Source organism: Paramormyrops kingsleyae, chromosome 1 (genome assembly GCF_048594095.1).
Source record: "Paramormyrops kingsleyae isolate MSU_618 chromosome 1, PKINGS_0.4, whole genome shotgun sequence".
Lineage (NCBI taxonomy): Eukaryota > Metazoa > Chordata > Actinopteri > Osteoglossiformes > Mormyridae > Paramormyrops > Paramormyrops kingsleyae.
Window position 1 is genome coordinate 50,340,399 of NC_132797.1, and position 72,089 is coordinate 50,412,487.

The following is a 72,089-nucleotide window of genomic DNA, read 5'->3' on the forward strand; positions in this document are numbered from 1 at the left end:
ACCAGCTTACAGCACCTAGCAACCACCTAGCAACACCTTAGCAACCACCTAGAATTGCATAGCAACACCATAGCAACCACCAAAAAATGCATAGCAACACCATAGCAACCATTTAGCTATGCCTAGCAACCAGCTGCTGAGACCATAGCAAGGCCTTCTGATGCCATTGCAAACACCTTGCAGCACCTAGCAACCACCATGCAACACCATAGCAACCATGTAGCAACGCCTAGCAACCAGCTACCAACACCCTTGCAATGCCTAATAACAACATTGCAACCAGCTAGCAATGCCTAGCGGCACTTCGGTAACCACCTAGCAGCACCGTAGCAATTAACTTGCAAATCTTAGCAATCACCTAGCAGTACACAGACCACCCATTTTATTAGTAGCACAGGCTCTGCCACGGTCAGCAGAATAGGCCCATCTCAAAATTTCTTCAGGAATTTTCGTTTCTAGTTATGGGCCTATTCATGTAATGAAAGGCCCATATTGTTCTTCACCTAGTAAACTACATTTTGCCAATTTGCGCTGAGCCCGTGAAAAGCACGGAGCTCACTTTGGTGCCAAATCGTAGGGCTTACTTAGCTGCACGGATTGACATATCGTTTGTCTCCGTACTGCTTACGGATTGCGTGCAATTGCCTCTCAAAGTCGAAAAAAAAACTTTATTATTATTATTATTCTTCCGTGATTTTCGGCAATTAATGCGGGTCGTACCGTAGCGTGCAGCCAGGCAAGCTATATATCAAAAGTGAGTCCTTCATGGTGTGAGGTGTGCTATTACTTTTCTGCGCAGAATATGTTACCATGGCGACGTTATTCACGTTTAAACACACTAAAAATCCCATAGGAATGCATTGAATGCTAACTTTTACCTAGCATTAGCCTGACTAACCATGTGAATAGTAGTAAGGCGCATCTTTTTTCATGGGAGTGAATGGCCCATTGACTTCAATGCATTCCAGTCAAAGTTGTCCCACTCGGCCAGCGTTCATACCACAGCAACAAGACTTGGTATTCAACCTTAGGCCTCATCACCCAACACCCCAAGTCCAACATCTTGACCCGCACTCGTCTTTCATCCCTCGTTCTCTCCCATTGACTTCAATGCATTTCAGTCAAAGTTTTCCTATTCGGCCAGTGTTCATACCACTGCAACAAGACTAGGTATTCAACCTCAGGCCTCATCACCCAACACCCCAAGACCACCATCTTGACCCGCACTCGTCTTTCATCCCTCGTTCTCTCCCATTGACTTCAATGCATTTTGGTCAAAGTATTCCCACTGGGCCAGCGTTCATACCACGGCAACAAGACTCGGTATTTAACCTTAGGCCTCATCACCCCACACCCCAAGTCCAACATCTTGACCCGCACTCGTCTTTCATCCCTCGTTCTCTCCCATTGACTTCAATGCATTTCAATCAAAGTTTTGCCACTTGGCCAGTGTTAATGCCACAGCAACAAGACTTGGTATTACACCTCAGGCATCATCACCAAACACATAGCAACTGCCTAGCAACCACCTAGCAACACCTTAGCAACTACCTACAATTTCATAGCAACACCTTAGCAACCATCTAGCTATGCCTAGCATCCAGCTACTGAGACCTTAGCAACGCCTTCTGACATCATAGCAACCCACTTGCAGCACCTAGCAACCACCTACCAACACCTTAGCAACCACCTAGAATTGCATAGCAACACCATAGCAACCATCTAGCTATGCCTAGCATCCAGCTACTGAGACCTTAGCAACGCCTTCTGACATCATAGCAACCCACTTGCAACACCTAGCAACCACCTAGCAACACCTTAGCAACCACCTAGAATTGCATAGCAACACCATAGCAACCATCTAGCTATGCCTAGCAACCAGCTACTGAGACCTTAGCAACGCCTTCTGACATCATTGCAACCCACTTGCAGCACCTAGCAACCACCTACCAACACCTTAGCAACCACCTAGAATTGCATAGCAACACCATAGCAACCATCTAGCTATGCCTAGCATCCAGCTACTGAGACCTTAGCAACGCCTTCTGACATCATAGCAACCCACTTGCAACACCTAGCAACCACCTAGCAACACCTTAGCAACCACCTATAATTGCATAGCAACAACATAGCAACCACGTAGCAATGCCTAGCAACCAGCTACCAACACACTTGCAATGCCTAATAACAACATTGCAACCACCTAGCAATGCCTAGCGGCACTTCGGTAACCACCTAGCAGCACCGTAGCAACTAACTTGCAAATCTTAGCAATCACCTAGCAGTACACAGATGAGCCATTTTATTAGTAGCACAGGCTCTTCCACAGTCAGCGGAATAGGCCCATCTCAAAATTTCTTCAGGAATTTTCGTTTCTAGTTTATTATTATTATTCTTCCGTGATTTTCGGCAATTAATGCGGGTCGTACCGTAGCGTGCAGCCAGGCAAGCTATATATCAAAAGTGAGTCCTTCATGGTGTGAGGTGTGCTATTACTTTTCTGCGCAGAATATGTTACCATGGCGACGTTATTCACGTTAAAACACACTTAAAATCCCATAGGAATGCATTAAATGCTAACTTTTACCTAGCATTAGCCATGTGAATAGTAGTAAGGCGCATCTTTTTTCATGGGAGTGAATGGCCCATTGACTTCAATGCATTTCAGTCAAAGTTGTCCCACTCGGCCAGCGTTCATACCACAGCAACAAGACTCGGTATTCAACCTCAGGCCTCATCACCCAACACCCCAAGTCCACCATCTTGACCCGCACTCGTCTTTCATCCCTCGTTCCCTCCCATTGACTTCAATGCATTTCAGTCAAAGTTTTCCCATTCGTCCAGCGTTCATACCACAGCAACAAGACTTCATATTCACCCTTAGGCCTCATCACCCAACGCCCCAAGTCCACCATCTTGACCCGCACTCGTCGTTCATCCCTCGTTCTCTCCCATTGACTTCAATGCATTTCTGTCAAAGTTTCATTATTTGGCCAATACTTCTGCCACAGCAACAAGACTAAATAATTAAATCAATAAGTAAAAGAACCAGCTCTTCCTCGGTCAGCAGAATAGGCCCATCTCAAAATTTCTTCAGGAATTTTCGTTTCTAGTTATGGGCCTATTCATGTAATGAAAGGCCCATATTGTTCTTCACCTAGTAAACTACATTTTGCCAATTTGCGCTGAGCCCGTGAAAGGCATGGAGCTCACGTTGGGGCCAAATCGTAGGGCTTACCTTGCCGGACGGATTGACATATCGTTTGTCTCCGTACTGCTTACGGATTGCGTGCAATTCCCTCTCAAAGTGGAAAAAAAACTTTATTATTTATTATTATGGGCCTATTCATGTAATGAAAGGCCCATATTGTTCTTCACCTAGTAAACTACATTTTGCCAATTTGCGCTGAGCCCGTGAAAGGCACGGAGCTCATTTTGGTGCCAAATCGTAGGGCCTGCTTAGCTGGACGGATTGACATATCTTTTGTCTCTGTACTCCTTACGGATTGCGTGCAATCGCCTCTCAAACACGAAAAAAAAACTTTATTATTATTATTCTTCCGTGATTTTCGGCAATTAATGCGGGTCGTACCGTAGCATGCAGCCAGGTAATCTATATATCAAAAGTGAGTCCTTCATGGTGTGAGGTGTGCTATTACTTTTCTGCGCAGAATATGTTACCATGGTGACGTTATTCATGTTAAAACACACTAAAAATCCCATAGGAATGCATTGAATGCTAACTTTTACCTAGCATTAGCCTATACCTAACTAACCATGTCAATAGTAGTAAGGATCGTCTTATTTCATGGCAGTGAATGGCCCATTGACTTCAATGCATTTCAGTCAAAGTTGTCCCACTCGGCCAGCGTTCATACCACAGCAACAAGACTCGGTATTCAACCTTAGGCCTCATCACCCAACACCCCAAGTCCAACATCTTGACCCGCACTCATTTTTCATCCCTCGTTCTCTCCCATTGACTTCAATGCATTTCAGTCAAAGTTTTCCTACTCGGCCAGCGTTCATACCACAGCAACAAGACTCGATATTCAACCTTAGGCCTCATCACCCAACAACCCAAGACCACCATCCTGACCCGCACTCGTCTTTCATCCCTCGTTCTCTCCCATTGACTTCAATGTATTTCAATCAAAGTTTTGCCACTTGGCCAGTGTTAATGCCACAGCAACAAGACTTGGTATTACACCTCAGACCTCACCATCAAACACATAGCAACTGCCTAGCAACCACCTAGCAACACCTTAGCAACTACCTACAATTTCATAGCAACACCTTAGCAACCATCTAGCTATGCCTAGCAACCAGCTACTGAGCCCATAGCAACACCTTCTGACAACATAGCAACCACCTAGCAACACCTTAGCAACCACCTAGAATTGCATAGCAACACCATAGCAACCATCTAGCTATGCCTAGCAACCAGCTACTGAGACCATAGCAACTCCATCTGACATCATAGCAACCCACTTGCAGCACCTAGCAACCACCTAGCAACACCTTAGCAACCACCAATAATTCCATAGCAACACCATAGCAACCATCTAGCTATGCCTGGCAACCAGCTACTGAGCCCATAGCAACACCTTCTGACAACATAGCAACCACCTAGCAACACCTTAGCAACCACCTATAATTCCATAGCAACACCATAGCAACCATCTAGGTATGCCTAGCAACCAGCTACTTAGACCTTAGCAACACCTTCTGAGGCCATAGCAACCACCTTTCAGCAGCTAGTAACCACCTAGCAACACCATAGCAACCACCAAAAAATGCATAGCAACACCATACCAACCATTTAGCTATGCCTAGCAACCAGCTGCTGAGACCATAGCAAGGCCTTCTGATGCCATTGCAAACACCTTGCAGCACCTAGCAACCACCATGCAACACCATAGCAACCATATAGCAACGCCTAGCAACCAGCTACCAACACCCTTGCAATGCCTAATAACAACATTGCAACCACCTAGCAATGCCTAGCGGCACTACAGCAACCGCCTGGCAGCACCATAGCACCAAACTAGCAACATCATAGCAATCACCTAGCAGTGCACAGACCAGCCACTTTATTAGTAGCACAGGCTCTTCCTCGGTCAGCAGAATAGGCCCATCTCAAAATTTCTTCAGGAATTTTCGTTTCTAGTTATTTATTATTATTCTTCCGTGATTTTCGGCAATTAATGCGGGTCGTACCGTAGCGTGCAGCAAGGCAATCTATATATCAAAAGTGAGTCCTTCATGGTGTGAGGTGTGCTATTACTTTTCTGCGCAGAATATGTTACCATGGCGACGTTATTCACGTTAAAACACACTTAAAATCCCATAGGAATGCATTGAATGCTAACTTTTACCTAGCATTAGCAATGTGAATAGTAGTAAGGCGCGTCTTTTTTCATGGGAGTGAATGGCCCATTGGCTTCAATGCATTTCAGTCAAAGTTGTCCCACTCGGCCAGCGTTCATACCAGAGCAACAAGACTTGGTATTCAACCTTAGGCATCATCACCCAACACTCCAAGTCCAACATCTTGACCCGCACTCGTCTTTCATCCCTCGTTCTCTCCCATTGACTTCAATGCATTTCAGTCAAAGTTTTCCCACTCGGCCAGCGTACATACTACAGCAACAAGACTCGGTATTCAACCTTAGGCCTCATCACCCAACGCCCCAAGTCCACCATCTTGACCCGCACTCGTCTTTCATCCCTCGTTCTCTCCCATTGACTTCAATACATTTCAGTCAAAGTTTTCCCACTCGGCCAGCGTTCATACCACAGCAATAAGACTCGGTATTAAACCACAGGCATCATCACACAACACCTTAAGACCACCATCCTGACCCGCACTCGTCTTTCATCCCTCGTTCTCTCCCATTGACTTCAATACATTTCAGTCAAAGTTTTCCCACACGGCCAGCGTTCATACCACAGCAATAAGACTCGGTATTAAACCACAGGCATCATCACACAACACCTTAAGACCACCATCCTGACCCGCACTCGTCTTTCATCCCTCGTTCTCTCCCATTGACTTCAATGCATTTCAGTCAAAGTTGTCCCACTTGGCCAGCGTTCATACCAGAGCAACAAGACTTGGTATTCAACCTTAGGCATCATCACCCAACACTCCAAGTCCAACATCTTGACCCGCACTCGTCTTTCATCCCTCGTTCTCTCCCATTGACTTCAATGCATTTCAGTCAAAGTTTTCCCACTCAGCCAGCGTACATACTACAGCAACAAGACTCGGTATTCAACCTTAGGCCTCATCACCCAACGCCCCAAGTCCACCATCTTGACCCGCACTCGTCTTTCATCCCTCGTTCTCTCCCATTGACTTCAATGCATTTCTGTCAAAGTTTCATTATTTGGCCACTACTTCTGCCACAGCTACAAGACTGAATAATTAAATCAATAAGTAAAAGCACCAGCTCTTCCTCGGTCAGCAGAATAGGCCCATCTCAAAATTTCTTCAGGAATTTTCGTTTCTAGTTATTATTTATTATTATTCTTCCGTGATTTTCGGCAATTAATGCGGGTCGTACCGTAGCGTGCAGCCAGGCAAGCTATATATCAAAAGTGAGTCCTTCATGGTGTGAGGTGTGCTATTACTTTTCTGCGCAGAATATGTTACCATGGCGACGTTATTCAAGTTAAAACACACTAAAAATCCCATAGGAATGCATTAAATGCTAACTTTTACCTAGCATTAGCAATGTGAATAGTAGTAAGGCGCGTCTTTTTTCATGGGAGTGAATGGCCCATTGGCTTCAATGCATTTCAGTCAAAGTTGTCCCACTTGGCCAGCGTTCATACCAGAGCAACAAGACTTGGTATTCAACCTTAGGCATCATCACCCAACACTCCAAGTCGAACATCTTGACCCGCACTCGTCTTTCATCCCTCGTTCTCTCCCATTGACTTCAATGCATTTCAGTCAAAGTTTTCCCACTCGGCCAGCGTACATACTACAGCAACAAGACTCGGTATTCAACCTTAGGCCTCATCACCCAACGCCCCAAGTCCACCATCTTGACCCGCACTCGTCTTTCATCCCTCGTTCTCTCCCATTGACTTCAATACATTTCAGTCAAAGTTTTCCCACTCGGCCAGCGTTCATACCACAGCAATAAGACTCGGTATTAAACCACAGGCATCATCACACAACACCTTAAGACCACCATCCTGACCCGCACTCGTCTTTCATCCCTCGTTCTCTCCCATTGACTTCAGTGCATTTCAGTCAAAGTTGTCCCACTTGGCCAGCGTTCATACCAGAGCAACAAGACTTGGTATTCAACCTTAGGCCTCATCACCCCACACCCCAAGTCCAACATCTTCACCCGCACTCGTCTTTCATCCCTCGTTCTCTCCCATTGACTTCAATGCATTTCTGTCAAATTATTTGGCCACTACTTCTGCCACAGCTACAAGACTGAATAATTAAATCAATAAGTAAAAGCACCAGCTCTTCCTCGGTCAGCAGAATAGGCCCATCTCAAAATTTCTTCAGGAATTTTCTTTTCTAGTTATGGGCCTATTCATGTAATGAAAGGCCCATATTACTCTTCACCTAGTAAATTACATTTTGCCAATTTGCGCTGAGCCCGTGAAAGGCACGGAGCTCACTTTGGTGCCAAATCGTAGGGCTTACTTAGCTGCACGGTTTGACATATCGTTTGTCTCCGTACTGCTTACGGATTGCGTGCAATTGCCTCTCAAAGTCGAAAAAAAACTTTATTATTTATTATGGGCCTATTCATGTAATGAAAGGCCCATATTGTTCTTCACCTAGTAAACTACATTTTGCCAATTTGCGCTGAGCCCGTGAAAGGCACGGAGCTCATTTTGGTGCCAAATCGTAGGGCCTGCTTAGCTGGACGGATTGACATATCTTTTGTCTCTGTACTCCTTACGGATTGCGTGCAATCGCCTCTCAAACACGAAAAAAAAACTTTATTATTATTATTCTTCCGTGATTTTCGGCAATTAATGCGGGTCGTACCGTAGCATGCAGCCAGGTAATCTATATATCAAAAGTGAGTCCTTCATGGTGTGAGGTGTGCTATTACTTTTCTGCGCAGAATATGTTACCATGGTGACGTTATTCATGTTAAAACACACTAAAAATCCCATAGGAATGCATTGAATGCTAACTTTTACCTAGCATTAGCCTATACCTAACTAACCATGTCAATAGTAGTAAGGATCGTCTTATTTCATGGCAGTGAATGGCCCATTGACTTCAATGCATTTCAGTCAAAGTTGTCCCACTCGGCCAGCGTTCATACCACAGCAACAAGACTCGGTATTCAACCTTAGGCCTCATCACCCAACACCCCAAGTCCAACATCTTGACCCGCACTCATTTTTCATCCCTCGTTCTCTCCCATTGACTTCAATGCATTTCAGTCAAAGTTTTCCTACTCGGCCAGCGTTCATACCACAGCAACAAGACTCGATATTCAACCTTAGGCCTCATCACCCAACAACCCAAGACCACCATCCTGACCCGCACTCGTCTTTCATCCCTCGTTCTCTCCCATTGACTTCAATGCATTTCAGTCTAAGTTGTCCCACTCGGACAGCGTTCATACCACAGCAACAACACTCGGTATTCAACCTTAGGCCTCATCACCCAACACCCCAAGTCCAACATCTTGCCCCGCACTCGTCTTTCATCCCTCGTTCTCTCCCATTGACTTCAATGCATTTCAGTCAAAGTTGTCCCACTCGGCCAGCGTTCATACCACAGCAACAAGACTCAGTATTCAATCTTAGGCCTCATCACCCAACACCCCAAGTGTACCATCTTGACCCGCACTCGCCTTTCATCCCTCGTTCTCTCCCATTGACTTCAATGTATTTCAATCAAAGTTTTGCCACTTGGCCAGTGTTAATGCCACAGCAACAAGACTTGGTATTACACCTCAGACCTCACCATCAAACACATAGCAACTGCCTAGCAACCACCTAGCAACACCTTAGCAACTACCTACAATTTCATAGCAACACCTTAGCAACCATCTAGCTATGCATAGCAACCAGCTACTGAGCCCATAGCAACACCTTCTGACAACATAGCAACCACCTAGCAACACCTTAGCAACCACCTAGAATTGCATAGCAACACCATAGCAACCATCTAGCTATGCCTAGCAACCAGCTACTGAGACCATAGCAACTCCATCTGACATCATAGCAACCCACTTGCAGCACCTAGCAACCACCTAGCAACACCTTAGCAACCACCAATAATTCCATAGCAACACCATAGCAACCATCTAGCTATGCCTGGCAACCAGCTACTGAGCCCATAGCAACACCTTCTGACAACATAGCAACCACCTAGCAACACCTTAGCAACCACCTATAATTCCATAGCAACACCATAGCAACCATCTAGGTATGCCTAGCAACCAGCTACTTAGACCTTAGCAACACCTTCTGAGGCCATAGCAACCACCTTTCAGCAGCTAGTAACCACCTAGCAACACCATAGCAACCACCAAAAAATGCATAGCAACACCATACCAACCATTTAGCTATGCCTAGCAACCAGCTGCTGAGACCATAGCAAGGCCTTCTGATGCCATTGCAAACACCTTGCAGCACCTAGCAACCACCATGCAACACCATAGCAACCATATAGCAACGCCTAGCAACCAGCTACCAACACCCTTGCAATGCCTAATAACAACATTGCAACCACCTAGCAATGCCTAGTTTATTATTTATTATTCTTCCGTAGATTTTCGGCAATTAATGCGGGTCGTACCGTAGCGTGCAGCCAGGCAAGCTATATGTCAAAAGTGAGTCCTTGGTTGTGTGAGGTGTGCTATTACTTTTCTGCGCAGAATATGTTACCATGGCGACGTTATTCACGTTCAAACACACTTAAAATCCCATAGGAATGCATTGAATGCTAACTTTTACCTAGCATTAGCCATGTGAATAGTAGTAAGGCGCATCTTTTTTCATGGGAGTGAATGGCCCATTGACTTCAATGCATTTCAGTCAAAGTTGTCCCACTCGGCCAGCGTTCATACCACAGCAACGAGACTCGGTATTCAACCTTAGGCCTCATCACCCAACACCCCAAGTCCAACATCTTGACCCACACTCGTCTTTCATCCCTCGTTCTCTCCCATTGACTTCAATGCATTTCAGTCAAAGTTTCCCCACTCGCCCAGCGTTCATGCCACAGCAACAAGACTTGGTAATCAACCTTAGGCCTCATCACCCAACACCCCAAGTCCAACATCTTGACCCGCACTCGTCTTTCATCCCTCGTTCTCTCCCATTGACTTCAATGCATTTCAGTCAAAGTTTTCCCACGGGGCCAGCGTTCATACCACAGCAACAACACTCGGTATTCAACCTTAGGCCTCATCACCCAACACCCCAAGTCCAACATCTTGACCCGCACTCGTCTTTCATCCCTCGTTCTCTCCCATTGACTTCAATGCATTTCAATCAAAGTTTTCCCACTTGGCCAGTATTAATGCCACAGCAACAAGACTTGGTATTACACCTCAGGCACCATCACCCAACACCTTAAGACCCCCATCCTAACCCGCACTCGTCCTTCATCCCTCGTTCTCTCACATTGACTTCAATGCATTTCTGTCAAAGTTTCATTATTTGGCCAATACTACTGCCACAGCAACAAGACTAAATAATTAAATCAATAAGTAAAAGCACCAGCTCTTCCAAGGTCAGCGGAATAGGCCCATCTCAAAATTTCTTCAGGAATTTTCGTTTCTAGTTATGGGCCTATTCATGTAATGAAAGGCCCATATTACTCTTCACCTAGTAAACTACATTTTGCCAATTTGCGCTGAGCCCGTGAAAGGCATGGAGCTCACTTTGGTGCCAAATCGTAGGGCTTCCTTAGCTGCACGGATTGACATATCGTTTGTCTCCGTACTGCTTACGGATTGCGTGCAATTGCCTCTCAAAGTCGAAAAAAAACTTTATTATTTATTATGGGCCTATTCATGTAATGAAAGGCCCATATTACTCTTCACCTAGTAAATTACATTTTGCCAATTTGCGCTGAGCCCGTGAAAGGCACGGAGCTCACTTTGGTGCCAAATCGTAGGGCTTACTTAGCTGCACGGATTGACATATCGTTTGTCTCCGTACTCCTTACGGATTGCGTGCAGTTGGCTCTCAAAGTGGAAAAAAAAACTTTATTATTATTTATTATGGGCCTATTCATGTAATGAAAGGCCCATATTGTTCTTCACCTAGTAAACTACATTTTGCCAATTTGCGCTGAGCCCATGAAAGGCACGGAGCTCACTTTGGTGCCAAATCGTAGAGCTTGGTTAGCTGGACGGATTGACATATTGATTGTCTCCGTAATCCTTACGGATTGCGTGCAATTCCCTCTCAAAGTCGAAAAAAAACTTTATTATTTATTATTATTCTTCCGTGATTTTCGGCAATTAATGCGGGTCGTACCGTAGCGTGCAGCCAGGTAATCTATATATCAAAAGTGAGTCCTTCATGGTGTGAGGTGTGCTATTACTTTTCTGCGCAGAATACGTTACCATGGCGACGTTATTCACGTTAAAACACACTAAAAATCCCATAGGAATGCATTGAATGCTAACTTTTACCTAGCATTAGCCATGTGAATAGTAGTAAGGCGCATCTTTTTTCATGGGAGTGAATGGCCCATTGACTTCAATGCATTTCAGTCAAAGTTGTCCCACTCGGCCAGCGTTCATACCACAGCAACAAGACTCGGTATTCAACCTCAGGCCTCATCACCCAACACCCCAAGTCCAACATCTTGACCAGCACTCGTCTTTCATCCCTCGTTCTCTCCCATTGACTTCAATGCATTTCAGTCAAAGTTGTCCCACTTGGCCAGCGTTCATACCACAGCAACAAGACTCGGTATTCAACCTCAGGCCTCATCACCCAACACCCCAAGTCCAACATCTTGACCCGCACTCGTCTTTCATCCCTCGTTCTCTCCCATTGACTTTAATGCATTTCGGTCAAAGTTTTCCTACTAGGCCAGAGTTTATGCCACAACAATAAGACTCGGTATTAAACTTCAGGCACCATCACCCAACACCTTAAGACCGCCATCCTGACCCGCACTCGTCCTTCATCCCTCGTTCTCTCACATTGACTTCAATGCATTTCTGTCAAAGTTTCATTATTTGGCCAATACTTGTGCCACAGCAACAATACTAAATAATTAAATCAATAAGTAAAAGCACCAGCTCTTCCTTGGTCAGCAAAATAGGCCCATCTCAAAATTTCTTCAGGAATTTTCGTTTCTAATTTATTATTATTATTCTTCCGTGATTTTCGGCAATTAATGCGGGTCGTACCGTAGCGTGCAGCCAGGCAAGCTATATATCAAAAGTGAGTCCTTCATGGTGTGAGGTGTGCTATTACTTTTCTGCGCAGAATATGTTACCATGGCGACGTTATTCACGTTAAAACACACTTAAAATCCCATAGGAATGCATTAAATGCTAACTTTTACCTAGCATTAGCCATGTGAATAGTAGTAAGGCGCATCTTTTTTCATGGGAGTGAATGGCCCATTGGCTTCAATGCATTTCAGTCAAAGTTGTCCCACTCGGCCAGCGTTCATACCAGAGCAACAAGACTCGGTATTCAACCTCAGGCCTCATCACCCAACGCCCCAAGTTCACCATCTTGACCCGCACTCGTCTTTCATCCCTCGTTCTCTCCCATTGACTTCAATAGATTTTAGTCAAAGTTTTCCTACTCGGCCAGGGTTTATGCCACAACAATAAGACTCGGTATTAAACCTCAGGCACCATCACCCAACACCTTAAGACCCCCATCCTGACCCGCACTCGTCTTTCATCCCTCGTTCTCTCCCATTGACTTCAATAGATTTTAGTCAAAGTTTTCCTACTCGGCCAGTGTTCATACCACAGCAACAAGACTAGGAATTCAACCTTAGGCCTCATCACCAAACACCTTCAGACCACCATCCTGACCCGCACTCGTCTTTCATCCCTTGTTCTCGCCCATTGACTTTAATGCATTTCAGTCAAAGTTTTCCCACTTGGCCAGTGTTAATGCCACAGCTACAAGACTTCGTATTAAACCTCAGGCCTCATCACCAAACACATAGCTACTGCCTAGCAACCACCTAGCAACACCTTAGCAACCACCTAGAATTGCATAGCAACACCATAGCAACCATCTAGCTATGCCTAGCAACCAGCTACTGAGCCCATAGCAACACCTTCTGACAACATAGCAACCACCTAGCAACACCTTAGCAACCACCTAGAATTGCATAGCAACACCATAGCAACCATCTAGCTATGCCTAGCAACCAGCTACTGAGACCATAGCAACGACTTCTGACATCATAGCAACCCACTTGCAGCACCTAGCATCCACCTAGCAACACCTTAGCAACCACCTAGAATTGCATAGCAACACCATAGCAACCATCTAGCTATGCCTAGCAACCAGCTACTGAGACCATAGCAACGACAGCTGACATCATAGCAACCCACTTGCAGCACCTAGCATCCACCTAGCAACACCTTAGCAACCACCTAGAATTGCATAGCAACACCATAGCAACCATCTAGCTATGCCTAGCAACCAGCTACTGAGACCATAGCAACGACAGCTGACATCATAGCAACCCACTTGCAGCACCTAGCATCCACCTAGCAACACCTTAGCAACCACCTAGAATTGCATAGCAACACCATAGCAACCATCTAGCTATGCCTAGCAACCAGCTACTGAGACCATAGCAATGCCTTATGACACCATTGCAACCACCTTGCAACAGCTAGCAAGCACCTAGCAACACCATAGCAACCACCAAAAAATGCATAGCAACACCATAGCAACCATTTAGTTATGCCTAGCGACCAGCTACTGAGACCATAGCAACGCCTTCTGATGCCATAGCAAACACCTTGCAGCACCTAGCAACCACCATGCAACACCATAGCAACCACCTATAATTGCATAGCAACAACATAGCAACCACGTAGCAATGCCTAGCAAACAGCTACCAACACACTTGCAATGCCTAATAACAACATTGCAACCACCTAGCAATGCCTAGTTTATTATTTATTATTCTTCCGTGATGTTCGGCAATTAATGCGGGTCGTACCGTAGCGTGCAGCCAGGCAGTCTATATATCAAAAGTGAGTCCTTGGTTGTGTGAGGTGTGCTATTACTTTTCTGCGCAGAATATGTTACCATGGCGACGTTATTCACGTTCAAACACACTTAAAATCCCATAGGAATGCATTGAATGCTAACTTTTACCTAGCATTAGCCTGATAACCATGTGAATAGTAGTAAGGCGCATCTTTTTTCATGGGAGTGAATGGCCCATTGACTTCAATCCATTTCAGTCAAAGTTGTCCCACTCGGCCAGCGTTCATACCACAGCAACAAGACTCGGTATTGAACCTTAGGCCTCATCACCCAACACCTCAAGTCCAACATCTTGACCCACACTCGTCTTTCATCCCACGTTCTCTCCCATTGACTTCAATGCATTTCAGTCAAAGTTGTCCCACTCGGCCAGCGTTCATGCCACAGCAACAAGACTCGGTATTCAACCTTAGGCCTCATCACCCAACACCCCAAGTCCACCATCTTGACCCGCACTCATCTTTCATCCCTCGTTATGGGCCTATTCATGTAATGAAAGGCCCATATTGTTCTTCACCTAGTAAACTACATTTTGCCAATTTGCGCTGAGCCCGTGAAAGGCACGGAGCTCACTTTGGTGCCAAATCGTAGGGCTTACTTAGCTGCACGGATTGACATATCGTTTGTCTCCGTACTGCTTACGGATTGCGTGCAGTTGGCTCTCAAAGTGGAAAAAAAAACTTTATTATTATTTATTATTTATTATTCTTCCGTGATGTTCGGCAATTAATGCGGGTCGTACCGTAGCGTGCAGCCAGGCAGTCTATATATCAAAAGTGAGTCCTTGGTTGTGTGAGGTGTGCTATTACTTTTCTGCGCAGAATATGTTACCATGGCGACGTTATTCACGTTCAAACACACTTAAAATCCCATAGGAATGCATTGAATGCTAACTTTTACCTAGCATTAGCCTGATAACCATGTGAATAGTAGTAAGGCGCATCTTTTTTCATGGGAGTGAATGGCCCATTGGCTTCAATGCATTTCAGTCAAAGTTGTCCCACTCGGCCAGCGTTCATACCAGAGCAACAAGACTTGGTATTCAACCTTAGGCCTCATCACCCAACACCCCAAGTCCAACATCTTGACCCGCACTCGTCATTCATCCCTCGTTCTCTCCCATTGACTTCAATGCATTTTGGTCAAAGTTTCCCCACTCGGCCAGCGTTCATACCACAGCAACAAGACTCGATATTCAACCTTAGGCCTCATCACCCAACACCCCATGACCACCATCATGACCCGCACTCGTCTTTCATCCCTCGTTCTCTCCCATTGACTTCAATGCATTTCAGTTAAAGTTCTGCTATTCGGCCAGCGTTCATGCCTCAGCAACAAGACTCGGTATTCGACCTCAGACCTCATCACCCAACACCCCATGACCACCATCATGACCCGCACTCGTCTTTCATCCCTCGTTCTCTCCCATTGACTTCAATGCATTTCAGTTAAAGTTTTGCTATTCGGCCAGCGTTCATGCCTCAGCAACAAGACTCGGTATTTGACCTCAGGCCTCATCACCCAACACCCCAAGTCCACCATCTTGACCCGCACTCGTCTTTCATCCCTCTTTCTCTCCCATTGACTTCAATGCATTTCAGTCAAAGTTGTCCCACTCGGCCAGCGTTCATACCAGAGCAACAAGACTTGGTATTCAACCTTAGGCCTCATCACCCAACACCCCAAGTCCACCATCTTGACCCGCACTCGTCTTTTATCCCTCGTTCTCTCCCATTGACTTCAATGCGTTTCAGTCAAAGTTTTCCCATTCGTCCAGCATTCATACCACAGCAACAAGACTAGGTATTCAACCTTAGGCCTCATCACGCAACACCTTAAGTCCATCATCTTGACCCGCACTCGTCTTTCATCCCTCGTTCTCTCACATTGACTTCAATGCATTTCAATCAACGTTTTGCCACTTGGCCAGTGTTAATGCCACAGCAACAAGACTTGATATTAAACCTCAGGCCTCATCACCAAACACATAGCAACTGCCTAGCAACCACCTAGCAACACCTTAGCAACCACCTATAATTGCATAGCAACACCATAGCAACCATCTAGCTATGCCTACCAACCAGCTACTGAGACCATAGCAACGCCTTCTGACATCATAGCAACCTACTTGCAGCACCTAGCAACCACCTAGCAACACCTTAGCAACCACCTATAATTGCATAGCAACACCATAGCAACCATCTAGCTATGCCTAGCAACCAGCTACTGAGACCATAGCAACGCCTTCTGACATCATAGCAACCAACTTGCAGCACCTAGCAACCACCTAGCAACACCTTAGCAACCACCTATAATTGCATAGCAACACCATAGCAACCATCTAGCTATGCCTAGCAACCAGCTACTGAGACCATAGCAACGCCTTCTGACAACATAGCAACCACCTAGCAACACCTTAGCAACCACCTAGAATTGCATAGCAACACCATAGCAACCATCTAGTTATTATTTATTATTCTTCCGTGATTTTCGGCAATTAATGCGGGTCGTACCGTAGCGTGCAGCCAGGCAAGCTATATTTCAAAAGTGAGTCCTTCATGGTGTGAGGTGTGCTATTACTTTTCTGCGCAGAATATGTTACCATGGCGACGTTATTCACGTTAAAACACACTTAAAATCCCATAGGAATGCATTGAATGCTAACTTTTACCTAGCATTAGCCATGTGAATAGTAGTAAGGCGCATCTTTTTTCATGGGAGTGAATGGCCCATTGACTTCAATGCATTTCAGTCAAAGTTGTCCCACTCGGCCAGCGTTCATACCAGAGCAACAACACTTGGTATTCAACCTTAGGCCTCATCACCCAACACCCCAAGTCCAACATCTTGACCCGCACTCGTCTTTCATCCCTCGTTCTCTCCCATTGACTTCAATGCATTTCAGTCAAAGTTTTCACACTGGGCCAGCGTTCATACCACAGCAACAAGACTCGGTATTCAACCTTAGGCCTCATCACCCAACACCCCAAGTCCAACATCTTGACCCGCACTCGTCTTTCATCCCTCGTTCTCTCCCATTGACTTCAATGCATTTCAGTCAAAGTTTTCCCACGGGGCCAGCGTTCATACCACAGCAACAAGACTCGGTATTCAACCTTAGGCCTCATCACCCAACACCCCAAGTCCACCATCTTGACCCGCACTCGTCTTTCATCCCTCGTTCTCTCCCATTGACTTCAATGCATTTTGGTCAAAGTTTCATTATTTGGCCACTACTCCTGCCACAGCTACAAGACTGAATAATTAAATCAATAAGTAATAGCACCAGCTCTTCCCCGGTCAGCAGAATAGGCCCATCTCAAAATTTCTTCAGGAATTTTTATTATTTATTATTCTTCCGTAGATTTTCGGCAATTAATGCGGGTCGTACCGTATCGAGCAGCCAGGCAAGCTATATGTCAAAAGTGAGTCCTTCATGGTGTGAGGTGTGCTATTACTTTTCTGCGCAGAATATGTTACCATGGCGACGTTATTCACGTTAAAACACACTAAAAATCCCATAGGAATGCATTAAATGCTAACTTTTACCTAGCATTAGCCATGTGAATAGTAGTAAGGCGCATCTTTTTTCATGGGAGTGAATGGCCCATTGGCTTCAATGCATTTCAGTCAAAGTTGTCCCACTCGGCCAGCCTTCATACCACAGCAACAAGACTCGGTATTCAACCTCAGGCCTCATCACCCAACACCCCAAGTCCAACATCTTGACCCGCACTCGTCTTTCATCCCTCGTTCTCTCCCATTGACTTCAATGCATTTCATTCAAAGTTGCCCAACTCCGCCAGTGTTCATACCACAGCAACAAGGCTCGGTATTCAACCTTAGGCCTCATCACCCAACACCCCAAGTCCAACATCTTGACCCGCACTCGTCTTTCATCCCTCGTTCTCTCCCATTGACTTCAATGCATTTCAGTCAAAGTTGTCCCACTCGGCCAGCGTTCATACCACAGCAACAAGACTCGGTATTCAACCTCAGGCCTCATCAGCCAACGCCCCAAGTCCACCATCTTGACCCGCACTCGTCTTTCATCCCTCGTTCTCTCCCATTGACTTCAATACATTTCAGTCAAAGTTTTCCCACTCGGCCAGCGTTCATACCACAGCAACAAGACTCGGTATTCAACCTCAGGCCTCATCAGCCAACGCCCCAAGTCCACCATCTTGACCCGCACTCGTCTTTCATCCCTCGTTCTCTCCCATTGACTTCAATACATTTCAGTCAAAGTTTTCCCACTCGGCCAGCGTTCATACCACAGCAACAAGACTCGGTATTCAACCTCAGGCCTCATCACCCAACGCCCCAAGTCCAACATCTTGACCCGCACTCGTCTTTCATCCCTCGTTCTCTCCCATTGACTTCAATGCATTTCAGTCAAAGTTTTGCCACTTGGCCAGTGTTAATGCCACAGCAACAACACTTGGTATTAAACCTCAGGCCTCATCACCAAACACATAGCAACTGCCTAGCAACCACCTAGCAACACCTTAGCAACTACCTACAATTTCATAGCAACACCTTAGCAACCATCTAGCTATGCCTAGCAACCAGCTACTGAGCCCATAGCAACACCTTCTGACATCATACCAACCACCTAGCAACACCTTAGCAACCACCTACAATTGCATAGCAACACCATAGCAACCATCTAGTTTATTATTTATTATTCTTCCGTGATGTTCGGCAATTAATGCGGGTCGTACCGTAGCGTGCAGCCAGGCAGTCTATATATCAAAAGTGAGTCCTTGGTTGTGTGAGGTGTGCTATTACTTTTCTGCGCAGAATATGTTACCATGGCGACGTTATTCACGTTCAAACACACTTAAAATCCCATAGGAATGCATTGAATGCTAACTTTTACCTAGCATTAGCCTGATAACCATGTGAATAGTAGTAAGGCGCATCTTTTTTCATGGGAGTGAATGGCCCATTGACTTCAATGCATTTCAGTCAAAGTTGTCCCACTCGGCCAGCGTTCATACCACAGCAACAAGACTCGGTATTGAACCTTAGGCCTCATCACCCAACACCTCAAGTCCAACATCTTGACCCACACTCGTCTTTCATCCCACGTTCTCTCCCATTGACTTCAATGCATTTCAGTCAAAGTTGTCCCACTCGGCCAGCGTTCATGCCACAGCAACAAGACTCGGTATTCAACCTTAGGCCTCATCACCCAACACCCCAAGTCCACCATCTTGACCCGCACTCATCTTTCATCTCTCGTTATGGGCCTATTCATGTAATGAAAGGCCCATATTGTTCTTCACCTAGTAAACTACATTTTGCCAATTTGCGCTGAGCCCGTGAAAGGCACGGAGCTCACTTTGGTGCCAAATCGTAGGGCTTACTTAGCTGCACGGATTGACATATCGATTGTCTCCGTACTTCTTACGGATTGCGTGCAATTGCCTCTCAAAGTCGAAAAAAAAACTTTATTATTATTATTATGGGCCTATTCATGTAATGAAAGGCCCATATTGTTCTTCACCTAGTAAACTACATTTTGCCAATTTGCGCTGAGCCCGTGAAAGGCACGGAGCTCACTTTGGTGCCAAATCGTAGGGCTTACTTAGCTGCACGGATTGACATATCGTTTGTCTCCGTACTGCTTACGGATTGCGTGCAATTGCCTCTCAAACACGAAAAAAAAACTTTATTATTATTATTCTTCCGTGATTTTCGGCAATTAATGCGGGTCGTACCGTAGCATGCAGCCAGGTAATCTATATATCAAAAGTGAGTCCTTCATGGTGTGAGGTGTGCTATTACTTTTCTGCGCAGAATATGTTACCATGGTGACGTTATTCACGTTAAAACACACTAAAAATCCCATAGGAATGCATTGAATGCTAACTTTTACCTAGCATTAGCCTATACCTAACTAACCATGTGAATAGTAGTAAGGATCGTCTTTTTTCATGGCAGTGAATGGCCCATTGACTTCAATGCATTTCAGTCAAAGTTGTCCCACTCGGCCAGCGTTCATACCACAGCAACAAGACTCGGTATTCAACCTTAGGCCTCATCACCCAACATCCCAAGTCCACCATCTTGAACCGCACTCATCTTTCATCCCTCGTTCTCTCCCATTGACTTCAATGCATTTCAGTCAAAGTTTTCCCACTGGGCCAGCATTCATGCCACAGCAACAACACTCGGTATTCAACCTTAGGCCTCATCACCCAACACCCCAAGTCCACCATCTTCACCCGCACTCGTCTTTCATCCCTCGTTCTCTCCCATTGACTTCAATGCATTTCAGTCAAAGTTTTCCCACTCGGCCAGCGTTCATACTACAGCAACAAGACTCGGTATTCAACCTTACACCTCATCACCCAACACCCCAAGTCCACCATCTTGACCCGCACTCGTCTTTCATCCCTCGTTCTCTCCCATTGACTTCAATACACTTTAGTCAAAGTTTTCCTACTCGGCCAGTGTTCATACCACAGCAACAAGACTAGAAATTCAACCTCAGGCCTCATCTCTCAACTCCTTAAGACCACCATCTTCACCCGCACTCGTCTTTCATCCCTCGTTCTCTCCCATTGACTTCAATGCATTTCAGTCAAAGTATTCCCACTCGGCCAGCGTTCATACCACAGCAACAACACTCGGTATTCAACCTTAGGCCTCATCACCCAACACCCCAAGTCCACCATCTTCACCCGCACTCGTCTTTCATCCCTCGTTCTCTCCCATTGACTTCAATGCATTTCAGTCAAAGTTTTCCCACTCGGCCAGCGTTCATACTACAGCAACAAGACTCGGTATTCAACCTTAGACCTCATCACCCAACACCCCAAGTCCACCATCTTCACCCGCACTCGTCTTTCATCCCTCGTTCTCTCCCATTGACTTCAATGCATTTCAGTCAAAGTTTTCCCACTCGGCCAGCGTTCATACTACAGCAACAAGACTCGGTATTCAACCTTAGACCTCATCACCCAACACCCCAAGTCCACCATCTTGACCCGCACTCGTCTTTCATCCCTCGTTCTCTCCCATTGACTTCAATACACTTTAGTCAAAGTTTTCCTACTCGGCCAGTGTTCATACCACAGCAACAAGACTAGAAATTCAACCTCAGGCCTCATCTCTCAACTCCTTAAGACCACCATCTTCACCCGCACTCGTCTTTCATCCCTCGTTCTCTCCCATTGACTTCAATGCATTTCAGTCAAAGTATTCCCACTCGGCCAGCGTTCATACCACAGCAACAACACTCGGTATTCAACCTTAGGCCTCATCACCCAACACCCCAAGTCCACCATCTTCACCCGCACTCGTCTTTCATCCCTCGTTCTCTCCCATTGACTTCAATGCATTTCAGTCAAAGTTTTCCCACTCGGCCAGCGTTCATACTACAGCAACAAGACTCGGTATTCAACCTTAGACCTCATCACCCAACACCCCAAGTCCACCATCTTGACCCGCACTCGTCTTTCATCCCTCGTTCTCTCCCATTGACTTCAATACACTTTAGTCAAAGTTTTCCTACTCGGCCAGTGTTCATACCACAGCAACAAGACTAGAAATTCAACCTCAGGCCTCATCTCTCAACTCCTTAAGACCACCATCTTCACCCGCACTCGTCTTTCATCCCTCGTTCTCTCCCATTGACTTCAATGCATTTCAGTCAAAGTATTCCCACTCGGCCAGCGTTCATACCACAGCAATAACACTCAGTATTCAACCTCAGACCTCATCACTCAACTCCTTAAGACCACCATCTTCACCCGCACTCGTCTTTCATCCCTCGTTCTCTCCCATTCACTTCAATACATTTCAGTCAAAGTTTTCCCACTCGGCCAGCGTTCATACCATAGCAATAAGACTCGGTATTCAACCACAGGCATCATCACACAACACCTTAAGACCACCATCCTGACCCGCACTCGTCTTTCATCCCTCGTTCCCTCCCATTGACTTCAATGCATTTCAGTCAAAGTTTTCCCATTCGTCCAGCGTTCATACCACTGCAACAAGACTTCATATTCACCCTTAGGCCTCATCACCCAACGCCCCAAGTCCACCATCTTGACCCGCACTCGTCTTTCATCCCTCGTTCCCTCCCATTGACTTCAATGCATTTCAGTCAAAGTTTTCCCATTCGTCCAGCGTTCATACCACAGCAACAAGACTTCATATTCACCCTTAGGCCTCATCACCCAACGACCCAAGTCCACCATCTTGACCCGCACTCGTCGTTCATCCCTCGTTCTCTCCCATTGACTTCAATGCATTTCTGTCAAAGTTTCATTATTTGGCCAATACTTCTGCCACAGCAACAAGACTAAATAATTAAATCAATAAGTAAAAGAACCAGCTCTTCCTCGGTCAGCAGAATAGGCCCATCTCAAAATTTCTTCAGGAATTTTCGTTTCTAGTTTATTATTATTATTCTTCCGTGATTTTCGGCAATTAATGCGGGTCGTACCGTAGCGTGCAGCCAGGCAATCTATATGTCAAAAGTGAGTCCTTGTTTGTGTGAGGTGTGCTATTACTTTTCTGCGCAGAATATGTTACCATGGCGACGTTATTCACGTTAAAACACACTAAAAATCCCATAGGAATGCATTAAATGCTAACTTTTACCTAGCATTAGCCATGTGAATAGTAGTAAGGCGCATCTTTTTTCATGGGAGTGAATGGCCCATTGACTTCAATGCATTTCAGTCAAAGTTGTCCCACTCGGCCAGCGTTCATACCAGAGCAACAAGACTTGGTATTCAACCTTAGGCCTCATCACCCAACACCCCAAGTCCAACATCTTGACCCGCACTCGTCTTTCATCCCTCGTTCTCTCCCATTGACTTCAATGCATTTCAGTCATAGTTTTACCACTCGGGCAGCATTCATACCATAACAACAAGACTCGGTATTCAAGCTTAGGCCTCATCCCCCAACACATTAAGACCACCATCTTGACCCGCACTCGTTTTTCATCCCTCGTTCTCTCCCATTGACTTCAATGCATTTCAGTCAAAGTTTTCCCACTGGGCCAGAGTTCATACCACACCAACAAGACTCGGTATTATACCGTAGGCCTCATCACTCAACACCGCAAGTCCAACATCTTGACCCGCACTCGTCTTTCATCCCTCGTTCTCTCCCATTGACTTCAATGCATTTCTGTCAAAGTTTCATTATTTGGCCACTACTTCTGCCACAGCTACAAGACTGAATAATTAAATCAATAAGTAAAAGCAACAGCTCTTCCTCGGTCAGCAGAATAGGCCCATCTCAAAATTTCTTCAGGAATTTTCGTTTCTAGTTTATTATTATTATTCTTCCGTGATTTTCGGCAATTAATGCGGGTCGTGCCGTAGCGTGCAGCCAGGCAAGCTATATATCAAAAGTGAGTCCTTCATGGTGTGAGGTGTGCTATTACTTTTCTGCGCAGAATATGTTACCATGGCGACGTTATTCACGTTAAAACACACTTAAAATCCCATAGGAATGCATTGAATGCTAACTTTTACCTAGCATTAGCCTGACTAACCATGTGAATAGTAGTAAGGCGCAACTTTTTTCATGGGAGTGAATGGCCCATTCACTTCAATGCATTTCAGTCAAAGTTTTCCCACTCGGCCAGCGTTCATAATACAGCAACAAGACTCGGTATTCAACCTTAGGCCTCATCACCCAACACCCCAAGTCCACCATCTTGACCCGCACTCGTCTTTCATCCCTCGTTCTCTCCCATTGACTTCAATACATTTTAGTCAAAGTTTTCCTACTCGGCCAGCGTTCATACCACAGCAACAAGACTCGATATTGAACCTTAGACCTCATCAGGCAACACCCCAAGTCCAACATCTTGACCCGCACTCGTCTTTCATCCCTCGTTCTCTCCCATTGACTTCAATGCATTTCAGTCAAAGTTTTCCCACTGGGCCAACGTTTATGCCACAGCAACAAGACTCGGTATTAAACCTTAGGCCTCATCATCCAACACCACAAGTCCAACATCTTCACCCGCACTCGTCTTTCATCCCTCGTTCTTTCCCATTGACTTCAATGCATTTCAGTCAAAGTTGTCCCACTCGGCCAGCGTTCATACCAGAGCAACAAGACTTGGTATTCAACCTTAGGCCTCATCACCGAACACCCCAAGTCCAACATCTTGCCCCGCACTCATCTTTCATCCCTCGTTCTCTCCCATTGACTTCAATGCATTTCAGTCAAAGTTGCCCAACTCCGCCAGTGTTCATACCACAGCAACAAGACTTGGAATTCAACCTCAGGCCTCATCACCCAACGCTCCAAGTCCCCCATCTTGACCCGCTCTCTTCTTTCATCCCTCGTTCTCTCCCATTGACTTCAATGCATTTTGGTCAAAGTTTCATTATTTGGCCACTGCTCCTGCCACAGCTACAAGACTGAATAATTAAATCAATAAGTAAAAGCACCAGCTCTTTCCCGGTCACCAGAATAGGCCCATCTCAAAATTTCTTCAGGAATTTTCGTTTCTAGTTATTATTTATTATTCTTCCGTAGATTTTCGGCAATTAATGCGGGTCGTACCGTAGCGTGCAGCCAGGCAATCTATATATCAAAAGTGAGTCCTTGGTTGTGTGAGGTGTGCTATTACTTTTCTGCGCAAAATATGTTACCATGGCGACATTATTCACGTTAAAACACAATAAAAATCCCATAGGAATGCATTAAATGCTAACTTTTACCTAGCATTAGCCATGTGAATAGTAGTAAGGCGCATCTTTTTTCATGGGAGTGAATGGCCCATTGGCTTCAATGCATTTCAGTCAAAGTTGTCCCACTCGGCCAGCGTTCATACCACAGCAACAAGACTCGGTATTCAACCTTAGGCCTCATCACCCAACACCCCAAGTCCAACATCTTGACCCGCACTCGTCTTTCATCCCTCGTTCTCTCCCATTGACTTCAATGCATTTCAGTCAAAGTTGTCCCACTCGGCCAGTGTTCATACCACAGCAACAACACTCGGTATTCAACCTTAGGCCTCATCACCCAACACCGCAAGTCCAACATCTTGACCCGCACTCGTCTTTCATCCCTCGTTCTCTCCCATTGACTTCAATGCATTTCAGTCAAAGTTTTCCTATTCGGCCAGTGTTCATACCACAGCAACAAGACTAGGTATTCAACCTCAGGCCTCATCACCCAACACCCCAAGACCACCATCTTGACCCGCACTCGTCTTTCATCCCTCGTTCTCTCCCATTTACTTCAATGCATTTCAGTCAAAGTTGTCCCACTCCGCCAGTGTTCATACCACAGCAACAACACTCGGTATTCAACCTTAGGCCTCATCACCCAACACCGCAAGTCCAACATCTTGACCCGCACTCGTCTTTCATCCCTCGTTCTCTCCCATTGACTTCAATGCATTTCAGTCAAAGTTGTCCCACTGGGCCAGCGTTCATACCACAGCAACAAGACTTGGTATTCAACCTCAGGCCTCATCACCAAACACCTAGCAACTGCCTAGCAACCACCTAGCAACACCTTAGCAACTACCTACAATTTAATAGCAACACCTTAGCAACCATCTAGCTATGCCTACCAACCAGCTACTGAGCCCATAGCAACACCTTCTGACAACATAGCAACCACCTAGCAACACCTTAGCAACCACCTAGAATTGCATAGCAACACCATAGCAACCATCTAGCTATGCCTAGCAACCAGCTACTGAGACCATAGCAACGCCTTCTGACATCATAGCAACCAGCTTGCAGCACCTAGCAACCACCTAGCAACTCCTTAGCAACGACCTAGAATTGCATAGCAGCACCATAGCAACCATCTAGCTATGCCTAGCAACCAGGTACTGAGACCATAGCAACGCCTTTTGACAACATAGCAACCACCTTGTAGCACCTAGTAACCACCTAGCAACAGCATAGCTACCACCTACAGTTGCATAGCAACACCATAGCAACCATCTAGCTATGCCTAGCAACCAGGTACTGAGACCATAGCAACGCCTTTTGACAACATAGCAACCACCTTGTAGCACCTAGTAACCACCTAGCAACAGCATAGCAACCACCTACAATTGCATAGCAACACCATAGCAACCATCTAGCCATGCCTATCAACCACCTACTGAGACCGTAGCAATGCCTTCTGACATCATAGCAACCACCTTGCACCACCTAGCAACAGCATAGCAACCACCTACAATTGCATAGCAACACCATAGCAACCATCTAGCTATGCCTAGCAACCACCTACTTAGACCATAGCAACGCCTTCTGACACCGTAACAGTCACCTTGCAGCACCTAGCAACCACCTTGCCACACCATTGCAACCACCTACAAATGCATAGCAACAATATAGCAACCACCTAGCAACCAGCTAGAAACCATCTACTGAGATCTTAGCAACGCCTTCTGACACCATAGCAACCACCTTGCAGCACCTACTAACCACCTAGAAACAGCATAGCAACCACCTACAATTGCATAGCAACACCATAGCAACCATCTAGCTATGCCTAGCAACCACCTACTTAGACCATAGCAACGCCTTCTGCCACCGTAACAGCCATCTTGCAGTACTTAGCAACCACCTAGCAATACCATAGCAACCACCTAGAAATGCATAGCAACACCTTAGCAACCACTTAGCTATGCCTAGCAACCAGCTACTGAGACCCTAGCAACACTTTCTGGCACCATATCAACCACCTAGCAGCACCCTAGCAACCACCTAAAATTGCATAGCAACACCATAGCATCCACCTAACAACCACCTAGCAACCAGCTACTCACACCATACATACACCTTCTGACACCATAGCAACCACCACGCAACACCCTAGCAACCACCTATAATTGCATAGCAACACCTTACCAACCACCTAGCAGCCAGCTACCGAAACCGTACCAACGCCTTCCGACACCATAGCAACCACCTAGTAATGCCTAGCAGCACCCTAGTAACCACCTAGCAACACTTATCGACACCCTAGCTGCTGTCTAGCAATGCTTAGCAACTACCTATCAACCTATCCACTAGCTACCTACGCCTATCCATCCTCTGACACACACACATTTCCCACTAACAAACACCCACCTATATACCCACAAACACCGATATAGACACATCCCAAGTAGCACTCAGACACACGCTCCCCCAACCCACAAACTCCCACCCACACACCGCCCCAATCCAACACATTCTGCACTAATACATACTGTACCCGTTCATCAGTTACACTTCTCTTTCAGCCTCCCACCACACGCACAGAACTGAGAAAATCCAGCTTATATAATATATTGCAAAATATATTGAATTTAGACTCCTTGCCTTCCCTGATTGTGTTTAGAAATCTCTTAAACTGTGAGCTTAAACAACAGTGTCATTGTTCAATATAACTTAATTTTATTATATGTATAGCTTTAGTATTTCTATGCTTTTCAGTTTGTGTTCATATTAATCATCTCTGTATGTATGTTCATACATGAAACGTTTGTCTTACTTTTCTTATTTTCTGCCATCTTAGCTAGAACTTCCTGGAAGACGAGATATTGTATCTCAATGGAACCTTCCTAGTTAAACAAAGGATAGATAAATAAAAAATACAATTAGAAGACAGTAGCCTAATAGTAACAGAAGCACACAGATTTCAACATACGGGACATGCATTTCTAGGGTGAATGAATATTTTAAGATTTAACACTTAATACTAGGGTACACACAATAAACCCATTTTATTTAATTAAGTTATCTCTGACAAAGGCGTATGACACTACTGTTAAAATATATATAACCATAAAGATTAAAAACTATAAATGACAGCGTTGTGACTTGTCGTTCGGATTTATGACAGGCGTACAAAAGCCGGAAGTTGATTTGCCGGTGTTATGCCGAAAAAGGCATCCCTGCCGTAGAATGCATGCCTGTCTCTAAATGACCGATTGGTCGCTGTTCTGACACGAGTTGAGCTACATTGTCAAAACCCTTAAAAGCTCAATTCGTCAGAACACCAGTATGCATTATAAGGCAGGGATGCGTTTTTCGCCAGGGATGCGTTTTTCGGCATAACACCTGTTTACACGAAGCCTGAAGACGTGCGTGCCTAAATGCTTTATAGTTAGAAATAATTTGGTTGCATTGTTCAATCATTTGCACAATAGTAAAAAAAAAATCGTCACAAACCCATGTTAAAAACCTGATAAAATCGTGATTTAAATATAAACCCATTGTGATATAATATTTTCCTCCATATCGCCCACCCCTAATGCGCGCCCACATTGAGTCATATGTGCCCCGTTTAGACTAGGTCAAGACTTCGAGAATCGCTTGCATGCATACAAGGTGGTTGCTATGCCGTTGCTATGTGCCACTACTCACATATGATTGGATGTTGGATGAAAAGAATTGTCCAATACGAATGATTTATTCATACCATATATAACTTCCCAGATCTTTCTGGAAGTTGCAGGTGGTTTTGGCGGTTGGTTGAGACAAAAGCTACTGGATTTCATATTGCATTGCTACGAGTTTCCTGACTATCTAAACGTCACACGTCGAGCTGGTAAGCATCTGCTTTTTTATTTAACCTTTTCAACTGTAGTTTGTGGCTGCACGGTGGCGCAGTGTTTATCGGAGAAGGATCTCGGTTCGATCCTTTGGTTGGCCTTTCTGTGTGGACCTTGCGTGCTCTCCGCTTTCCCCCTAAAGCATGTCCCTTATACAGCTTTTAGCTGTAGTTTTGTTCGGCTATAACGGACATGCAGCTCCGGCTACAAGGCGCCTGGCGTGCCGGTGATTATTAATAGTCATGCATCTGGTCAGGTAAAGTTAGATTACTACACGTAAAATATAATAATCTATGTCACAAGGTTGTCTGCTGGGGTGTGGCAGGAGTAAATGGTGTCCTGTAGTTCTGTTCTGGCCGTACAGCAACCCTAGATATAACGAACTTTGGATATAATAACGGACTGCTTTGCCAAGTCCCTTGAAGTCCGTTATAACTGGATTTTACTGTACTCGCGACTCATTTCTCCTCATGAAAACCATAATATTGTATGTACACATCAAATTATTATATATCTGAGTAGCCCAGAAAGTCCTGAAAACAAAACCATAAATCATATGTTGCTAACTTATGTCCATACGATATAATAAGCCTAAATCTAATGGAATACAAAAATAGCTCAAAGTACCTTAGGTTTGATAAGGTTAATTCACATAGTATGTGAAATGCAGTGTGTGATTTTGGACACAGACATGTTATTTCGTTTTATTACATGGCTCTCTGGAATGCTTGATTCTGATTGGTCAGTTGAGACATTTGCAGGTTCGTTCTTTTCAAATAATAACCGCTCCAAAGTAATAACGCATAGCCGGTACTACTAGTATGTTTATAATCCCTCAATCCCTTTACCGTTTAAAAATGTTAATTTAAAACAAATATGCCAATAAAATGTTTCAAATTCATATTCATGTCCAGTTTTTTCCCTTATGTGGCAAGTAGCCGTGTAATAAGCAGGATAATGTACATTATCCCTTACGTGTATGAGTGGGTGTTGTGCAAATGAACTGAAATGAAATGAGGTGCGAAATGTGCAAAAAAAGGACTTACACGTTCAATGTACTGATGTAGTATTCTATGTATGAAGTACTTTGTATTGAATGTCTATGTATGAAGTACTTTGTATTGAATGTCATTTTCTTACAAGAAACTTGTATTGCTAAATGTGTAAATGTCTTTTAAAAAATCCTTATTGATTTGCATTTCTGTATTGAAGTTTATTGAATGTTCCTGCAGTTTTGTACAATTGCATTGCTTAATGAATGAATGAAAAAATCTAAGCATTCTTACATTTGGCAGGTAACTAAGTCAGTATTTAATAGCTCTGTGTGCTGTGAGGGTATTGTCATGCTGTGGTTGGCATCACTGTATAACTGACAGAGTTTGTGACTGCTTTGCTGGCCTTTCTGTGTCATTCCATAATTAATAATAATCGAGTATGTTAGCAGAGTATGTTGTGATATATATTTCATATAAAAAGTCTACACACTGCTCTACAAACTTATAATACTCTGGTTCCATAATTATGCACATCCTTAAACTACTACTGTGTCAACACCTTTTAATTTAATTACATGAATTCTTTAAATTATATTTCTCATTTGCCTAAGTGTTACTTTCAAGACATGTCAGTTTCAATAGTGCAGTGGTTATTAGAGTTCAGGCTTCAGAGAGGCTGCCACAGCAACACAAAAATAAATTCTACACTGCATCGTGGCTTGCTATACATATGGTTTGACCTTTCACCTTGTGTTGAGATGGTTTCCTAAATAAACTCACATGTCGAGAAGAGAAATTCAGGGCACTATGGATAAAACTAGCAGTTCACAATAATGGCTTTTGTGTTTGATCAACTATGTCGAACAGGCTATGTGAAACTACAATGTAGGCTATTTCATTGCACTCGGGTTTCTTGCTAAAACAGTTTTTCCTCTTAAGTAATGTTCTACAGTACAAATAATACCAATCTATTCTGCTTCTCTTTACAGTTCCTCATTCTGTGAGAGCTGCTGTGCTTTGGCATCACCACAGATCATCAAGTACATTGCAGTCAGCACATTACCACAAAAAAGAGAAAAAAAACCTTAACACACATCCATTAATAACTGTCATTTTAAATACCCACACACATCCACACCTCCCGTGCCCACACACACACACACTACCTACAAAAAACATATACATATTTCTAGAAGTTGTTCCATAACTGCATTTTTTACATTTTTCTGCTTGTCTGCTCTCCATCCACTTTGGGTGGAGATAACCTTGTTCTTGCCAGTTTTCGTGTATTTCACAGGTTTACACCAGAGAGGATGCCGCGTAAAGGGAGTCGTTCAGAGGCTGCCAAGAAGAGATGGAGGAAGCTGGACCTGGCAGATCCTCCGATTTGCCCATATGACGTCACCAAGGAGGTATCTAACCTACAAATCAGAAAAGTCTTCTTCTGTTCTCATGACAGTGGCTGCTAGTAATTTTACTTTGTTACAGTGTCATGATGCCATTGTACTTATCAAAAACTTTGATGAAAACCTGTTGTAGGTGTCACGTTCCACGGCCTTCCAAGAGGAACCCCAGCAGATGGCATCATACCTCTCTTCACGTATGTAGTGCTTGTGTGTTCATTTCGTTGACTGCTCCAAGAATTGAAAGTTTTATCTTGGTTTCTGTGTGTCTCTAAATAGGCCGTGGGACTGGCTTTCGTCATCGGGTGAGGCGGTGGCCACTATCTCGTGTGACTGGACGGAGCCACAAGTTGGTTATTCCAGCCGAGGACCCGGAGAAGAAGGTAATTCTGTTTTGTTCTTTACATACATTTTGCCCTTCACGATTAACTGGCCATTTTCAATCATGTATTGTGCTTTTCCTTTTGCAGTTGGCTCTGTTGGTTGGTGACTCCCATTTGCGAGCGATCGTAGATGGGTTTGTCACCATGCCACAGGGCCGACTCTCCTTCGGCTTGATGTCGACTCCAGGGGCGAGCGCGGCTGAGTTGAGGCGTGAGGTGCTGCATGCAGTTCTTCCTCGGACACCCGAGGTAGTCTGCGTGTTAGCACCCAGCAACAACTTGACCGCCAGCAGGACCATCACCGAGGCTGGAGCTGACTTCAGGAGGCTGCTCACCACTCTCTGCAACCGCTGGCCTAATGTAACTCTTTATTTTTTCAATGCATTCGTTCATTGAAATCTTGCGAATTAAATATTGTTTAAATGATTGTTATTCTTCTTAAATAAATACAGGTGGTTGTTCTGGATTTCCCTACACGTCTCACCGTGGATGAAGCAGTGCAACGTCTCCTGCGCCAGGAGTACCATCGTGTGGCCGCTCAGGAGGGTATGTACAAAACACTGCTCTTTTTCAGAAGACTATTTAACAAAAATACAAAATTGCTTTAAAAGTTTAAAAAGACAGCTATTACCATTATTTGGGGAGCTGTTTTGTTACTGTCAATGAAATATCAATGTTACACCCACATCCCAAACCACCTTGCGGATGAGGGCTAACAAGCCGCACCTGCGTGGGATCCCTTAAACAGGATTGTCTCCCCACACACGGGGCGAGGTATTGTTGTTGTGTCCCGCTCGGCAAATGCCGAGCGGCTCTCTCTGTTCTCTTCCCACAGCTCGAGTTCTGTTCCTACAAGCCACGCCTGTCGGTGCCACTTGTTGACCTCTGCGTCCCTTTGTCCTGTTTCCGTTCCTGCCCTCCAGTCCTCACGGACCCCTCGCCTTTGCCAAAGCCTTATTTGCAGCCAAAACCACTGCGCCCCCAGCCCTACCTAAGTTCACCTGTTTGATTCCTCAGTTTACCTGTGTTAATAGACCCCCTCACTCGGGGAAAAGTGACTCTTTTGCCACACGAGTGTTTCTGTCATAACGATCAACATGTTTTTGCAGTCTAAAATTTCCTTGGTTGAGCAATGACATTTGTCCTTCAGCACACAGTAAATCGTAATTAATTTCATCTGAAATTAAATTAATATTTTCTTCTCTTGCTACACATTTCTACTTTATCTGTGCAGTATTACAAAATTCTAGGCTGGCTAGAAATAAGATTCATGGTTGAACTGCTTTTTCTTCTAGGTATTCGGTACCTATCCGTTGCTGAACACTTCCCGCTGAGTCGCCTGGAGCTGTGGTGCAAAGATGGCGTACGTAAAACATGTTGCTGTAAAAATGCTAATGAAGATTTACTGTCAATGTCTACATTTGTTTACGTGTCACTATGTCTGGCAGGTGCACCTAAGTGACAATGTAGGGATGGAGATCCTTACATGGTTGCTCTGGGATGCTGCCTCTTTGCAACTACAGGCAGCTACTCCAGATGCACCGGCCTCTCCGAAGACTTCACCACCAGTGGAGAGACCAGTGCCCCCCAATTTGGTTGTGGTAATGATGGTCCATTACATGCATTGCAGCTTATATGCAACCACATTGCGGTCTATGGAGCCTAAACAAACTCTTTGAATTGCAGGCGGCTCCTTCTAAGGCACCAGCTACCCTGAAGACTTCACCACCAGTGGTCAGACGAGTCTCCCCCAAGTTGGTTGTGGTTGGCGAGGTGACTGTGCCACGTGCTTCCAACCCGTTCGACTGGACGCTTGTTCAGCAGGTAATGGATGCATGCTGTAACTTGGTGGCCTATTTTTTACGGGATGTTTGATCAGTACTTCTCCAACAAGACTTTGTTTTTTAATCACAATAGAAGAGGCAGCGCGTGCAGGGTGAACACACTCAGGAGAGTAGGAGGATGGCTGGCCAGCAGGTACTACATATGACAAATAAATTGTGCATGCTTATGTCATATATATATATATATATCTCATCTCTGCGAAATTTTACTTGACAGGGAAACTTGTTGGAGTGTTCCATCCCCCTAAATCCGGTGTGGTTCAGCCCTGCAGTTCAGGAGAAGATGGACCGCTTTGTTCCAGCATCTGGCGCTTTGGAATCCACAGGTGGTACGAAGAGCAGGAAGGTAATTTGGATTAAATTTATTTATGTTTGTGTAACAGTCACAAGATATTTTCAGGTTGCTTACACAACAGCATTTAAACAATGCTAATCCTGCCGGTTTTTAGTGCAAAAAACACTAACAAATGGTATAAGAAAATGTTTCTTTTTCTTTGTGATTTAACATCTACCATGGAACATCAGCGGAGACGTGCTGCATCCAAGAAGAGATGGGAAGAGGAGAAGGTGTGTCATAGTTTTTAAAATGTCAAATGTTTCGTAAGTACAAACATTGCTAATGCATTAATGGTAATGCTGTCTTAAGAACTTAATCATAGGGGCAACACACAGCTCACTTCTCTGAATGTTCCTCTTGGCGGCTACAATCTTTCTTATGCTTTGTCATTTCTTAGACGTCTACGGTGGACCATCGGCGGAGACCTGCTGCATCCAAGACGACACTGGAGGAGGAGCAGGTGTGCCATAGTTTTTAAAATGTCAAATGTTTCGTAAGTACAAACATTGCTAATGCATTAATGGTAATGCTGTCTTAAGAACTTAATCATAGGGGCAACACACAGCTCACTTCTCTGAATGTTCCTCTTGGCGGCAACAATCTTTCTTATGCTTTGTCATTTCTTAGACGTCTACGGTGGACCATCGGCGGAGACCTGCTGCATCCAAGACGACACTGGAGGAGGAGCAGGTGTGCCATAGTTTTTAAAATGTCAAATGTTTCGTAAGTACAAACATTGCTAATGCATTAATGGTAATGCTGTCTTAAGAACTTAATCATAGGGGCAACACACAGCTCACTTCTCTGAATGTTCCTCTTGGCGGCAACAATCTTTCTTATGCTTTGTCATTTCTTAGACGTCTACGGTGGACCATCGGCGGAGACCTGCTGCATCCAAGACGACACTGGAGGAGGAGCAGGTGTGTCATAGTTTTTAAAATGTCAAATGTTTCGCAAGTACAAACATTGCTAATGGATTAATGGTAATGCTGTCTTAAGAACTTAATCATAGGGGCAACACACAGCTCACTTCTCTGAATGTTCCTCTTGGCGGCAACAATCTTTCTTATGCTTTGTCATTTCTTAGACATCTACGGTGGACCATCGGCGGAGACCTGCTGCATCCAAGAAGACACTGGAGGAGGAGCAGGTGTGTCATAGTTTTTAAAATGTCAAATGTTTCGCAAGTACAAACATTGCTAATGGATTAATGGTAATGCTGTCTTAAGAACTTAATCATAGGGGCAACACACAGCTCACTTCTCTGAATGTTCCTCTTGGCGGCAACAATCTTTCTTATGCTTTGTCATTTCTTAGACATCTACGGTGGACCATCGGCGGAGACCTGCTGCATCCAAGAAGACACTGGAGGAGGAGCAGGTGTGTCATAGTTTTTAAAATGTCAAATGTTTCGCAAGTACAAACATTGCTAATGGATTAATGGTAATGCTGTCTTAAGAACTTAATCATAGGGGCAACACACAGCTCACTTCTCTGAATGTTCCTCTTGGCGGCAACAATCTTTCTTATGCTTTGTCATTTCTTAGACATCTACGGTGGACCATCGGCGGAGACCTGCTGCATCCAAGAAGACACTGGAGGAGGAGCAGGTGTGTCATAGTTTGACTAGTTAATAACTACGATTAGGGATGATTATTTTAAATTGTTTTCTGCATTTCAAATGCAATGATACTGGTAGTTCTTCTTTGTTTAAATTTAATGCACATGGTGCACTGCAAATGCAGTTGTTGTATTTTCCAGATAATCATAGTAGCACCGTATAGTACATTAACTTTAGACTTGTCTACTTTTTCTCTGAGGGAAGCCTAGGTTTAAGCATTGTGGTTTGACTGTTTGAATCACATTCAAAGCGGTTGAAATGTGAAACATCAAATGTGATTATACACATGTGCATGTACACAACATGACAATTCCACAGAGTCAAAGGAACAAAAGTACATATATTTACTCTGTCCTTTCCATACAGTTCACTAATTACTTTACTTTTAGGAGGACGTGACAGCGAGGGAGTTGACCAGGCCAACACCTTGCAAGCCAGGACGAGTGCCGTTGAAGGGCGTTGGTGCTGAGTCACCTGCTGTGCCACCAGAGAATGGCACACTGGATCACATCAGCCAGGTAGTTTTCATACACTGTACACACATATTAAAATGTCAAATGTTTCAAAACTACACAAATTATTAATGGTTATTGGATTTACGGTAATGCTCTGTTAAAAAGATAATCCTAGGGGCAACAGACAGCATGTTCAACTTATAGTTGCCTTTTCTTTTTCTGAGGATAGCGCAGTGAATATGCCTATGTTTAAGAATTTTGGTTTCACTATTTAAATCACATCCCAGCAACTCAAATTTTGAAATGTCAAATGTGACTCATGTACATGTGTATCACAGAGAGAATCAATAGCACAAATGTACATATTTACTATGTTCTTCCTTTACTAACCATTTCCATTTTAGTTAGGAGTGGTGCTAATGAAGGACACTGGTGCTGATTCATCCACCATCCTACTGGACAGCATGCTGGACCTCAGCAGCCAGGTAATTTGCATGCTTCCTGTACACTAGGGTTGCGGTCAATTCAGGAATGAGCTCAACAATTTCAATTTACATAAGAAAATGCAATTGGAAGTAGAATTTAATAACAGGAAAGTGTATTACAATTAAATTGGACTGTCAGGAAGTGCAATTCAATTCAGTGAACACCAATTTCTATTTCTTGCTGTTTGAGCATGTGTTTGTGATTACATGTAGTAACATACATTGTAATTTTAATCACAGTGCCTTACAAATACAAAGGAATACATGAAAAATAGTTAATGAAACGTAAGTAAATGAGACATAGAACTGTACATTAATTGCAAAAAGTAAATTGGAATTCACCATACATTTTCATTTCAGTCCATGAATGGCCCCAACCCTAGTACACATAGTGAAATGTCAACTGCGGTTAAGTACAAAAGATGTTAATGGTTATTTAAATGGTTTTGATTGATTATGACGGGTATAACTTTAAAATTGTCAGCAGCAACAGAAATAAATGTAGGACTATAAAAATTATACTTTTCTTTGTCATTACAGCATTCAGCTATGAACAGCAGCGTCAGTGGTCTACCCACCCAGTCAGTGAGAGCGACACATTCCCAGGCAGACGAGAGATACAGTACTTTTTCCCGTGGTCACCAGTGCACATGCATGGCTCTTACTTTTTTGGCTTACCACAATGAGGGAGTACAGCTTGAAACAATGTCACTTGACACAGTGCTTCAAAAAGGAAATGCACTTTACATTGGTATTAAACAGCAGCTCTTACTGGATGGCACATTCGTTGATGACCACCTCACAGTCGAAGAAATGCCAAAACAGGTACTGACAGACAGATGTATGTATAATGTACACGCGGAAAATGTAAGAGTGGGTCACCTGCTACATCAAGGAGGACTGGGTTTGCCCCTTGCCACCCAACTGGAGTGTTTGTCAGAAAATGTTAACCATGCTTTACTTATTGTGAGTCCAGAATGCATTGCAGTTTTTCGGGACAGATCAGGTACATATGGACTGTTTGATTCACATTCCAGATGTTCAGCAGGTCTGCCCCATCCTGATGGAACTGCAATTATGATGAGTTTTGGCAAACTGACGGACATGGTTGAGCACCTATACAAGCTCTTTGAGAATCGCGGTCCCAATACCACCTATGAGTTTGTCCCAGTTACTTTTCTCAGTGACGACGCTGATGATGCCCCTCCTACACACATGGGCATTGTAAATATTTCTTCAAGATTAACAGAATCAAATCAGTGTGTCAAAAACCAAAAGCGCTGTTTTGATGAGCGAGAGCCAAATGATATGCTCAATCAAGTGCCCAATGTATTGCAAGTAAGTCAAACACCAATCTCAGATGTGTCAAAAATGACAAAAGCAAGGCGACGCAAAGGAAGTCGGAGGACCAAAAACAACACCAGAAGTACAACAACAAGAAGTACATCAGAAAAAGAAAAATATTCTACCTGTCATGCATTTAAGTTGAAAAAACTACATGCCATGAAACAAGCATATGTTAAAAAGCAAACATGGAAGAAAGAATACATCAACAACAGATACAAAACTGATCCTCACTTTCGGAGCAGACAAATTAAATATGTAACACAAAGATACGGTACGGATCCTGACTTCAGAAGTAAACAAAAAACATTTATGAAGAAGTATGTCACACAGAGATACGGTACGGATCCTGACTTCAGAAGTAAACAAATGAAGTACGTGACACAGAGATACGGTACGGATCCTGACTTCAGAAGTAAGCAAATGAAGTACGTGACACAGAGATACGGTACGGATCCTGACTTCAGAAGTAAACAAATGAAGTACGTGACACAGAGATACGGTACGGATCCTGACTTCAGAAGTAAACAAATGAAGTACGTGACAGAGAGATACGGTACGGATCCTGACTTCAGAAGAAAACAAAAAACATTCATGAAGAAGTATGTGACACAGAGATACGGTACGGATCCTGACTTCAGAAGTAAACAAATGAAGTACATGACACAGAGATACGGTACGGATCCTGACTTCAGAAGTAAACAAAAAACATTTATGAAGAAGTATATGAAAGACAAATCTTACAATGAAACACGTTTTAGGCTCCACTATGTTAAACAATATGCTGCCAAAAAGAAACTCAGTCAGTCCAAGACTGCACTTGTTACTAATCAAATGCTGCAGTGCGCTTTCAGAATAAGGAGGAAATATAGAACACTGGCAGGCTCCCGCCAGGAAACCCCACAGCCCCTGATCAGCAATGAAATGCAAGCTGCAATAGTTAAATTCCAAGAGAAGATTCAATGTGGACCCACACATGTCTGCACGGTGTGTCATAGAGCTCTTTTCCCCAGTCAAGTTAAGCATTGTAACAGAGGCACATACTCCAAAAATCTTCATCTGGTGGCTGAATGTCTAACAGGTACATATGTTCACATTTGCGTTTCTGCTTGTTCAGCTCCATGTTCTGTACGGAGAGAGAGGATGCAGGAATGGATCTGCTACACATGTGACAGCCACCTAAGACGAGGAATGATGCCACCGATTGCCGCTGCAAATAATTTGCACCTAGCACCCATTCCCTCAGAGCTGTTTGTATTAAATGTGCTCGAAAGGCAATTGATTGCAAAGATTATTCCTTTTGCAAAGATTGTTGCATTACCCAAAGGACAGCAAAGAGCAGTGCATGGAGCCGTTGTGTGTGTACCTTCTGAGATGGAAACGACTGTAAATACTCTTCCAAGGACTAGCAATGAAGCTGAGCTTTTACAAGTGAAGCTTAAGAGGAATATTAAATACAAAGGTCACCAACACTTCTACACAGTAAACATGAAAAATGTGCTAGCAGGACTAGCTAAACTTAAAGAGGTCCATCCAGATTACACAGATGTAGAGATATGTGAGAATGCCACGTTTGACATTGTTGAAGATGATCAGCTAGGTAACGAGCCAGACAAGGATGATGAGACAGGTGCAGCTGTGGAACAGCAGCCCAGCCACGTGGGGGAAGAACATCAGGCACTTCGACCTGGTCTGATACTAGATACCTGCATGCAGCCTCCTGACATAGCACAGGAAGTTCTGTCATATGGGGCTGGAGTGTTCAGCATAGCTCCGGCCCAAAGAAACAAACCCGTGGGCTTCTTTAGTGTTCCAAGGCTTGAAGCCAAGGCCTTTCCTGTGCAGTTCCCGACTGGCAATAATACGTTTGATCAAGACAGGAAAGTTCGGTTGTCCCTTAGTATGTATTTCAATGTAAGGCTTTTCTCTGTAGATACCAGATTTGCCAAAGACCAGAGTTACCTTTTCTTCTGCCAGTTTGTAACAGAAACCCACATGGCCACCAACAGCATGTCAATTCAGACGCGCAAAGGCCAAACAAAGACCAGAGATGGACGCAACATTTCCAACAAAATGTTGCAAGACAAGGAAGAGGTTGAAAGACTGATACAACATAGAGAGGCCACTCGATTCATGCGTCCCCTAAGAGGCACTCCAGCTTACTGGGAGAAATGCCTTCGTGACCTTCATGCAATGGTGAGGCAGCTAGGCAGACCCACGTTTTTTGTAACCTTTTCTGCTGCCGAAATGAGATGGCCGGAAGTCGTTAAGGTCATCAAAGCTCAACAGGGAGAAGAGGTAGAATTTTCTGAGCTCGACTGGAACGCCAAATGCGACATTCTCCGGAGCAACCCAGTCACAGTCATGCGCATGTTTGAGAAAAGAGTGGACGCGCTCATAACTAACCTCATCCTGTCTCCTGCCCAGCCCATCGGCCCAGTGGAAGATTACTTTTATCGAGTGGAATTTCAAGCAAGAGGAAGTCCACATATTCATATGTTGGTATGGGTGAAAGATGCACCTGACGCTGCAAAAGATGGAGATGATGAAGTTGTCAAGTTCATCGATCGCTACATATCCTGCCAGCTACCAGATAAAAACAGAGACCCCGAGCTTCACAAAATTGTGACTGAGGTTCAGATGCACAGCAAGAAGCATTCCAAATCATGCAAGAAAGGACATGTAGAATGCAGATTTGGATTCCCCAAACTACCCATGGAGAGCACTAGAATCACCACCCCAGCTGAAATTGACTCTAGTGATGAGGATACAGAGAAGGGGAATAAAAGTGAAGATAAAGCCTGTGGGAAAAAACCTAAAACATCAAAGTGGAAAATTCTGTCAAAAAGACAAAGGCAGGCTAAGCAGAAGCTGAAACCAGTGAGAGATTTACTCATGGATGAAAAAGTATCGTTCAAAGATTTATCTGAGCTGCTCACAGTTTGTAAGATGACCAAGGAAGAATACAGCTCTTATGTTGATGCTCTCACTTCTGGAATGGTTGTTATGATGAAGCGTGATCCCAAAGACTGCTGGGTGAATGGATTCAACGCTGATCTGCTCCGAGTATGGAACGCTAACATGGACATTCAGTACGTGCTTGATGAGTACAGCTGCATCGAGTACATGATGTCTTATTTAACCAAGCCTGAGCATGAAATGACAGAGATCCTTAACTCTGTCATTGAAGTCGTAAAGAAATCAAACGTCGACCAAAAAGATGAGATGAAAATCATCTTGCAGGCTTATTCAAAGCACAGAGAGGTCAGTGCCCAAGAGTCCGTAGCCCGCACATGCAGCTTACCGCTAAAAAAGTGCTCACGCAGTGTTATTTTCATCCAGACAGATGAGGATGGTGTGAAAATGAGCCTTCCGATGAGCAAATTAATGAACATGCGCCTGGATGAAGAAAATGTTTGGATGTCGGGTTTGACAGAAAAATACATCAACAGACCTACAACATTGGAATTTGAATATATGTGTCTGGCTGAATTTGTGTCAGCGTACAGGGTCCTCTACGGACACCAAGTTGAAGGACCAAATGCTGTTCCCCTCTTAAACAATGCGGGGTACATCCAGAAGAGGACTGTGGGCAAACCAGCTATTGTAAGATTTGCCCGTTTCTCTCAAACTAAACAACCAGAAAAGTTTTACAGACGGATCTTGAAATTATACTTCCCGCACAGAACAGACGACGACCTTAAAAATGCAGACTATCCAACATACAGAGAATTCTATTATGATGGACTCTCAAAACAAATGAAACAGTATGTTGACTTCAACAAGAAGCGGTATGAAGGACATGGAAAAAAAATAGATAAGGTAATGGAAGAACTCCAGAAGAAAGGGCCAGTTGTAAATGCGTGGAACACTTATGCGGCCGAGGTTGAAGTAGACCGTCTGGAATGTCTCGCTGAACGAGAACCGATTCAGCAAAATGAAGAAGACACAGACCCAGTTCCAGATTACCAGATCCATCAAGACTACAGAGATGCTATGCCCATAATCGAAGCCCCAAAATTGAGCCCCGATCTTATAAAAGCAATGTACAGAAGTCTCAATGAGACCCAGGCATCTGTGTTCTATGCAGTTCGTGACTGGTGCCTGCGACGTGTCTGGGGTCGTAATCCGGATCCCTTCTTCTATTTTGTTACTGGAGGAGCTGGCTGTGGGAAATCACACGTCATCAAGTGTGTTTATCAGGAAGCGACCAAGATCCTGCGCCAACTTCCCAGGTTTCGTGATGTTGGTGACATGTCCCAGCCCACGGTGCTCCTCACAGCCTTCACTGGTACTGCAGCTTACAACATTTCAGGAAAGACTTTGCACTCCATCCTGAGGCTGCCTAAGAATTTAAAGCCACCATACACAGGGCTTGGAAACACATTGGATGAAGTGAGAGCAGTACTTGGGAATGCAGAAATCTTAATTATTGATGAAATATCCATGGTCTCCAAAGAACTATTTGCTTATGTTCACTGGAGATTTCAACAAATAAAAGGAAACTCAAAGCCATTTGGAGGATTGTCTGTCCTGGCTGTAGGAGATTTCTACCAGCTGCCACCACTAGGCAGGGCAAAACCTCTTTGTGTCTATGAGGAAGGTGTTCTTGATGTCTGGAAAGACAATTTCCAACTGGTCAACCTAACAGAGATCATGCGACAGAAAGACGATAAAGCTTTTGCAGAACTCCTGAACAGAATTAGAATCAAAAGGAAGGCTGATTTGCTCAGTGTCAACGACAAAGCCCTGCTGACACAGGCCGTCATTGAACCTAAAGATTCTCCAACAGATGTCCTGCATATTTTTGCCACAAACAAACAGGTAGAACAGCACAATACCATGGTTGTTGCCTCCCTAAACTCAGAGGTTGTTGATGTTTGGGCACAGGATATCAAAAAGGATACCAAAACAGGAAAAAGTTTGATCCTGCCCCATTGCATCAATGGCAAAAAACAAGACTTGCCTGACAGGATTCAAGCTGCTCTTGGCGTTCGAGTCATGCTCATAAGGAACCTGGACGTTGAAGATGGCTTGGTCAATGGAACCTTCGGAACGATCGCAGACATTATAACAAACAGCAAAGATGGTAAGACAACTGTAAAGCTCATTGGACTTAAATTAGATAATCCCACAGCAGGAAGTAAGATGAAAGCTCAAGGAAAGCCAGAAAACTTAGTATACATTGACAGATTTGAGGAACGTACAAGTCTAAAGGGAGTGGTTCGGATGCAGTTTCCCATGAAGTTGGCCTTTGGATGTACGGCCCACAAAGTGCAAGGGATGACTATGAAGTCTGCCGCCGTTTGTCTGAAGCGGATCTTTGAGCCAGGGATGGCGTACGTTGCCCTCAGTCGTACAACCTCCCTAGAAGGACTGAAAATCATCGATTTTGATGAAAATAAGATCTATGCTGATGAAAACATCAGGGCAGCCATAGAGACCATGACTCAAGCCTCATTCCTTAACACAAGACCACTGTTGCACTTTGCCAAGTCAGAACATCCAGATACAAAAATAACAATTGTCCACCACAACGTTGAAGGTCTTCTCTGTCATGTCGAGGACATGAAACGTCATCACGAACTTCAGCTCGCAGATGTTTTATGCCTTACAGAGACTCATTTGTTTGGATCCTCTGTTTCCCCAAAATGCCAGTTAGAAGGATACAAATTGTTCTCACGCAACAGAGAAGTATCCTACAGTAACAGAGTGGACATGGCTACCAAAGATGGGGGTGGAGTCGCAACCTACTGCCGGAGTATTCTCCAATCCAAAGAACGGCGATACTTTCAAAGCGTGACTGATCTTGAGTTCACGGTTGTCAGAATTGAGACACCGATCAGTGTTGTCTGTGCCACGGTTTACAGGCCACCAAGTTATGACCTTGGCACATTTCTAAAAAACATGCAAAGCCTCTTGGATGGCCTACATGCAATGAATATTCAGCCCATTGTTGTATGTGGGGACTTCAACGAGGACCTGCTTTCTACAGGAAAAAAATCCATCAAGGACTTGTTCGAAACGAGAGGCTTTACCCAACTCATCTCACAACCAACCACAGAAAAGCAGACACTGATTGATCACATTTACATATCACGACCAGAATCTTGTCTTCAATCAGGTGTACTACAGACTTATTACAGTTACCACAGTCCTGTATTTTGCATTTTGATGTCATCATGAGCACAGCGCTATTCCTATTGTGACGGTCCAGCCTGTTTTACTATGTCTTGTTTTCATTCTGGAAGTAAAGGATTGGCTGGTGTTAAAGTTTTTTAGTTTAGTGACCACTGGAGCTTTGTCAGTCCCTGCTGTAGGTAGTGATAGCATTTAGTTCTGTTTTTATTTTAGTTTGTTTTTTTAGTTTGTTGTGTTTGGTGCATCGGACGCGGGTAGACCGCATTTTGCGGTTGAGCTGCATGTGGGTGCACTGAAGACTAGGTTAGAATGTAGATAGTTAGGCAGTAACAAAGCGGGGAAGCTCCAGTTTTCACTTGTCCAGTTGTATTTTGCGTTGAGTTATAACGCTACAACAGCGGGATTTTTTGGTGTAGTTGATCACTCAGCTACTTTGTTTACATTAGGAAATTGATGTGCTTAAGGACTTTTTTGCTTCTCATTCAGTGGAATTGTTCTATCAGTTAAATATGGACCAGTTGTTTGAGGTGGTAGAGCACTACGGTTTTGGAGTGGATATTCCTATATAAGTTGCAACAGAGGAGCATATCAAAGCAGCAGAAGAAAAAGAAAAGCACAAAGCTAAGTCCTTCTACCATTTTCTCATTGTCCTGGTAAATCATTTTTGATATAGACATTGTTAGTGATGGTTTACTTGCTGTAAATACTAACTTTTTTAATGTTTCATTCCGATCCAGGCTGCAACACATGCATGTACAGCACCAATGCAAGGCAACACAGGAAAAAAAGAACAAAGCTAAGTCCTTTTCCTACTTCTCACATTTTCCCTTTGTCTTGATGATCCACTCATTTTCAATGTTAGAAGTTAATAATGTATGTCTTTTCTGTCCTATCCAACTTCCAACAGACGACCACATCAAAGCAGCAGAAGACAAAGAAAAGCACAAAGCTAAGTCCTATCATTTTCTCATTCTCCTGATAAGTCATTTTTGATATAGACATTGTTAGTGATGGTTTACTTGCTGTAAATACTAACTTTTTTAATGTTTCATTCCGATCCAGGCTGCAACACATGCATGTACAGCACCAATGCAAGGCAACACAGGAAAAAAAGAACAAAGCTAAGTCCTTTTCCTACTTCTCACATTTTCCCTTTGTCTTGATGATCCACTCATTTTCAATGTTAGAAGTTAATAATGTATGTCTTTTCTGTCCTATCCAACTTCCAACAGACGACCACATCAAAGCAGCAGAAGACAAAGAAAAGCACAAAGCTAAGTCCTATCATTTTCTCATTCTCCTGATAAGTCATTTTTCATATAGACATTGTTAGTGATGGTTTACTTCCTGTAAATACTAACTTTTTTATGTTTTATTCCGATCCAGGCTGCAACACATGCAATTACAGCACCAATGCAAGGCACGTCCCTCAAAAAGAACAAAGCTAAGTCCTTTTCCTACTTTTCACATTTTCCCTTTGTCTTGATGATCCACTAATTTTCAATTTTAGAAGTTAATAATGTATGTCTTTTCTGTCCAGAATTCCAATGGATCGAAGAGATTTCCTCCTGTAGCAAATCCCTACAAAGCATACTGGATGCAGCCAATAAGATCATCGGTGCTCCACTGCCTTCCCTCAAGGACACATTCCAAACCAGCCTCAACCGTAGAGCCATCAGCATTGCCAACAACTCTTCTCAACCGTTACAATACCTCTTCAGCCTCTTCCCCTCAGGGAAAACATGCCAGACCCTCTACGCCCGCTCCACAAGACTGTCCAACAGCTTCATCCACCAAGCTGTCAGGATGCTGAACTCTTTCCACTACCACCACCCCTTGCCCCCTGCCCCTGGACAATAACTAGTCACTACCTACCAAGTAACTACCTGCCTTTTTGCATTCCAAAGCTGCTCTACAATTCACTTCCTCACTTTACATCACTGTTACTGGTTTTTTATGCTGTTTCTGCACTACTGACTGTAAATTGTACTGTATACTGTATAGAGGTTTACTTATTTTAGTTTTATCATATCTTACATCTTGTTTATACTTTTTTTTATACTGTATGACAAAGACGAGACAGGAACAGGATTTTGATTCCCTTGTGTGTTATAAACATAGGAAATTCACAATAAAGCCTATTTGATTTGGTTTTGATTTTATTTGAAAAGCAGCAACTAAAAGCACCATTTGAAGGGGCTGTAAATATGTAAAATGTAAAACTAACCTGATCAGTGTTAACCTTAGTTTTGTCTTAAGTTTTGCAATCCTCTGATATCCCTTGAGTCAAGCTGACCAAAAACATATATTTGGGGTTTTAAAAACAACAAAAAATGTTACTTCATAGCATATATTATATTTATCTCACTGTCAAAGAATATAGATAACATATATATGGTTAATGTTTGCAATCAATCTCTACTTGATCATATTTAACAATGGAAGTGTGATTTATTATTATTCATTGGGTTAAAATTTATGTTAAAAATCTACTGTACTCAAGACTTCAGTGTTGTAAATCATGCTTATCTTAGAAAAGATGAAGACAATGTTTGCATTTAAAATAATACATGGTAAAGAAAACTTGTTATTGTTATTGTTGTTATTATAATCAAATGAAATAAATATGATCAATTGAGACATGGTCAATACAGCAGGGGTGGTGATGACTGTCTAGAAAACATATCAACAGATTTTAGCAGTATGTGTACCACCTATATACGTTTTGCAGTATGTTTCTATGATTATCACAAGAACTAAGACAAGGCCATTGAGTTCCAGTTGGGAAAAATGTACCATATTTCTTCTTGTGAAAATCTTAAATGGATCAACCTCACCCAAACACCATACCAAGACTAAAACCATAGAGTGTCATCTGCTAAAGCCACAGCTTTTTCCGATATTACTGTGTGTACAATAAAATGTCAGAATAATACTTGGAAATGATTGTGAAATGTTCACCACTACAAAAAAAAACTTTCACACCAATTTAAACACTTTATAAGGAACACCAGCACAGACCAGCCACTTTATTAGTAGCACAGGCTCTTCCTCGGTCAGCAGAATAGGCCCATCTCAAAATTTCTTCAGGAATTTTCGTTTCTAGTTATGGGCCTATTCATGTAATGAAAGGCCCATATTGTTCTTCACCTAGTAAACTACATTTTGCCAATTTGCGCTGAGCCCGTGAAAGGCATGGAGCTCACGTTGGGGCCAAAACGTAGGGCTTACCTTGCCGGACGGATTGACATATCGTTTGTCTCCGTACTGCTTACGGATTGCGTGCAATTCCCTCTCAAAGTGGAAAAAAAACTTTATTATTTATTATTATGGGCCTATTCATGTAATGAAAGGCCCATATTGTTCTTCACCTAGTAAACTACATTTTGCCAATTTGCGCTGAGCCCGTGAAAGGCACGGAGCTCACTTTGGTGCCAAATCGTAGGGCTTACTTAGCTGCACGGATTGACATATCGATTGTCTCCGTACTTCTTACGGATTGCGTGCAATTGCCTCTCAAAGTCGAAAAATAAAAACTTTATTTATTATGGGCCTATTCATGTAATGAAAGGCCCATATTGTTCTTCACCTAGTAAACTACATTTTGCCAATTTGCGCTGAGCCCGTGAAAGGCACAGAGCTCACTTTGGTGCCAAATCGTAGGGCTTACTTAGCTGCACGGATTGACATATCGATTGTCTCCGTACTTCTTACGGATTGCGTGCAATTGCCTCTCAAAGTCGAAAAAAAAACTTTATTATGGGCCTATTCATGTAATGAAAGGCCCATATTGTTCTTCACCTAGTAAAGTACATTTTGCCAATTTGCGCTGAGCCCGTGAAAGGCACGGAGCTCACTTTGGTGCCAAATCGTAGGGCTTACTTAGCTGCACGGATTGACATATCGTTTGTCTCCGTACTGCTTACGGATTGCGTGCAATTGCCTCTCAAAGTCGAAAAAAAAACTTTATTATTATTATGGGCCTATTCATGTAATGAAAGGCCCATATTGTTCTTCACCTAGTAAACTACATTTTGCCAATTTGCGCTGAGCCCGTGAAAGGCATGGAGCTCACGTTGGGGCCAAATCGTAGGGCTTACCTTGCCGGACGGATTGACATATCGTTTGTCTCCGTACTGCTTATGGATTGCGTGCAATTCCCTCTCAAAGTGGAAAAAAAACTTTATTATTTATTATTATGGGCCTATTCATGTAATGAAAGGCCCATATTGTTCTTCACCTAGTAAACTACATTTTGCCAATTTGCGCTGAGCCCGTGAAAGGCACGGAGCTCATTTTGGTGCCAAATCGTAGGGCCTGCTTAGCTGGACGGATTGACATATCTTTTGTCTCTGTACTCCTTACGGATTGCGTGCAATCGCCTCTCAAACACGAAAAAAAAACTTTATTATTATTATTCTTCCGTGATTTTCGGCAATTAATGCGGGTCGTACCGTAGCATGCAGCCAGGTAATCTATATATCAAAAGTGAGTCCTTCATGGTGTGAGGTGTGCTATTACTTTTCTGCGCAGAATATGTTACCATGGTGACGTTATTCATGTTAAAACACACTAAAAATCCCATAGGAATGCATTGAATGCTAACTTTTACCTAGCATTAGCCTATACCTAACTAACCATGTCAATAGTAGTAAGGATCGTCTTATTTCATGGCAGTGAATGGCCCATTGACTTCAATGCATTTCAGTCAAAGTTGTCCCACTCGGCTAGCGTTCATACCACAGCAACAAGACTCGGTATTCAACCTTAGGCCTCATCACCCAACACCCCAAGTCCAACATCTTGACCCGCACTCATTTTTCATCCCTCGTTCTCTCCCATTGACTTCAATGCATTTCAGTCAAAGTTTTCCTACTCGGCCAGCGTTCATACCACAGCAACAAGACTCGATATTCAACCTTAGGCCTCATCACCCAACAACCCAAGACCACCATCCTGACCCGCACTCGTCTTTCATCCCTCGTTCTCTCCCATTGACTTCAATGCATTTCAGTCTAAGTTGTCCCACTCGGACAGCGTTCATACCACAGCAACAACACTCGGTATTCAACCTTAGGCCTCATCACCCAACACCCCAAGTCCAACATCTTGCCCCGCACTCGTCTTTCATCCCTCGTTCTCTCCCATTGACTTCAATGCATTTCAGTCAAAGTTGTCCCACTCGGCCAGCGTTCATACCACAGCAACAAGACTCAGTATTCAATCTTAGGCCTCATCACCCAACACCCCAAGTGTACCATCTTGACCCGCACTCGCCTTTCATCCCTCGTTCTCTCCCATTGACTTCAATGTATTTCAATCAAAGTTTTGCCACTTGGCCAGTGTTAATGCCACAGCAACAAGACTTGGTATTACACCTCAGACCTCACCATCAAACACATAGCAACTGCCTAGCAACCACCTAGCAACACCTTAGCAACTACCTACAATTTCATAGCAACACCTTAGCAACCATCTAGCTATGCCTAGCAACCAGCTACTGAGCCCATAGCAACACCTTCTGACAACATAGCAACCACCTAGCAACACCTTAGCAACCACCTAGAATTGCATAGCAACACCATAGCAACCATCTAGCTATGCCTAGCAACCAGCTACTGAGACCATAGCAACTCCATCTGACATCATAGCAACCCACTTGCAGCACCTAGCAACCACCTAGCAACACCTTAGCAACCACCAATAATTCCATAGCAACACCATAGCAACCATCTAGCTATGCCTGGCAACCAGCTACTGAGCCCATAGCAACACCTTCTGACAACATAGCAACCACCTAGCAACACCTTAGCAACCACCTATAATTCCATAGCAACACCATAGCAACCATCTAGGTATGCCTAGCAACCAGCTACTTAGACCTTAGCAACACCTTCTGAGGCCATAGCAACCACCTTTCAGCAGCTAGTAACCACCTAGCAACACCATAGCAACCACCAAAAAATGCATAGCAACACCATACCAACCATTTAGCTATGCCTAGCAACCAGCTGCTGAGACCATAGCAAGGCCTTCTGATGCCATTGCAAACACCTTGCAGCACCTAGAAACCACCATGCAACACCATAGCAACCATATAGCAACGCCTAGCAACCAGCTACCAACACCCTTGCAATGCCTAATAACAACATTGCAACCACCTAGCAATGCCTAGCGGCACTACAGCAACCGCCTGGCAGCACCATAGCACCAAACTAGCAACATCATAGCAATCACCTAGCAGTGCACAGACCAGCCACTTTATTAGTAGCACAGGCTCTTCCTCGGTCAGCAGAATAGGCCCATCTCAAAATTTCTTCAGGAATTTTCGTTTCTAGTTTATTATTATTATTCTTCCGTGATTTTCGGCAATTAATGCGGGTCGTACCGTAGCGTGCAGCCAGGCAAGCTATATATCAAAAGTGAGTCCTTCATGGTGTGAGGTGTGCTATTACTTTTCTGCGCAGAATATGTTACCATGGCGACGTTATTCACGTTTAAACACACTAAAAATCCCATAGGAATGCATTAAATGCTAACTTTTACCTAGCATTAGCCATGTGAATAGTAGTAAGGCGCATCTTTTTTCATGGGAGTGAATGGCCCATTGGCTTCAATGCATTTCAGTCAAAGTTGTCCCACTCGGCCAGCGTTCATACCACAGCAACAAGACTTGGTATTCAACCTTAGGCCTCATCACCCAACACCCCAAGTCCAACATCTTGACCCGCACTCGTCTTTCATCCCTCGTTCTCTCCCATTGACTTCAATGCATTTCAGTCAAAGTTTTCCCACTGGGCCAGCGTTCATACCACAGCAACAAGACTCGGAATTCAACCTTAGGCCTCATCACCCAACACCTCAAGTCCAACATCTTGCCCCGCACTCGTCTTTCATCCCTCGTTCTCTCACATTGACTTCAATGCATTTCAGTCAAAGTTCTCCTACTCGGCCAGTGTTCACGCCACAGCAATAACACTCGGTATTCAACCTCAGGCCTCATCACCCAACACCCCAAGTCCAACATCTTGACCCGCACTCGTCTTTCATCCCTCGTTCTCTCCCATTGACTTCAATGCATTTCAGTCAAAGTCGTCCCACTCGGCCAGCGTTCATACCAGAGCAACAAGACTCGGTATTCAACCTCAGGCCTCATCACCCAACACCCCAAGTCCAACATCTTGACCCGCACTCGTCTTTCATCCCTCGTTCTCTCCCATTGACTTCAATGCATTTCAGTCAAAGTTGTCCCACTCGGCCAGCGTTCATACCACAGCAACAAGACTTGGTATTCAACCTCAGGCCTCATCACCAAACACCTAGCAACTGCCTAGCAACCACCTAGCAACACCTTAGCAACCACCTAGAATAGCATAGCAACACCATAGCAACCATCTAGCTATGCCTAGCAACCAGCTACTGAGACCATAGCAACGCCTTCTGACATCATAGCAACCCACTTGCAGCACCTAGCAACCACCTAGCAACACCTTAGCAACCACCTAGAATTGCATAGCAACACCATAGCAACCATCTAGCTATGCCTAGCAACCAGCTACTGAGACCATAGCAACGCCTTCTGACATCATAGCAACCCACTTGCAGCACCTAGCAACCACCATGCAACACCATAGCAACCACCTATAATTGCATAGCAACACCATAGCAACCATCTAGCTATGCCTAGCAACCAGCTACTGAGACCATAGCAACGCCTTCTGACATCATAGCAACCCACTTGCAGCACCTAGCAACCACCTAGCAACACCTTAGCAACCACCTAGAATTGCATAGCAACACCATAGCAACCATCTAGCTATGCCTAGCAACCAGCTACTGAGACCATAGCAACGCCTTCTGACATCATAGCAACCCACTTGCAGCACCTAGCAACCACCATGCAACACCATAGCAACCACCTATAATTGCATAGCAACACCATAGCAACCATCTAGCTATGCCTAGCAACCAGCTACTGAGACCATAGCAACGCCTTCTGACATCATAGCAACCCACTTGCAGCACCTAGCAACCACCTAGCAACACCTTAGCAACCACCTAGAATTGCATAGCAACACCATAGCAACCATCTAGCTATGCCTAGCAACCAGCTACTGAGACCATAGCAATGCCTTCTGACATCATAGCAACCCACTTGCAGCACCAAGCAACCACCTAGCAACACCTTAGCAACCTCCTAGAATTGCATAGCAACACCATAGCAACGATTTAGCTATGCCTAGCAACCAGCTACTGAGACCATAGCAACGCCTTCTGACATCATAGCAACCCACTTGCACCACCTAGCAACCACCTAGCAACACCTTAGCAACCACCTAGAATTGCATAGCAACACCATAGCAACCATCTAGCTATGCCTAGCAACCAGCTACTGAGACCATAGCAACGCCTTCTGACATCATAGCAACCCACTTGCAGCACCTAGCAACCACCTAGCAACACCTTAGCAACCACCTATAATTGCATAGCAACACCATAGCAACCATCTAGTTATGCCTAGCAACCAGCTACTGAGACCATAGCAACGCCTTCTGACATCATAGCAACCCACTTGCAGCACCTAGCAACCACCTAGCAACACCTTAGCAACCTCCTAGAATTGCATAGCAACACCATAGCAACGATTTAGCTATGCCTAGCAACCAGCTACTGAGACCATAGCAACGCCTTCTGACATCATAGCAACCCACTTGCACCACCTAGCAACCACCTAGCAACACCTTAGCAACCACCTAGAATTGCATAGCAACACCATAGCAACCATCTAGCTATGCCTAGCAACCAGCTACTGAGACCATAGCAACGCCTTCTGACATCATAGCAACCCACTTGCAGCACCTAGCAACCACCTAGCAACACCTTAGCAACCACCTATAATTGCATAGCAACACCATAGCAACCATCTAGTTATGCCTAGCAACCAGCTACTGAGACCATAGCAACGCCTTCTGACATCATAGCAACCCACTTGCACCACCTAGCAACCACCTAGCAACACCTTAGCAACCACCTAGAATTGCATAGCAACACCATAGCAACCATCTAGCTATGCCTAGCAACCAGCTACTTAGACCATAGCAACGCCTTCTGACATCATAGCAACCCACTTGCAGCACCTAGCAACCACCTAGCAACACCTTAGCAACCACCTATAATTGCATAGCAACACCATAGCAACCATCTAGTTATGCCTAGCAACCAGCTACTGAGACCATAGCAACGCCTTCTGACATCATAGCAACCCACTTGCAGCACCTAGCAACCACCTAGCAACACCTTAGCAACCTCCTAGAATTGCATAGCAACACCATAGCAACCATCTAGCTATGCCTAGCAACCAGCTACTGAGACCATAGCAACGCCTTCTGACATCATAGCAACCCACTTGCAGCACCTAGCAACCACCTAGCAACACCTTAGCAACCACCTAGAATTGCATAGCAACACCATAGCAACCATCTAGCTATGCCTAGCAACCAGCTACTGAGACCATAGCAATGCCTTCTGACATCATAGCAACCCACTTGCAGCACCTAGCAACCACCTAGCAACACCTTAGCAACCACCTAGAATTGCATAGCAACACCATAGCAACCATCTAGCTATGCCTAGCAACCAGCTACTGAGACCATAGCAATGCCTTATGACATCATAGAAACCCACTTGCAGCACCTAGCAACCACCAAGCAACACCTTAGCAACCACCTAGAATTGCATAGCAACACCATAGCAACCATTTAGCTATGCCTAGCAACCAGCTACTGAGACCATAGCAACACCTTCTGAGGCCATAGCAACCACCTTTCAGCAGCTAGTAACCACCTAGCAACACCATAGCAACCACCAAAAAATGCATAGCAACACCATAGCAACCATTTAGCTATGCCTAGCAACCAGCTGCTGAGACCATAGCAAGGCCTTCTGATGCCATTGCAAACACCTTGCAGCACCTAGTAACCACCATGCAACACCATAGCAACCATGTAGCAACGCCTAGCAACCAGCTACAAACAGCATTGCAATGCCTAATAACAACATTGCAATCACCTAGCAATGCCTAGCGGCACTACAGCAACCGCCTAGCAGCACCATAGCACCAAACTAGCAACATCATAGCAATCACCTAGCAGTGCACAGACCAGCCACTTTATTAGTAGCACAGGCTCTTCCTCGGTCAGCAGAATAGGCCCATCTCAAAATTTCTTCAGGAATTTTCGTTTCTAGTTTATTATTATTATTCTTCCGTGATTTTCGGCAATTAATGCGGGTCGTACCGTAGCGTGCAGCCAGGCAAGCTATATATCAAAAGTGAGTCCTTGGTTGTGTGAGGTGTGCTATTACTTTTCTGCGCAGAATATGTTACCATGGCGACGTTATTCACGTTAAAACACACTAAAAATCCCATAGGAATGCATTAAATGCTAACTTTTACCTAGCATTAGCCATGTGAATAGTAGTAAGGCGCATCTTTTTTCATGGGAGTGAATGGCCCATTGGCTTCAATGCATTTCAGTCAAAGTTGTCCCACTCGGCCAGCGTTCATACCACAGCAACAAGACTCGGTATTCAACCTTAGGCCTCATCACCCAACACCCCAAGTCCACCATCTTGACCCGCACTCGTCTTTCATCCCTCGTTCTCTCCCATTGACTTCAATACATTTTAGTCAAAGATTTCCTACTCGGCCAGTGTTCATACCACAGCAACAAGACTAGGAATTCAACCTTAGTCCTCATCACCAAACACCTTAAGACCACCATCTTCACCCGCACTCGTCTTTCATCCCTCGTTCTCTCCCATTGACTTCAATGCATTTCAGTCAAAGTTGTCCCACTCGGCCAGCGTTCATACCACAGCAACAAGACTCGGTATTCAACCTCAGGCCTCATCACCCAACACCCCAAGTCCAACATCTTGACCCGCACTCGTCTTTCATCCCTCGTTCTCTCCCATTGACTTCAATGCATTTCAGTCAAAGTTGTCCCACTCGGCCAGCGTTCATACCACAGCAACAAGACTAGGTATTGAACCTTAGGCCTCATCACCCAACACCTCAAGTCCAACATCTTGACCCACACTCGTCTTTCATCCCTCGTTCTCTCCCATTGACTTTAATGCATTTCAGTCAAAGTTTTCCCACTGGGCCAGCGTTCATACCACAGCAACAAGACTCGGTATTCAACCTTAGGCCTCATCACCCAACACCCCAAGTCCACCATCTTGACCCGCACTCGTCTTTCATCCCTCGTTCTCTCCCATTGACTTCAATGCATTTCAATCAAAGTTTTGCCACTTGGCCAGTGTTAATACCACAGCAACAAGACTCGGTATTCAACCTTAGGCCTCATCACCCAACACCCCAAGTCCAACATCTTGACCCGCACTCATCTTTCATCCCTCGTTCTCTCCCATTGACTTCAATGCATTTCAGTCAAAGTTTTCCCACAGGGCCAGCGTACATACTACAGCAACAAGACTCGGTATTCAACCTCAGGCCTCATCACCCAACGCCCCAAGTCCACCATCTTGACCCGCACTCGTCTTTCATCCCTCGTTCTCTCCCATTGACTTCAATAGATTTTAGTCAAAGTTTTCCTACTCGGCCAGGGTTTATGCCACAACAATAAGACTCGGTATTAAACCTCAGGCACCATCACCCAACACCTTAAGACCCCCATCCTGACCCGCACTCGTCCTTCATCCCTCGTTCTCTCACATTGACTTCAATGCATTTCTGTCAAAGTTTCATTATTTGGCCAATACTACTGCCACAGCAACAAGACTAAATAATTAAATCAATAAGTAAAAGCACCAGCTCTTCCAAGGTCAGCGGAATAGGCCCATCTCAAAATTTCTTCAGGAATTTTTATTATTTATTATTCTTCCGTAGATTTTCGGCAATTAATGCGGGTCGTACCGTAGCATGCAGCCAGGCAATCTATATATCAAAAGTGAGTCCTTGGTTGTGTGAGGTGTGCTATTACTTTTCTGCGCAAAATATGTTACCATGGCGACGTTATTCACGTTAAAACACAATAAAAATCCCATAGGAATGCATTAAATGCTAACTTTTACCTAGCATTAGCCATGTGAATAGTAGTAAGGCGCATCTTTTTTCATGGGAGTGAATGGCCCATTGGCTTCAATGCATTTCAGTCAAAGTTGTCCCACTCGGCCAGCGTTCATACCACAGCAACAAGACTCGGTATTCAACCTTAGGCCTCATCACCCAACATCCCAAGTCCAACATCTTGACCCGCACTCGTCTTTCATCCCTCGTTCTCTCCCATTGACTTCAATGCATTTCAGTCAAAGTTGTCCCACTCGGCCAGTGTTCATACCACAGCAACAACACTCGGTATTCAACCTTAGGCCTCATCACCCAACACCGCAAGTCCAACATCTTGACCCGCACTCGTCTTTCATCCCTCGTTCTCTCCCATTGACTTCAATGCATTTCAGTCAATGTTGTCCCACTCGGCCAGCGTTCATACCACAGCAACAAGACTCGGTATTCAACCTCAGGCCTCATCACCCAACACCCCAAGACCACCATCTTGTTTATTATTATTATTATTCTTCCGTGATTTTCGGCAATTAATGCGGGTCGTACCGTAGCGTGCAGCCAGGCAATCTATATATCAAAAGTGAGTCCTTCATGGTGTGAGGTGTGCTATTACTTTTCTGCGCAGAATATGTTACCATGGCGACGTTATTCACGTTAAAACACACTTAAAATCCCATAGGAATGCACTGAATGCTAACTTTTACCTAGCATTAGCCATGTGAATAGTAGTAAGGCGCATCTTTTTTCATGGGAGTGAATGGCCCATTGACTTCAATGCATTTCAGTCAAAGTTGTCCCACTCGGCCAGCGTTCATACCAGAGCAACAAGACTCGGTATTCAACCTTAGGCCTCATCAACCAACACCGCAAGTCCAACATCTTGACCCGCACTCGTCTTTCATCCCTCGTTCCCTCCCATTGACTTCAATGCATTTCAGTCAAAGTTTTCCCATTCGTCCAGCGTTCATACCACTGCAACAAGACTTCATATTCACCCTTAGGCCTCATCACCCAACGCCCCAAGTCCACCATCTTGACCCGCACTCGTCTTTCATCCCTCGTTCTCTCCCATTGACTTCAATGCATTTCAATCAAAGTTTTGCCACTTGGCCAGTGTTAATGCCACAGCAACAAGACTTGGTATTACACCTCAGGCCTCATCACCAAACACATAGCAACTGCCTAGCAACCACCTAGCAACACCTTAGCAACTACCTACAATTTCATAGCAACACCTTAGCAACCATCTAGCTATGCCTAGCAACCAGCTACTGAGACCATAGCAACACCTTCTGACATCATAGCAACCCACTTGCAGCACCTAGCAACCACCTAGCAACACCTTAGCAACCACCTATAATTGCATAGCAACGCCATAGCAACCATCTAGCTATGGCTAGCAACCAGCTACTGAGACCATAGCAACGCCTTCTGACATCATAGCAACCCACTTGCAGCACCTAGCAACCACCTAGCAACACCTTAGCAACCACCTATAATTGCATAGCAACACCATAGCAACCATCTAGCTATGCCTAGCAACCAGCTACTGAGACCATAGCAACGCCTTCTGACATCATAGCAACCAGCTTGCAGCACCTAGCAACCACCTAGCAACACCTTAGCAACCACCTAGAATTGCATAGCAACGCCATAGCAACCATCTAGCTATGCCTAGCAACCAGCAACTGAGACCATAGCAACGCCATCTGACATCATAGCAACCCACTTGCAGCACCTAGCAACCACCTAGCCACACCTTAGCAACCACCTATAATTGCATAGCAACGCCATAGCAACCATCTAGCTATGGCTAGCAACCAGCTACTGAGACCATAGCAACGCCTTCTGACATCATAGCAACCCACTTGCAGCACCTAGCAACCACCTAGCAACACCTTAGCAACCACCTAGAATTGCATAGCAACACCATAGCAACCATCTAGCTATGCCTAGCAACCAGCTACTGAGACCATAGCAACGCCTTCTGACATCATAGCAACCAGCTTGCAGCACCTAGCAACCACCTAGCAACACCTTAGCAACCACCTAGAATTGCATAGCAACGCCATAGCAACCATCTAGCTATGCCTAGCAACCAGCAACTGAGACCATAGCAACGCCATCTGACATCATAGCAACCCACTTGCAGCACCTAGCAACCACCTAGCCACACCTTAGCAACCACCTATAATTGCATAGCAACGCCATAGCAACCATCTAGTTATTATTATTATTCTTCCGTAGATTTTCGGCAATTAATGCGGGTCGTACCGTAACGTGCAGCCAGGTAATCTATATATCAAAAGTGAGTCCTTGGTTGTGTGAGGTGTGCTATTACTTTTCTGCGCAGAATATGTTACCATGGCGACGTTATTCACGTTAAAACACACTAAAAATCCCATAGGAATGCATTAAATGCTAACTTTTACCTAGCATTAGCCATGTGAATAGTAGTAAGGCGCATCTTTTTTCATGGGAGTGAATGGCCCATTGGCTTCAATGCATTTCAGTCAAAGTTGTCCCACTCGGCCAGCGTTCATACCACAGCAACAAGACTCGGTATTCAACCTTAGGCCTCATCACCCAACACCCCAAGTCCACCATCTTGACCCGCACTCGTCTTTCATCCCTCGTTCTCTCCCATTGACTTCAATGCATTTCAGTCAAAGTTTTCCCATTCGTCCAGCGTTCAAACCACAGCAACAAGACTCGGTATTCAACCTTAGGCCTCATCACCCAACGCCCCAAGTCCACCATCTTCACCCGCACTCGTCTTTCATCCCTCGTTCTCTCCCTTTGACTTCAATGCATTTCAGTCAAAGTTTTCCCACTGGGCCAGTGTTCATACCACAGCAACAAGACTCGGTATTATACCGTAGGCCTCATCACTCAACACCGCAAGTCCAACATCTTGACCCGCACTCATCTTTCATCCCTCGTTCTCTCCCATTGACTTCAATGCATTTCAGTCAAAGTTTTCCCACTTGGCCAGCGTTCATACCAGAGCAACAAGACTTGGTATTCAACCTTAGGCATCATCACCCAACACTCCAAGTCCAACATCTTGACCAGCACTCGTCTTTCATCCCTCGTTCTCTCCCATTGACTTCAATGCATTTCAATCAAAGTTTTGCCAATTAGCCAGTGTTAATGCCACAGCAACAAGACTAGGTATTCAACCTAAGGCCTCATCACCCAACACCCCAAGTCCACCATCTTGACCCGCACTCGTCTTTCATCCCTCGTTCTCTCCCATTGGCTTCAATGCATTCCAGTCAAAGTTGTCCCACTCGGCCAGCGTTCATACCACAGCAACAACACTCGGTATTCAACCTTAGGCCTCATCACCCAACACCCCAAGTCCAACATCTTGACCAGCACTCGTCTTTCATCCCTCGTTCTCTCCCATTGGCTTCAATGCATTTCAGTCAATGTTTTCCCACTCGGCCAGTATTCATACCACAGCAACAAGACTCGGTACTCAAACTCAGGCCTCATCACTCAACTCCTTAAGACCACCATCTTCACCCGCACTCGTCTTTCATCCCTCGTTCTCTCCCATTGACTTCAATGCATTTCAGTCAAAGTTTTCCCACTGGGCCAACGTTTATGCCACAGCAACAAGACTAGGTATTAAACCTTAGGCCTCATCATCCAACACCACAAGTCCAACATCTTGACCCGCACTCGTCTTTCATCCCTCGTTCTTTCCCATTGACTTCAATGCATTTCAGTCAAAGTTTTCCCACTGGGCCAGCGTTCATACCACAGCAACAAGACTCGGTATTCAACCTTAGGCCTCATCACCCAACACCCCAAGTCCACCATCTTGACCCGCACTCGTCTTTCATCCCTCGTTCTCTCCCATTGACTTCAATGCATTTCAATCAAAGTTTTGCCACTTGGCCAGTGTTAATGCTACAGCAACAAGACTTGGTATTACACCTCAGGCCTCATCACCAAACACATAGGAACTGCCTAGCAACCACCTAGCAACACCTTAGCAACTACCTACAATTTCATAGCAACACCTTAGCAACCATCGAGCTATGCCTAGCAACCAGCTACTGAGAACATAGCAAGCCTTCTGACATCATAGCAACCGACTTGCAGCACCTAGCAACCACCTAGCAACACCTTAGCAACCACCTAAAATTTCATAGCAACACCATAGCAACCATCTAGCTATGCCTAGCATCCAGCTACTGAGACCTTAGCAACGCCTTCTGACATCATAGCAACCCACTTGCAGCACCTAGCAACCACCTAGCAACACCTTAGCAACCACCTAGAATTGCATAGCAACACCATAGCAACCATCTAGCTATGCCTAGCAACCAGCTACTGAGACCTTAGCAACGCCTTCTACCATGATTGCAACCCACTTGCAGCACCTAGCAACCACCTAGCAACACCTTAGCAACCATCTAGAATTGCATAGCAACACCATAGCAACCATCTAGCTATGCCTAGCAACCAGCTACTGAGACCATAGCAACGCCATCTGACATCATAGCAACCCACTTGCAGCACCTAGCAACCACCTAGCAACACCTTAGCAACCACCTATAATTGCATAGCAACACCATTGCAACCATCTAGCTATGCCTAGCAACCAGCTACTGAGACCTTAGCAACGCCTTCTGACATCATAGCAACCGACTTGCAGCACCTAGCAACCACCTAGCAACACCATAGCAACCACCAAAAAATGCATAGCAACACCATAGCAACCATTTAGCTATGCCTAGCAACCAGCTACTGAGACCATAGCAACACCTTCTGAGGCCATAGCAACCACCTTTCAGCAGCTAGTAACCACCTAGCAACACCATAGCAACCACCAAAAAATGCATAGCAACACCATAGCAACCATTTAGCTATGCCTAGCAACCAGCTGCTGAGACCATAGCAAGGCCTTCTGATGCCATTGCAAACACCTTGCAGCACCTAGCAACCACCATGCAACACCATAGCAACCATGTAGCAACGCCTAGCAACCAGCTACAAACAGCATTGCAATGCCTAATAACAACATTGCAATCACCTAGCAATGCCTAGCGGCACTACAGCAACCGCCTAGCAGCACCATAGCACCAAACTAGCAACATCATAGCAATCACCTAGCAGTGCACAGACCAGCCACTTTATTAGTAGCACAGGCTCTTCCTCGGTCAGCAGAATAGGCCCATCTCAAAATTTCTTCAGGAATTTTCGTTTCTAGTTATTATTATTATTCTTCCGTGATTTTCGGCAATTAATGCGGGTCGTACCGTAGCGTGCAGCCAGGCAAGCTATATATCAAAAGTGAGTCCTTCATGGTGTGAGGTGTGCTATTACTTTTCTGCGCAGAATATGTTACCATGGCGACGTTATTCACGTTAAAACACACTTAAAATCCCATAGGAATGCATTGAATGCTAACTTTTACCTAGCATTAGCCTGACTAACCATGTGAATAGTAGTAAGGCGCATCTTTTTTCATGGGAGTGAATGGCCCATTGACTTCAATGCATTTCAGTCAAAGTTGTCCCACTCGGCCAGCGTTCATACCACAGCAACAAGACTCGGTATTCAACCTTAGGCCTCATCACCCATCACCCCAAGTCCAACATCTTGACCCGCACTCGTCTTTCATCCCTCGTTCTCTCCCATTGACTTCAATGCATTTCAGTCAAAGTTTTCCCACTGGGCCAGCGTTCATACCACAGCAACAAGACTCGGTATTCAACCTTAGGCCTCATCACCCAACACCCCAAGTCCAACATCTTGCCCCGCACTCGTCTTTCATCCCTGGTTCTCTCCCATTGACTTCAATGCATTTCGGTCAAAGTCTTCCTACTCGGCCAGTGTTCACGCCACAGCAATAACACTCGGTATTAAACTTTAGGCCTCATCACCAAACACCTTAAGACCACCATCTTTACCCGCACTCGTCTTTCATCCCTCGTTCTCTCCCATTGACTTCAATGCATTTTAGTCAAAGTTTTCCCACTCGGCCAGCGTTCATACCACAGCAACAAGACTCGGTATTCAACCTTAGGCCTCATCACCCAACACCACAAGTCCACCATCTTGACCCGCACTCGTCTTTTATCCCTCGTTCTCTCCCATTGACTTCAATGCGTTTCAGTCAAAGTTTTCCCATTCGTCCAGCGTTCATACCACAGCAACCAGACTCGGTATTCAACCTTAGGCCTCATCACCCAACACCCCAAGTCCAACATCTTGCCCCGCACTCGTCTTTCATCCCTCGTTCTCTCCTATTGACTTCAATGCATTTCTGTCAAAGCTTTCCTACTCGGCCAGCGTTCATACCACAGCAATAACACTCGGTATTCAACTTCAGGCCTCATCACTCAACTCCTTAAGACCACCATCTTCACCCGCACTCGTCTTTCATCCCTCGTTCTCTCCCATTGACTTCAATGCATTTCAGTCAAAGTTTTCCCACTCGGCCAGCGTTCATACCAGAGCAACAAGACTTGGTATTCAACCTTAGGCCTCATCACCCAACACCCCAAGTCCAACATCTTGACCCGCACTCGTCTGTCATCCCTCGTTCTCTCCCATTGACTTCAATGCATTTCAATCAAAGTTTTGCCAATTAGCCAGTGTTAATGCCACAGCAACAAGACTCGGTATTCAACCTCAGGCCTCATCACCCAACACCCCAAGTCCAACATCTTGATCCGCACTCGTCTTTCATCCCTCGTTCTCTCCCATTGACTTCAATGCATTTCAGTCAAAGTTGTCCCAATCGGCCAGCGTTCATACCACAGCAACAAGACTTGGTATTCAACCTCAGGCCTCATCACCAAACACCTAGCAACTGCCTAGCAACCACCTAGCAACACCTTAGCAACTACCTAGAATTGCATAGCAACACCATAGCAACCATCTAGCTATGCCTAGCAACCAGCTACTGAGACCATAGCAACGCCTTCTGACATCATAGCAACCCACTTGCAGCACCTAGCAACCACCTAGCAACTCCTTAGCAACCACCTAGAATTGCATAGCAACACCATAGCAACCATCTAGCTATGCCTAGCAACCAGCTACTGAGACCATAGCAACGCCTTCTGACATCATAGCAACCCACTTGCAGCACCTAGCAACCACCTAGCAACACCTTAGCAACCACCTAGAATTGCATAGCAACACCATAGCAACCATCTAGCTATGCCTAGCAACCAGCTACTGAGACCATAGCAACGCCTTCTGACATCATAGCAACCCACTTGCAGCACCTAGCAACCACCTAGCAACACCTTAGCAACCACCTAGAATTGCATAGCAACACCATAGCAACCATCTAGCTATGCCTAGCAACCAGCTACTGAGACCATAGCAACGCCTTCTGACATCATAGCAACCTACTTGCAGCACCTAGCAACCACCTAGCAACACCTTAGCAACCACCTAGAATTGCATAGCAACACCATAGCAACCATCTAGCTATGCCTAGCAACCAGCTACTGAGACCATAGGAACGCCTTCTGACATCATAGCAACCCACTTGCAGCACCTAGCAACCACCTAGCAACACCTTAGCAACCACCTATAATTGCATAGCAACACCATAGCAACCATCTCGCTATGCCTAGCAACCAGCTACTGAGACCATAGCAACGCCTTCTGACATCATAGCAACCCACTTGCAGCACCTAGCAACCACCTAGCAACACATTAGCAACCACCTAGAATTGCATAGCAACACCATAGCAACCATCTAGTTTATTATTATTATTCTTCCGTGATTTTCGGCAATTAATGCGGGTCGTACCGTAGCGTGCAGCCAGGCAAGCTATATATCAAAAGTGAGTCCTTCATGGTGTGAGGTGTGCTATTACTTTTCTGCGCAGAATATGTTACCATGGCGACGTTATTCACGTTAAAACACACTTAAAATCCCATAGGAATGCATTGAATGCTAACTTTTACCTAGCATTAGCCTGACTAACCATGTGAATAGTAGTAAGGCGCATCTTTTTTCATGGGAGTGAATGGCCCATTGACTTCAATGCATTCCAGTCAAAGTTGTCCCACTCGGCCAGCGTTCATACCAGAGCAACAAGACTTGGTATTCAACCTTAGGCCTCATCACCCAACACCCCAAGTCCAACATCTTGACCCGCACTCGTCTTTCATCCCTCGTTCTCTCCCATTGACTTCAATGCATTTCAGTCAAAGTTTTCCCACTGGGCCAGCGTTCATACCACAGCAACAAGACTCGGTATTCAACCTTAGGCCTCATCACCCAACACATTAAGACCACCATCCTGACCCGCACTCGTCTTTCATCCCTCGTTCTCTCCCATTGACTTCAATGCATTTCAGTCAAAGTTTTCCCACTGGGCCAACGTTTATGCCACAGCAAAAAGACTAGGTATTAAACCTTAGGCCTCATCATCCAACACCACAAGTCCAACATGTTGACCCGCACTCGTCTTTCATCCCTCGGTCTTTCCCATTGACTTCAATGCATTTCAGTCAAAGTTTTCCCACTGGGCCAGCGTTCAAACCACAGCAACAAGACTCGGTATTCAACCTTAGGCCTCATCACCCAACACCCCAAGTCCACCATCTTGACCCGCACTCGTCTTTCATCCCTCGTTCTCTCCCATTGAATTCAATGCATTTCAATCAAAGTTTTGCCACTTGGCCAGTGTTAATGCCACAGCAACAAGACTTGGTATTACACCTCAGGCCTCATCACCAAACACATAGCAACTGCCTAGCAACCACCTAGCAACACCTTAGCAACTACCTACAATTTCATAGCAACACCTTAGCAACCATCTAGCTATGCCTAGCAACCAGCTACTGAGAACATAGCAACGCCTTCTGACATCATAGCAACCCACTTGCAGCACCTAGCAACCACCTAGCAACACCTTAGCAACCACCTAAAATTGCATAGCCACACCATAGCAACCATCTAGCTATGCCTAGCAACCAGCTACTGAGACCATAGCAACGACTTCTGACATCATAGCAACCCACTTGCAGCACCTAGCATCCACCTAGCAACACCTTAGCAACCACCTAGAATTGCATAGCAACACCATAGCAACCATCTAGCTATGCCTAGCAACCAGCTACTGAGACCATAGCAACATCTTCTGAGGCCATAGCAACCACCTTTCAGCAGCTAGTAACCACCTAGCAACACCATAGCAACCACCAAAAAATGCATAGCAACACCATAGCAACCATTTAGCTATGCCTAGCAACCAGCTGCTGAGACCATAGCAAGGCCTTCTGATGCCTTTGCAAACACCTTGCAGCACCTAGCAGCCACCATGCAACACCATAGCAACCATGTAGCAACGCCTAGCAACCAGCTACCAACACCATTGCAATGCCTAATAACAACATTGCAACCACCTAGCAATGCCTAGCGGCACTACAGCAACCGCCTAGCAGCACCATAGCACCAAACTAGCAACATCATAGCAATCACCTAGCAGTGCACAGACCAGCCACTTTATTAGTAGCACAGGCTCTTCCTCGGTCAGCAGAATAGGCCCATCTCAAAATTTCTTCAGGAATTTTCGTTTCTAGTTATGGGCCTATTCATGTAATGAAAGGCCCATATTGTTCTTCACCTAGTAAACTACATTTTGCCAATTTGCGCTGAGCCCATGAAAGGCACGGAGCTCACTTTGGTGCCAAATCGTAGAGCTTGGTTAGCTGGACGGATTGACATATTGATTGTCTCCGTAATCCTTACGGATTGCGTGCAATTCCCTCTCAAAGTCGAAAAAAAACTTTATTATTTATTATTATTCTTCCGTGATTTTCGGCAATTAATGCGGGTCGTACCGTAGCGTGCAGCCAGGTAATCTATATATCAAAAGTGAGTCCTTCATGGTGTGAGGTGTGCTATTACTTTTCTGCGCAGAATATGTTACCATGGCGACGTTATTCACGTTCAAACACACTTAAAATCCCATAGGAATGCATTAAATGCTAACTTTTACCTAGCATTAGCCATGTGAATAGTAGTAAGGCGCATCTTTTTTCATGGGAGTGAATGGCCCATTGGCTTCAATGCATTTCAGTCAAAGTTGTCCCACTCGGCCAGCGTTCATACCAGAGCAACAAGACTTGGTATTCAACCTCAGGCCTCATCACCCAACACCCCAAGTCCAACATCTTGACCCGCACTCGTCTTTCATCCCTCGTTCTCTCCCATTGACTTCAATGCATTTCAGTCAAAGTTTTCCCACTGGGCCAGCGTACATACTACAGCAAAAAGACTCGGTATTCAACCTCAGGCCTCATCACCCAACGCCCCAAGTCCACCATCTTGACCCGCACTCGTCTTTCATCCCTCGTTCTCTCCCATTGACTTCAATAGATTTTAGTCAAAGTTTTCCTACTCGGCCAGGGTTTATGCCACAACAATAAGACTCGGTATTAAACCTCAGGCACCATCACCCAACACCTTAAGACCCTCATCCTGACCCGCACTCATCTTTCATCCCTCGTTCTCTCCCATTGACTTCAATGCATTTCAGTCAAAGTTGTCCCACTCGGCCAGCGTTCATACCACAGCAACAAGACTCGGTATACAACCTTAGGCCTCATCACCCAACACCGCAAGTCCAACATCTTGACCAGCACTCGTCTTTCATCCCTCGTTCTCTCCCATTGACTTCAATGCATTTCAGTCAAAGTTGTCCCACTTGGCCAGCGTTCATACCACAGCAACAAGACTCGGTATTCAACCTCAGGCCTCATCACCCAACACCCCAAGTCCAACATCTTGACCCGCACTCGTCTTTCATCCCTCGTTCTCTCCCATTGACTTCAATGCATTTCAGTCAAAGTTGTCCCACTCGGCCAGCGTTCATACCACAGCAACAAGACTCGGTATTCAACCTCAGGCCTCATCACCCAACACCCCAAGTCCAACATCTTGACCCGCACTCGTCTTTCATCCCTCGTTCTCTCCCATTGACTTCAATGCATTTCAGTCAAAGTTGTTCCACTCGGCCAGCGTTCATACCACAGCAACAAGACTTGGTATTCAACCTTAGGCCTCATCACCCAACACCCCAAGTCCAACATCTTGACCCGCACTCGTCTTTCATCCCTCGTTCTCTCCCATTGACTTCAATGCATTTCAGTCAAAGTTTTCCCACTGGGCCAGCGTTCATACCACAGCAACAAGACTCGGTATTCAACCTTAGGCCTCATCACCCAACACCTCAAGTCCAACATCTTGCCCCGCACTCGGCTTTCATCCCTCGTTCTCTTACATTGACTTCAATGCATTTCAGTCAAAGTTCTCCTACTCGGCCAGTGTTCACGCCACAGCAATAACACTCGGTATTCAACCTCAGGCCTCATCACCCAACACCCCAAGTCCACCATCTTGACCCGCACTCGTCTTTCATCCCTCTTTCTCTCCCATTGACTTCAATGCATTTCAGTCAAAGTTGTCCCACTCGGCCAGCGTTCATACCACAGCAACAAGACTTGGTATTCAACCTCAGGCCTCATCACCAAACACCTAGCAACTGCCTAGCAACCACCTAGCAACACCTTAGCAACTACCTAGAATTGCATAGCAACACCATAGCAACCATCTAGCTATGCCTAGCAACCAGCTACTGAGACCATAGCAACGCCTTCTGACATCATAGCAACCCACTTGCAGCACCTAGCAACCACCTAGCAACACCTTAGCAACCACCTAGAATTGCATAGCAACACCATAGCAACCATCTAGCTATGCCTAGCAACCAGCTACTGAGACCATAGCAACGCCTTCTGACATAGCAACCCGCTTGCAGCACCTAGCAACCACCTAGCAACACCTTAGCAACCACCTAGAATTGCATAGCAACACCATAGCAACCATCTAGCTATGCCTAGCAACCAGCTACTGAGACCATAGCAACGCCTTCTGACATCATAGCAACCAGCTTGCAGCACCTAGCAACCACCTAGCAACACCTTAGCAACCACCTAGAATTGCATAGCAACAGCATAGCAACCATCTAGCTATGCCTAGCAACCAGCAACTGAGACCATAGCAACACCATCTGACATCATAGCAACCCACTTACAGCACCTAGCAACCACCTAGCAACACCTTAGCAACCACCTAGAATTGCATAGCAACACCATAGCAACCATCTAGCTATGCCTAGCAACCAGCTACTGAGACCTTAGCAACGCCTTCTGACATCATAGCAACCCACTTGCAGCACCTAGCAACCACCTAGCAACACCATAGCAACCACCAAAAAATGCATAGCAACACCATAGCAACCATTTAGCTATGCCTAGCAACCAGATACTGAGACCATAGCAACACCTTCTGAGGCCATAGCAACCACCTTTCAGCAGCTAGTAACCACCTAGTTATGGGCCTATTCATGTAATGAAAGGCCCATATTGTTCTTCACCTAGTAAACTACATTTTGCCAATTTGCGCTGAGCCCGTGAAAGGCACGGAGCTCACTTTGGTGCCAAATCGTAGGGCTTACTTAGCTGCACGGATTGACATATCGATTGTCTCCGTACTTCTTACGGATTGCGTGCAATTGCCTCTCAAAGTCGAAAAATAAAAACTTTATTTATTATGGGCCTATTCATGTAATGAAAGGCCCATATTGTTCTTCACCTAGTAAACTACATTTTGCCAATTTGCGCTGAGCCCGTGAAAGGCACGGAGCTCACTTTGGTGCCAAATCGTAGGGCTTACTTAGCTGCACGGATTGACATATCGTTTGTCTCCGTACTGCTTACGGATTGCGTGCAATTGCCTCTCAAAGTCGAAAAAAAAACTTTATTATTATTTATTATTATTATTCTTCCGTGACTTTCGGCAATTAATGCGGGTCGTACCGTAGCGTGCAGCCAGGCAATCTATATATCAAAAGTGAGTCCTTGGTTGTGTGAGGTGTGCTATTACTTTTCTGCGCAGAATATGTTACCATGGCGACGTTATTCACGTTAAAACACACTTAAAATCCCATAGGAATGCATTGAATGCTAACTTTTACCTAGCATTAGCCTGACTAACCATGTGAATAGTAGTAAGGCGCATCTTTTTTCATGGGAGTGAATGGCCCATTGACTTCAATGCATTTCAGTCAAAGTTGTCCCACTCGGCCAGCGTTCATACCACAGCAACAAGACTCGGTATTCAACCTTAGGCCTCATCACCCATCACCCCAAGTCCAACATCTTGACCCGCACTCGTCTTTCATCCCTCGTTCTCTCCCATTGACTTCAATGCATTTCATTCAAAGTTGCCCAACTCCGCCAGTGTTCATACCACAGCAACAAGGCTCGGTATTCAACCTTAGGCCTCATCACCCAACACCCCAAGTCCAACATCTTGACCCGCACTCGTCTTTCATCCCTCGTTCTCTCCCATTGACTTCAATGCATTTCAGTCAAAGTTGTCCCACTCGGCCAGCGTTCATACCACAGCAACAAGACTCGGTATTCAACCTTAGGCCTCATCACCCATCACCCCAAGTCCAACATCTTGACCCGCACTCGTCTTTCATCCCTCGTTCTCTCCCATTGACTTCAATGCATTTCATTCAAAGTTGCCCAACTCCGCCAGTGTTCATACCACAGCAACAAGGCTCGGTATTCAACCTTAGGCCTCATCACCCAACACCCCAAGTCCAACATCTTGACCCGCACTCGTCTTTCATCCCTCGTTCTCTCCCATTGACTTCAATGCATTTCAGTCATAGTTTTACCACTCGGCCAGCATTCATACCATTACAACAAGACTCGGTATTCAAGCTTAGGCCTCATCACCCAACACATTAAGACCACCATCTTGACCCGCACTCGTTTTTCATCCCTCGTTCTCTCCCATTGACTTCAATGCATTTCAGTCAAAGTTTTCCCACTAGGCCAGTGTTCATACCACAGCAACAAGGCTCGGTATTATACCGTACGCCTCATCACTCAACACCGCAAGTCCAACATCTTGACCCGCACTCGTCTTTCATCCCTCGTTCTCTCCCATTGACTTCAATGCATTTCAGTCAATGTTTTCCCACTCGGCCAGTATTCATACCACAGCAACAAGACTCGGTATTCAACCTTAGGCCTCATCACCCAACACCCCAAGTCCAACATCTTGCCCCGCACTCGTCTTTCATCCCTCGTTCTCTCCCATTGACTTCAATGCATTTCAATCAAAGTTTTGCCAATTAGCCAGTGTTAATGCCACAGCAACAAGACTTGGTATTCAACCTCAGGCCTCATCACCAAACACCTAGCAACTGCCTAGCAACCACCTAGCAACACCTTAGCAACTACCTACAATTTCATAGCAACACCTTAGCAACCATCTACCTATGCCTAGCAACCAGCTACTAAGCCCATAGCAACACCTTCTGACAACATAGCAACCACCTAGCAACACCTTAGCAACCACCTATAATTGCATAGCAACACCATAGCAACCATCTAGCTATGCCTAGCAACCAGCTACTGAGACCATAGCAACGCCTTCTGACATCATAGCAACCCGCTTGCAGCACCTAGCAACCACCTAGCAACACCTTAGCAACCACCTAGAATTGCATAGCAACACCATAGCAACCATCTAGCTATGCCTAGCAACCAGCTATTGAGACCATAGCAACGCCTTCTGACATCATAGCAACCCGCTTGCAGCACCTAGCAACCACCTAGCAACACCTTAGCAAACAACTATAATTGCATAGCAACACCATAGCAACCATCTAGCTATGCCTAGCAACCAGCTACTGAGAGCATAGCAACACCTTCTGACAACATAGCAACCACCTAGCAACACCTTAGCAACCATCTATAATTGCATAGCAACACCATAGCAACCATCTAGATATGCCTAGCAACCAGCTACTGAGAGCATAGCAACGCCTTCTGACATCATAGCAACCCACTTGCAGCACCTAGCAACCACCTAGCAACACCTTAGCAACCACCTAGAATTGCATAGCAACACCATAGCAACCATCTAGCTATGCCTAGCAACCAGCTATTGAGACCATAGCAATGCCTTCTGACATCATAGCAACCAGCTTGCAGCACCTAGCAACCACCTAGCAACACCTTAGCAAACACCTATAATTGCATAGCAACACCATAGCAACCATCTAGCTATGCCTAGCAACCAGCTACTGAGACCATAGCAACACCTTCTGACAACATAGCAACCACCTAGCAACACCTTAGCAACCATCTATAATTGCATAGCAACACCATAGCAACCATCTAGATATGCCTAGCAACCAGCTACTGAGAGCATAGCAACGCCTTCTGACATCATAGCAACCCACTTGCAGCACCTAGCAACCACCTAGCAACACCTTAGCAACCACCTAGAATTGCATAGCAACACCATAGCAACCATCTAGCTATGCCTAGCAACCAGCTACTGAGACCATAGCAACGCCTTCTGACATCATAGCAACCCGCTTGCAGCACCTAGCAACCACCTAGCAACACCTTAGCAACCACCTATAATTGCATAGCAACACCATAGCAACCATCTAGCTATGCATAGCAACCAGCTACTGAGACCATGGCAACACCTTCTGACAACATAGCAACCACCTAGCAACACCTTAGCAACCATCTATAATTGCATAGCAACACCATAGCAACCATCTAGATATGCCTAGCAACCAGCTACTGAGACCATAGCAACGCATTCTGACATCATAGCAACCCACTTGCAGCACCTAGCAACCACCTAGCAACACCTTAGCAACCACCTATAATTGCATAGCAACACCATAGCAACCATCTAGCTATGCCTAGCAACCAGCTACTGAGACCATAGCAACGCCTTCTGACATCATAGCAACCCACTTGCAGCACCTAGTAGCCACCTAGCAACTGCTTAGCAACCACCTAGAATTGCATAGCAACACCATAGCAACCATCTAGCTATGCCTAGCAACCAGCTACTGAGACCATAGCAACGCCTTCTGACAACACAGCAACCACCTAGCAACACCTTAGCAACCACCTAGAATTGCATAGCAACACCATAGCAACCACCTAGCTATGCCTAGCAACCAGCTACTGAGACCTTAGCAACGCCTTCTGACATCATAGCAACCCACTTGCAGCACCTAGCAACCACCATGCAACACCATAGCAATCACCTAGAATTGCATAGCAACACCATAGCAACCATCTAGCTATGCCTAGC

The 72,089-nt window shown here is 44.9% G+C and overlaps 2 protein-coding genes and 1 long non-coding RNA gene across 4 annotated transcripts; all 3 read left to right on the forward strand.

Annotated features, from left to right (window-relative positions):
* The first annotated feature begins 28,677 nt into the window (after positions 1-28,677).
* LOC140578815 (uncharacterized) lies at positions 28,678-32,717 on the forward strand. 2 transcript variants are annotated; one of them, XM_072700800.1, is made up of 8 exons: positions 28,678-28,785; positions 30,774-30,824; positions 31,082-31,196; positions 31,324-31,384; positions 31,467-31,570; positions 31,658-31,930; positions 32,023-32,116; positions 32,406-32,717. In XM_072700800.1, exons 3-8 carry the CDS (start codon positions 31,098-31,100, stop codon positions 32,450-32,452), a joined length of 678 nt encoding a protein of 225 aa, XP_072556901.1. In that variant the 5' UTR covers positions 28,678-28,785; positions 30,774-30,824; positions 31,082-31,097; the 3' UTR covers positions 32,453-32,717. The 2 variants fall into 2 exon arrangements, with proteins under 2 accessions (XP_072556901.1, XP_072556898.1); XM_072700797.1 differs by lacking the exon at positions 32,406-32,717 and having other exon boundaries at positions 32,023-32,375.
* A 3-nt stretch (positions 32,718-32,720) lies between these two features.
* On the forward strand, positions 32,721-33,999 carry LOC140577705 (uncharacterized). The gene is made up of 6 exons (XM_072698044.1): positions 32,721-32,933; positions 33,019-33,171; positions 33,257-33,394; positions 33,488-33,547; positions 33,632-33,760; positions 33,940-33,999. Exons 1-6 carry the CDS (start codon positions 32,841-32,843, stop codon positions 33,997-33,999), a joined length of 633 nt encoding a protein of 210 aa, XP_072554145.1. The 5' UTR covers positions 32,721-32,840.
* A 1,827-nt stretch (positions 34,000-35,826) lies between these two features.
* LOC140578822 (uncharacterized) lies at positions 35,827-37,143 on the forward strand. The gene is made up of 3 exons (XR_011983093.1): positions 35,827-35,890; positions 36,232-36,312; positions 36,853-37,143. It is a non-coding gene; the product is annotated as an uncharacterized lncRNA (long non-coding RNA).
* The last annotated feature ends 34,946 nt before the right edge of the window (positions 37,144-72,089 follow it).

Bases quoted from the DNA above. Each gene is read 5' to 3' on its own strand.
- LOC140578815 (XM_072700797.1), top strand. From the start codon at position 31,098: ATGCCGCGTAAAGGGAGTCGTTCAGAGGCTGCCAAGAAGAGATGGAGG. The intron at 31,197-31,323 runs GTATCTAACCTA...AACCTGTTGTAG, and splicing joins CATATGACGTCACCAAGGAG to GTGTCACGTTCCACGGCCTT. The intron at 31,385-31,466 runs GTATGTAGTGCT...GTCTCTAAATAG, and splicing joins GGCATCATACCTCTCTTCAC to GCCGTGGGACTGGCTTTCGT.
- LOC140577705 (XM_072698044.1), top strand. From the start codon at position 32,841: ATGGTTGAACTGCTTTTTCTTCTAGGTATTCGGTACCTATCCGTTGCT. The intron at 32,934-33,018 runs GTACGTAAAACA...TATGTCTGGCAG, and splicing joins AGCTGTGGTGCAAAGATGGC to GTGCACCTAAGTGACAATGT. The intron at 33,761-33,939 runs GTAATTTGGATT...ATGGAACATCAG, and splicing joins GTGGTACGAAGAGCAGGAAG to CGGAGACGTGCTGCATCCAA.